The sequence below is a fragment of the Salvelinus namaycush genome, chromosome 21 (genome assembly GCF_016432855.1).
Source record: "Salvelinus namaycush isolate Seneca chromosome 21, SaNama_1.0, whole genome shotgun sequence".
NCBI lineage: Eukaryota > Metazoa > Chordata > Actinopteri > Salmoniformes > Salmonidae > Salvelinus > Salvelinus namaycush.
Window position 1 is genome coordinate 51,817,174 of NC_052327.1, and position 71,353 is coordinate 51,888,526.

A 71,353-nucleotide genomic window follows, 5' to 3' on the forward strand; every position below is an offset into this window, starting at 1 on the left:
GGAGAGAGTCCAAGTACAAGAGAGAAGGAGAAAAGTCCTCATCATCTACTCTCTGGACCATCCTCTGTACATGGAGATAGTCCTGAAGCTCTGTGCTTTCCTCATGGCTAAGTGCGGCATAGAGGTGAGAACGAGGACCACAATGGACATTTTGACTATTGTCTGTTGACATTATTGTGTTTTTAATCCTCTATGATTTTTTTTATGTATGTATTGTTGCTAGGGCATCTCTATGGGATGGTTCTAGCCTAGTCCTGGATTTTAAATCCTACTCAATAATGAATCTCCATTGAAATAGCATAATTAAATACTGTAGGCTTAATCTGTGTCCGGGAAACCAGCCCTATATGTACTTTCAATTTGTCAAATAAAGTTAATTAATTGACTCATTTAGGTGGTGCTGGACCTGCTGGACTCTGCCCGGCTGGGCATTGTGGGCAGTGTCCAGTGGCTGGACTGGCAGAGGGAACAGATTGTTAAATCCTCAGACAAGATCCTAATCTTGTGTTCGCGGGGGGTAAGGGCCAAATGGAGAGCAATGTGTGATGGTGCCGAAACCCGGGTGATCCTGAGAGAGGATGTACGTTCCCCCATGGGGGACATGCTCAGCCCTGCGCTCAGCCTCCTGGTGCCCAGCTTTGTGAGATCTGGAACGTTCCAGAACTACATGGTGGCCTACTTTGAGGATGTTTGTTCCGAGGAGGATGTTCCGTCTCCGTTTAACATCATAGTGAGGTACTGTCATAGGGAGGGAGGGAGGGAGGGAGGGAGGGATACCTGCCATGGCTCATTCCTGTTCCCCTTTACAGATACAAACTAATGAAGCATTTTGAGGAGCTCTTCTTCAGGCTCCTGGATAAAGAGAAACATGAGCCAGGACGAGTGAATCGCATTGAAGGTATCACCGAGGACGAGTATTTTCACTGTCCCTCAGGGAAAGCATTGCAGGACGCGGTGGAGGCTTTCCATGCCTATCAGCTGGAGCATCCAAACTGGTTTGAGGATGAACTAGTAAAGGACACAGATGCGGACGTGGAAGTGGAGGAACCTTCCCTGGAGCATCATGCTATAGAACAACCAACTGAGAACCCCATCACCATCAGACAGAGTGTGCCAGAGTGCATAGAAGATGGACCTTCCACTCTCATCAATGATGTGACACCATCAGAGAGGGATCACACGGTGTACTCTGCAACTCCTCACATGATAGAGGGACTCAAAGGTCCCACTTCGAATGAATCCAAACCATTTCCTCTCTCGGCACACACACATATATATGTTTCCCATCCAGCTGAGCAAGATGGGTCCTGTAACTCTGTCTTGGTAGGTTGGGATCCCTCTGTTAGCACACTTAAAGAAGGAACAGCAGTGTAATTTCCCTGATGCCGCTTGGGAGTGATCCATCCCCAAGCCCATGCAGTGCACCACATCATCATCTTGAAGACATCTTGGGTTCAACTAATGTCTGTATGGGGTCAACAGGGACATACCAAAGAGAGGTCTATGAGGGGGTGTCAGTGTCACATACTGCAACTCATCTAACGTTACAGGCCCCACCACAAGCATATGTGGACCCTGTTGCACGGTGTCTTCCTATGACCTTTGAGACTGAGAGTGAAGACCGCACACGTGTAACAGTCGAGGGGGAAACTCATAAGGCTCTCAGTTGTGGAGTGAGGGGAACATGGAATGTGTCCAGGACAGAACGAAGTAACTACTCTCAAACCCACCTGCAACTCAGTACAGTTTATAGGCATTTAACATTTTGGTCATTTATCCAATGCTCTTTTAACCAGAGCGTCTCATAGTCAGTGCATTCAACTAAGGTAGGTAAGACAACCACATATCACAGTCATTGCATGTTTAAAACCTTCCTCAAAAAATCAGCTATCACCAAAATCAGTGCTAGTTAAAAAAGTGTTTGTGCAAGAAAGACAAGTACAACAGTAAGGTGTTCATAGAGACTCACTGTGTTTAGCTCGCTCTACCATTATCCTGCTGTGTTCAGTAAGTAAGCATTTCATTGTACTGTGTACACTACACTGTATCTTATGCATATGACAAATAGATTTGATCAGGTAACTCTGTAGAAGGGACAGTTTTATATTTACTGGTGTGGGGGAGTGGTCCAAAATAGGGGAGGGTTGTCGAACTGGTTGTGTAGTTTTTTTATTTGGCACAGAGGAGAGTAGTTTTTTCCCCCGCTGGTTTACATTATCCAACTTTACTGTGCAATCCTGGTCACTTTTTAAAATATTTGTACTGTGTATATATATATTTATGTATTTTCTTTTTTTACTGACAAATAAAATCAATCAATCCAAACTGTGCAGCTGCCATTTGATAAATTGAAAGAGACAACTGTTATAAAAACACCCCAAAAGTTTAATAATATTCTGAGATTGTCAATCCAAGCCTTTGATACTGGGTAGACCTACAAGGTTGGGAGGGATGTATTTTCTGCAGTGGTGGAAAAAGTACTCAATTGTCATACTTGAGTAAAATTAGATACCTTAACAGAAAATGACTCAAGTAAAAGTGAAAGTCACCCAGTAAAATCCTACTTGAGTAAAAGTCAAAGTATTTGGTTTTAAATATACTTAAGTATCAAAAGCAAATGGAATTGCTAAAATATACTTAAGTATCAAAAGTAAAAGTAATAAAAACTTCCTTATATTAACCAAACCAGACGGCAAATCATCAAATCAAATGTATTTATAAAGCCCTTCTTACATCAGCTGATGTCACAAAGTGCTGTACAGAATCCCAGCCTAAAACCCCAAACAACAAGCAATGCAGGTGGAGAAGCACGGTGGCTAGGAAAAACTCCCTAGAAAGGCCAGAACCTAGGAAGAAACCTAGAGAGGAACCAGGCTATGAGGGGTGGCCAGTCCTCTTCTGGCTGTGCCGGCACCATTTCTTATTTTATTTTTATTGACGAATTGCCAGGGGCCCTCTCCAACACTCAGCTATAATTTACAGACAAAGCATTTGTGTTTAGTGAGTCAAATCACAAATCAGATGCAGTAGGGATGACCAGGGATGTTCTCTTGATAAGTGTAACTGTAAAAATATAACCAGTACTTTTGGGTGTCGCGGAAAATGTATGGAGTAAAAAGTACATTATTTTATTTCAGAATGTAGTGAAGTTAAAAGTAAAAGTTGCCACAAATATAAATAGTAAAGTACAGATACTCCAAAAAACGACAAGTAAAAATACTTTAAAGTTCTACTTAAGTACTTTACACCACTGATTTTCTGTTTGTCAAGATTGACATATGTAACAGTATAACTTTAAACCGTCCCCTCGCCCCGACACGGGCGCGAACCAGGGACCTTCTGCACACATCAACAACGGTCGCCCCATCGCGCCACAAAGGCCACGGCCCTTGCAGAGCAAGGGGCAACACTACTTCTAGGTTTCAGAGCAAGTGACGTAACTGATTGAAACGCTAGTAGCGTGTACCCGCTAACTAGCTAGCCATTTCACATCCGTTACACATAGTCTATTTATTCTGGTGTTGAAAACACAACCCATGATTTTGAAGTGCCCGAAGTCAGTATGTTTTGTTTATTGGTTGTGTGGTATATTGGCACAGAAACCTGTTGGTGTAAAATGTGTTGTGTAGGCCTAGTGAAAGAGGCAGGGAGAATGAGCTTGCATGGAATCAACCATATTTTATTTCATTACTCATGTGTTTCACTATATATTCAACTTTTTGATACAAGAGTAGCTCTAATCTTAGCAAATTTTGTGTGCATTGATAATGATGGATATATTTTTTAGATATAGTTTTCTTATTCATATCATGTTAATTTCAAATTGTATAAACTCAGTCAAAATGGGTGAATAGATACAGGCCAGAGTTCTAATGGTAAAGGCAAGCAAACTGTGTCAACAAAAAGCATGGCAGGGTCAAAGTTCACTCACTTTTCTGGGGGAAAAGTCTCTCATTCCTGAGTTTCTCACACACTCTAGAAGGTAAGCATTAAGAGCAGTATTGTTGGTAATGAGCTGATATGAATGATGGGAAATTGAATGCCTAGTGCCATGTATACAATATGTTCGTGATATCAATGAATGAGTATGCCTTAAATCATAACGGCATATTTAGGGATTTTGGCAATGAAACCCGTTACCGTTATCTACATCCCCAGAGTCAGATTAACTCGTGTAAGTTCTTAACTAGCTTTAGCGCATTTGCTCTAGTTAGTGTAACGGATGTGAAATGGCTAGCTAGTTAGCGGGTACGCGCTAGTAGCATTTCAATCAGTTACGTCACTTGCTCTGAAACCTAGAAGTAGGGTTGCACCTTGCTCTGCAAGGCCCGCGGCTTTTGTGGAGCGATGGGTAACGACGCTTCATGGGTGTCAGTTGTTGATGTGTGCAGAGGGTCCCTGGTTCGCGCCCGTGTCGGGGCGAGGGGACCAATGTAACAGTATAACTTTAAACCGTCCCCTCGCCCCGACACGGGCGCGAACCAGGGACCCTCTGCACACATCAACAACTGACACCCACGAAGCGTCGTTACCCATCGCTCCACAAAAGCCGCGGGCCTTGCAGAGCAAGGTGCAACCCTACTTCTAGGTTTCAGAGCAAGTGACGTAACTGATTGAAATGCTACTAGCGCGTACCCGCTAACTAGCGAGCCATTTCACATCCGTTACACTAGCATTGGCTCTATTCACGAGTTAGCTGTGTTGTTGGCTAGATATTGAACAAGTGTCCTGAAGAGAGAGCACAGTTTCTATGCCAGGTGAAATCGCGCATCACTAGCTCATTGTTATGGATGTATCCAAATAAATGTAGCTAGAAAACCGCTTTAACAAATGCAAATACAGCTACTTCGTTATTTTGGCTGCACTGTTTGACATGACTGTAAATTAGCTGTAGTTGACTAGCAAGCAAGGGATAAGAACGTTACCAGACCGTATGGAAATGGACCATTTAGAACGAACGACTTGGGTCGCGTCCAAAGATGCAGAACAGAAAGACAATGACTGAGGCGCGTCTCTGGTAACCGAACCGATAGAACGAACGACCAGCAACCCTATGTGTCAGAACTGTATCTTGTGAAAGGATGAAATACTATGAATAAATTCATCAATAACGTTCATGAAACTATGTCAATCATTTTAACATGTTGGTAACCCGTCCGTTAAAAAGCTGGCACGTTTGCCGTCCTGAGACGAACAACAACCGTGCCAATAGATCCTCCAAACACCGGCTTCTCGGGCATTATCACCTAAATGTATCACTGCTGGTCTAGCATAAAAGGCAACCTGTGACGATTCAGCCTTTATTATTTAAGTGGTAACTTGTGGAATAGACACCGTCTGGAATGCAGTTTTAACCTATCAGCATTCGGGATTAGACTCACCCCATTGTATAATTAAGCAAACACACCCAGGTTGGCACCGTAGGGGTCCACTTTGGGCTGTAATAAAAGGCCCGGCTTGGGCTACATGCACTGGGCCCGTGGGTTTTTGCTCATGGGCAAATAGTTGGCCCCTAATTGCTGGCAGCCCTTATTCAGCCCCAAGTAAGTGTGGGCAGCCCAGTACCAGCCCACAAGAAGCCCTTATGTTGTTGGGCCAATTATGGTCCAAATAAAAGTTTGATGGCCTAGTGATAAATTCCCAAATATTACCCGCATTCAACCCAAACAGCTGCAGTAAACCTGTTAATTCTGGAGGTATAAAAAATAAAAAAGACTCCAAAAAATGTAATAAACAAATGAAATACCACATGTTCAAATTCAATAGATTTTATTGTCAATATTAAATAACAGGTAAGTACCTCAGCGTCTGAATGGACATCAAGTAAATACAATTAAAAGGGCAAGATTTTCTAACAATTGGCTAATATAATAAAATTAATATTTATTTCTGAGAAATAAGCATAACATTGCGTATTTAAGTTTAAGACTTGAATGGAGTCTTTAGCTTAAAAGTACAATATTAATTAAGAAAGTGTGCTTTCAAAGTGAGTTTACAACTTCAACATGCACAACATTGACATTTCATTAACATAACATGAACATTTAATGGTTTAAATATACAGAGACACACCACAGACAATTACAAATACATCAGCTGCTGGACAGAGTATAAAGAATGTATTTATTCTCATGTATACTCTGTCCAGCAGCTGTGAGAGCTGACAGACAGTTTAGTTTCTCAGGCTGTGTTCACATCAAAAAAAGCTGAGGTTGACTGTGGGGATAAAATGTAAACACAATCCCCATTTTTGACCTTGAGCTTGGGTCCAGCAACCAAATGTTTAGACGTGAACCTGAACCCACAAACAGCCTCCGAGACAAAGTAGTTCCAGTGTTCGTTCTCTCCACCTTTCCGCCCCTACTCTTTCGCCTGTGTAGCAACATCTCAGATTGTCTTGTGCTCCCCTTGCTCTCTTTCACCCGTCTTGTCTGAGTGTGTAGTTAGCTCCTCCCATTAGTCTCTCTCAGTCCGTTAGAGTGCAGGTGAGTTGGAGTGATGAAGGGCCACCTCACTGACAACTCTGCAGTGAGCACCACAGTCACCCACTTGAACTATACCCTCTGTTAGAGTGAGACGAGTCTCAGACAAGACGGGTGAAAGAGAGCAAGGGGAGCACAAGACAATCTGAGATGTTGCTACACAGGAGAAAGAGAAGGGGTGGAAAGGTGGAGAGAACGAACACTGGAACTACTTTGTCTCGGAGGCTGTCTGTGTACAGGTACGTAACAGCCCAATATCAGCCTAGTCCTTGAGGTTCACGTCTAAACGTTTGGTTGCTGGACCCCAAGTTTAATGTCAAGTCAGCTTTACCAGTCAGCTCTCGCAAAGCAAATTTATTGAGCTCGCTCTTCCCCAAAGTCTTGTGTCTGTTGCCTCATATCTTTTCAAACCACTCCTTGCGTCCACCTGCACGGTCACGTGAGTTCATCAACCAGATCTCGATCTCTTCAACTGTTGCATCTTGAGGCCTGGGTTGGATAGGGCTTTTCCTGACTGTATCTGACAAAAATGCACATTTGTAACAGTGAACTGGGTATGGTATGCAATATGATGATGACCAGACTCTGCGGACCCGGTGACAGGTCCAGTTGAAGACCCTATAGTATACAGACATATTGCAGGGGTCATATCATAGGATCGCCATATATCACAAGAAAGCTACGGGTGTCTAGTAGGAAGATGGCAGAAACCACATTTTACACTACGATAAACTCACCCACCCCCCCACCCCCCCCACATATAAGCAGCATGTGTCATGCTTACTATAGCCAACAAGGTTCCCATGGCGACACATTGCTATTCTACATAATTAACATTACAGGCCATAGTCGGAGATGGAGTTGAAACAGTTGCAGTTTCAAACATTTAAATCACGGATGTCTAGGTGCTCGAAAGAATGTGAAAATGTTTGAGATTCCCCCGGATGTACCTGCAATAACCTTCCTTAGCCCCAGGTTGTGAAAGGGTCTTTTGTCATTCGTGCCTTTCCAGTTGAGCTGCCAGAGCATGACTTATCATCCTTCTTGTTGTCGCTTGGACATCATAACCTCCAATGGTCCCCAGATATGTAATCTAAAATTAAGGGAAATAAATAAAAACTAAAATGTGTAAAGGAAAGAGACACTATTAGTATGAAAATAATTACTGTATTGAGTGAGTTTACCAAGTCTTCTAGACTTTGGTGGTCCTCAATTTTTTTGTTCCAGGCAATCAAGTTCATCATAGTTTTGTAAGGGTAGGCTGATGTCGTCATAAAGTGACCTCTGCTGTACTTGATTGAGAGAGACCTGACACCATTCTCTCAAGTTTTATCAGTCTGTCCTTAATTTCTTCAAGCGCATTGACCAAGTACCTATCAATACCTGACAAAGTATCTAATCACAAACTTTGGCCACATGTACTCAGCGAGACTGAAAGCCCAACTGCGTTTTTATAATTTCGGCTTAGCAAAGAATTTTGCAAGACATACCTGCAGACAGAGAGTGGCTAGCAGGCGCTAAAGGATGGCTTGGAGTCAGAGCGTCTTGCAGATTGGGGGTGACTCAAAGGAAGTGAGTTGCTCACAGGGTTCATAGGGTTGCTGGTAGATGGAGAGTTACTGGAAGGTGAAGGTATTGGCAAACTTATTGGTAGTGGTGGCACTGGAAGCACAGACTACTGGACACAGGTATCTTGCACTTGGAAATGTCTGTTGCCTTTTCGGAGGGGCTGGCTCCAACTCAATGTATCGCTTGTTTGGTCTGGTGAAAATAGAAAATGATTTCACATACATACCAAGATCACAAAAATATTTATGTAAAGATACTTCACATCTTTGTTGTAATTATAACTGCTATTTATTTTATAGCACTCGCAAGCCAAAAATTGCCCACAACTTGTGTACATGTCATACCACATGCAGGACACGCACAGTTGACGTGTATCACATCACACAATTTTCATGAGGTGTATATAATTATTCAAGATTTACTGTATTGTCCTAATAAATCAGAGGGTATGGAAACAAATAGATCTTACTGTCTCGACCGTTGACTACGTTCAAGTTCTTCTGGGTCGCTTAGTAAAACCATTTGTCTCCGCTTCTCTAGATTTGAATCTTGCCTCTTCACAATCAACTGTAAGAAAGACAAATGTATTTAATTTGGCAGCTGTTCGCACTTTGGCACGTACTGTACAAAAAATATATATTCACCCCTTAATATGACATTATGCTGTTGAAGACGTTATTCTTTCAGCACACCATATGGGTCCAATCTAGTGCTATTTGCATGTTCTTATTGTATTTGTGGGTGACCCTACATGCAGAAATAATTCAGAAAAACCTGCTGTGCTTAAAGTTGTCATCTCATATGAAATCCATGTTTCACCAGGTACTTCATGAGTCACTAAAGCTCTCTTGCGTTTGTTCGGATCGGTATAAGGGGGACATAACGTTATGGATGAGTCCTCCTGTATCCATGTATTACTAACAATCCCAACTGAATGATACAGAAACTCCACAATGTGATACTGTGCCATTAGTAAATAATATAGATCTCTGTAGGACAATTAAAAAATAAGAGTTTGAGAAATTCAGTAAATAGGTCAAACAAAAAACGCTAAACCTTGACTATGCAGCAAGGGTGTGGCTGCCCAATATGTGCCCATCGCGATCAAAATATCCAATAGGTGGTGAACTTGGTCTCTTAGTTGAAGATGGAGTGCTTTATAGATGCCAATGTCTTTTGAATACAGGGGACTGGAGAAGAGTAACAATAATGTCAAGAACTTCCTGAAAATAATGTACTCCTCCCCTGTGCGATCATCTAGTAGGATGTTCTGTACCAGTCCCAGGTCTCCGTTAACCATAACACAGTTGTCCCCAGTGGTTGTGGCAATGCTGAACTGTTCAAATATAGCCTTTAGAAACTGGGTGCAGTGAGGGAGTAAGGGAATGGTTTGGCCTCTATATAGTGTGATCTTTTCAGAGAATGTTTCTTGTCCTCGGTTCTCTTTGTCTTTATGGATGGGAGCGTCCTCACGAGTAATTTGGTGATTCATTTGTTTGAGAACAAATTGTTGTTTCCGGCAGACTTTCTTCAACTTTCTCATAGTGTCTTCTTTTCCTTTTGAAAACTATCTAAGGACCCAAACCTCCTCACATCCTCTGCCAAGAGTCAGATTATGGACATTGTAGACCAACTCTTCAATGCCATACAAATTCTCAAACTCACTGAGGAAATGTTTGAGGTCATCTGCATAGCCACAGTAGTAACAGCACAAGGCAGGGAAGTTGCTGTAGTGGGAGAAGGAAAGGATGTCTTGCAACACGACAGGGCCTGTGTATAATAAGAATTGGCGGAATTCGGTTCCTTTCCATCTGTCTATTTCTTCCAGTCCTCTTGGTTCTCTGAAACTCCATTGGCATGTGCTGTCTGATTTGACACCAACCTCTCAGAGGTGGCGCTCACTGCCCGAGATCCCAATCTACAAGAAAAATCCCCTTTCATCCAAAAATACATCAACTTCCGAGTTATTCTAAGACAAACAAGGTGCATGTAGTCAAGAATGAACATTGTGACCATACCCTCATAGCCTGGTTCCTCTCTAGGTTTCTTCCTAGGTTTTGGCCTTTCTAGGGAGTTTTTCCTAGCCACCGTGCTTCTACACCTGCATTGCTTGGCCTAGCTAGTTAACGTTAGCTATTCTTTCTCCTTAGTGTTGTTGGCCAGACAAGCAATGTTACCATCAGTAAAATATTCAAACCATTTAGTCTAGGTATCTTACCCGTTTTACTAAGTTAACAAAACGGTTAACAGATGTTATGGCTGAGCCGATCGCTTACCTGTCAGTTTGTGAAGTCGACCTATCCCTCAAAAACCGTTCACATTTAAACGCGGGCTCGCGTACGACTTTAAAGAGTGCGAGTCCAATCCCAACCGCTCAGTGGTGGCCCATAATGTTCTCGACCGCGAGGGGCCACTGATGGCTGATCTCACAGCCCCATCTCAGCCCAAAAGGGCCCGGCTCAGTCATGTTAGCTGGGTAAGGCCCGAGGAGGTGTGGTATATGGCCAATATACCACGGCTAAGGGCTGTTCTTTTGCACCGTAGAGTGCCTGGAGACAGCCCGTAGCCGTAGTATATTGGCCATATACCACAAACCCCCGAGGTGCCATATTGCTATTATAAACTGGTTACCAATGTAATTAGAGCAGTACAAATAAATGTTTTGTCATATGGTGGTATAGGGCCTGATATACCACGGCTGTCAGCCAATCAGCATTCAGGGATTGAACCACCCAGTTTATCATGTGTAATAAGGCCTTTTTTGTGTGTGAACATTATACATTATGTGACCTTAACTTTGACAGAGCCCTTTCCTCAATTATTTTTTAAGTAGTAGTTCTATTAAGTTACAATTGACTGTGTTTTGCTCTACCACTATGACTTAATATGAATAAGTATACCTTTATTGGAAAGGGACTTTGAATCGGTTCTTGAATGTAGCGGGATAAGAATACAAAACACTCCACTTATTTCACAATGTTGCAGGCAGCACTGATATTTCGGGTGTAGATTTACCGCTGTGTGCCCCAATAGTTTTTTTTTTACTTTATCCCAACTAACTAGAGCATGGAAATCTACTTAATGGGTGAATTGTATGTGTGCCTTGCAGTGACGTGGTTGGCTACGCTGCTGCTTTTGATGCCGGGAATCCAAGGCTGAGAAATCTGTTTTGTTTTCCATCATGAAATTAAGGTAACTCCCTGTGATTATGTTTTTTTCTGTAACTTGAATATGCAATTTTGACAAAAGTTTGGTATATTTTTGTTGTTTTAAAATGTTATTCTTGAATTCTGATTTGTTTATTCTGCTGTCAGTGTTTCCCTTAGATATTCTGAGTTGAGGTTGCTGAAGGAAGTATCGGCACAACTCCTAAAACGTGGCATCTCAACATTTCACAGTAGATTATGCAAAAACGGTAAAGTCAGCCCCTGCTATAATAATGAAAAAATATTAAAAGACTGACTTTGAATTTACCCTCATTGTAGTATTGAAGTCGGATTCAAATATTTATATTCTTTAGATTTCTAAAAAAAGTATATCCCCCCAGATGGTCTCTTCCTTGTCCACCCGGCAGTATCCCAGGCATTGGCAGAAAACAGACCAGTGGTGGCGCTAGAGAGCACCATCATCACCCATGGCATGCCATACCCACACAACCTGAGGTACGTGCTGCAAAGATGTCAAAATGGGAAGGACTTTGTTAGACAGAAAGTTCCTGATATAAAATATAATCCATGCTATCAAGCTTATTTATTCTAGCTACCTTACATGTACCTCATTTAGCAGACGCTCTTATCCAGAGAGACTTACAGGAGCAATTAGTGCCTTGCTCAAGGGCACATCGCCAGATGTTTCACTTAGTTGGCTCAGGGAATCGAACCAGCAACCTTTCTGGTTACTGGCCAAACGCTATTAACCACTAGATTACCTGCCGCCCTTAATTCAGTATTAGAAGTTACTGCTTCAACAGTCACTGTTTTTCCTCATTCAGCACAGCCAAAGCGGTAGAAGCCATAGTAAGGTCAGAGGGAGCCATTCCTGCCACTGTTGGGCTGCTCCAGGGGAGGGTTCATGTGGGGTTGTCTTCAGAAGAACTGGACTACCTAGCACGGAGTAAGACGTCGCTGAAAGTGTCCCGCCGAGACCTGCCCTACGCCATCAGCAAGGTGAGCACCTGTCAAGGTTTAGACAAACAACTGAAAAGCCACTCCATTCAGTCTTATTCAGATTGAATACCTTGCTTACCGGTGTGTGTGTGTGTTCTCCAGGGTCTCTGTGGTGGCACTACGGTTTCAGGCACCATGATAGCAGCACACAGAGCCAGTATCCATGTCTTTGTCACTGGGGGTGTTGGAGGAGTGCACCGAGATGGAGAGAATAGTAAGTGCAATATCCCAAAGTGAAATGTAATTGGTTGGAAGCTACTGTAGCCTCAGTGAAATGTTATTGGTTGGAACCTACTGTAGCCTCAGTGAAATGTTATTGGTTTGAAGCTACGGTAGCCTCAGTGAAATGTTATTGGTTGGAACCTACTGTAACCTCAGTGAAATGTTATTGGTTGGAAGCTACTGTAGCCTCAGTGAAATGTTATTGGTTGGAAGCTACTGTAGCCTCAGTGAAATGTTATTGGTTGGAAGCTACTGTAGCCTCAGTGAAATGTTATTGGTTGGAACCTACTGTAGCCTCAGTGAAATGTTATTGGTTTGAAGCTACGGTAGCCTCAGTGAAATGTTATTGGTTTGAAGCTACTGTAGTCTCAGTGAAATGTAATTGGTTGGAAGCTACTGTAGCCTCAGTGAAATGTAATTGGTTGGAAGCTACTGTAGCCTCAGTGACATGTTATTGGTTTGAAGCTACTGTAGCCTCAGTGAAATGTTATTGGTTGGAACCTACTGTAACCTCAGTGAAATGTAATTGGTTGGAAGCTACTGTAGCCTCAGTGAAATGTTATTGGTTGGAAGCTACTGTAGCCTCAGTGAAATGTTATTGGTTGGAACCCACTGTAACCTCAGTGAAATGTTATTGGTTGGAACCTACTGTAGCCTCAGTGAAATGTTATTGGTTGGACGCTACTGTAGCCTCAGTGAAATGTTATTGGTTGGACGCTACTGTAGCCTCAATGAAATGTTATTGGTTGGAAACTACTGTAGCCTCAGTGAAATGTTATTGGTTGGACGCTACTGTAGCCTCAGTGAAATGTTATTGGTTGGACGCTACTGTAGCCTCAGTGAAATGTTATTGGTTGGACGCTACTGTAGCCTCAGTGAAATGTTATTGGTTGGACGCTACTGTAGCCTCAGTGAAATTATATCATCATACACAGCAGGGAGACTTCATGTTTAGGATACAGAAATAGAAAACAACAAAATGTATTGAAATTGTTAACTGACCATCTTCTCAGGTATGGATATCAGTGCAGATCTGACAGAGCTAGGCAGGACTCCCATTGCTGTGGTCTCAGCTGGAGTGAAGTCCATCCTCGACATTGGCCGCACCTTGGAGTACTTGGTTAGTGGTTATTGCTAGATGGTTTTATACATGGTCAAATGCAGAGATTCCATTGCAAGAGATTCCATTGCAAGAGATTCCATTGCAAGAGATTCCATTGCAAGAGATTCCATTGCAAGAGATTCCATTGCAAGAGATTCCATTGCAGGAAATTCCATTGCATCGCAAATAATTATTAACAATTGTGTGCTTTCTTCAGGAGACACAGGGTGTGTGTGTCGCCACATTTGGGACCTCCATGAATTTCCCCGCTTTCTTCTCTCCACAAAGTGGGTTTACCTCCCCTTACCACGTCAACAATGCTGAGGAGGCTGCAGATCTCATTGGTGACGCAGCTCAATATTTTATGTCTGAGTAGCAACATTTTCAACTGACTCGAAATTGCTGTTATTTCAGGGTCCTTCTGAGCTGATAATCTAGACATGATTATAAGATATTATAAAGGGTCATACATGCTTATGACAAATCTTACAATGTATTGTGACTGCATCATAATGTACTATACCTGTCTCTTTCCCCTGGCCTACAGCGGGTAACCTGTCCCTGGGTCTACAGAGCGGCCTGCTGCTGGCTGTGCCCATCCCTAAGGAGCATGCAGCAGCTGGACAACAGATTGAGAACGCTATACAGGCTGCACTGGCAGAGGCCAAGTAAGGAAACACTGCATTATAACATAATATGATCTCTCCACCTGACTTGACTGTAGTTGAATTAAGCAATAAGGCCCGAGGAGGTGTGGTATATGGCCAATATACCACGAGTAACGGCTGTTCTTACGCACGACACAATGTGAAGTGCCTGGACACAGCCCTTAGCCGTGGTATATTGGCCATATACCACAAACCCCCTAGGTGCCTTGTTGCTATTAAAAAACTGTTTACCAACGTAACTAGAGCAGTAAAAATAAACGTTTTGTCATACCCGTGGTATATTGCCTGATATACTACGGCTGTCAGCCAATCACCATTCAGGGCTTGACCCACCCAGTTTATAATCCCCAATACATGTTTTTGGAAATGTATGTTGCCTATTTAGGTAGGCACAGTGATGCCGAAACATTGGTAAATACCCATTACATTTCTGGGTGTTTATGTATGGTGTGTGCGACCTCCACACAAACACATTTTTCTGGGTGTGCGCCAGCTAATGTTTTTTAGCCTACTTAGGTATTGCTAAAAAGCTCTATTTATTGAGCACTTCTCATGGTCTGTCTGTGCTGGTGTTGTTTTCTGAACATTTATTTCCTGATCTCTAGATAGCCGCTTGCATGACTGACAACACAGGAAGTTGCTTATCAGAGTTTCTGTTTGGTTGCCTTGATATGACAAGAAAAGTATCAGCATTTCACCTCAGCCACACGATTAACTCTCTGTTGCCTTCGTACGCATTTCCCCTGTAGTGTTAAAGGTATCAGAGGAAGAGATTTGACGCCCTTCATCCTTCAAAAGGTCAACGAACTGACCCGTGGAAAGTCCCTCCAGGCTAGTATCCTTCTCTGATCAGTAACATGGTGTGAGAAAACCACGCTGCAGAGAGAGAGGGAGGGAGGGATCATATCAGAGTCATTCTTAGTATAAGAAAATGTTTAAAAAATAAATAAATAATCATAATTGTGGTTTTTAAAACTTGTTTTATCGATGTATAACTGAATGTTTGTATCATCATTACATTACGGTCCCTTAATCTGATATTCCCAAAGATATCGCTCTCATTCATAATAATGCCAGGGTAGGCAGTCAGATAGCCTGTGCACTGTCTAAACGAATGCAGAAGAAGACTTGGACACCTGCTCCTCACGCAAAGGAGAGAGAGAAAGATTCGGACTCTCAGCCAAACATTGTGAGCACTGGTCATATGTTCATCATCAATACACGTGAACCAATCACTCTTGTCTTGTAGAGCACATCATTTTTCTTACTCTAGTTTTAGCTTGATGGACAGTGTGTAACATGCTTACTGTACAATAACACTGTGGCTCTTACATCGCAGGTTGTCATAGGTGGTGTGAATGTGGATTTTATTGCCAAGGGAAAAACAGATAAGCTAGTGGTACGTTCACACAAACTCTGCTAATGTTAAGCATCTACTACTGCATGTCTGGAATATTCAAATGATGTCAATGACACATGGGTTTGTTTGATTGCTCAACAGTTTGGACAGACGAATCCTGGAAGTGTCTGCCAGTCATTTGGTGGAGTAGGAAAGAACCTTGCTGGTTAGTTATTTAAAGCAATAAGGCACCTCAGGGGGTTGTGGTATATGGCCAATATACCACGGCTAAGGGCTGTTCTTATGCACCACGCAACGCGGAGTGCCTAGATACAGCCCTTAGCCGTGGTATATTGGCCATATACCACAAACCTCCGAGGTGCCTTATTGCTATTATAAACTGGTTATCAACGTAATTAGAGCAGTACAAATAAATGTTTTGTCATAGAATGCTGTTCATTGACTACAGCTCGGCGTACAACACCATAGTGCCCACGAAACTCATCACTAAGCTAATGACCCTGGGACTAAACACCTCCCTCTGCAACTGGATACTGGACTTCCTGACGGGCCTCCCCCAGGTGGTAAGGGTAGGCAACAACACGTCTGCCACGCTGATCCTCAACACTGGGGCCCCTCAGGGGTGCGTGCTTAGTCCCCTCCTGTACTCCCCGTTCACCCACGACTGCATGGCTAAACACGACTCCAACACCATCATTAAGTTTGCTGACGACACAACGGTGTTAGGTCTGATCACCAACAACGATGAGACAGCCTATAGGGAGGAGGTCAGAGACCTGGCAGTGTGGTGCCAGGACAACAACCTCTCCCTCAACGTGAGCAAGACAAAGGAGATGATCGTGGACTACAGGAAAGGCGGGCTGAACAGGCCCCCATTAACATCGACGGGGCTGTAGTGGAGCGGGTCGAGAGTTTCAAGTTCCTTGGTGTCCACATCACCAATGAACTATCACGGTCCAAACACACCAAGACAGTCGTGACGAGGGCATGACAATACCTTTTCCCCCTCAGGAGATTGAAAAAATTTGCCATGGGTCCCCAGATCCTCAAAGTTATACAGCTGCACCATCGAGAGCATCCTGACCGGTTGCGTCACCGCCTGGCATAGCATCTGACCGTAAGGCGCTACAGAGGGTAGTGCGAACGGCCCAGTACATCACTGGGGCTGAGATTCCTGCCATCCAGGACCTATATACTAGGCGGTGTCAGAGGAAAGCCCAAAAAATTGTCAGAGACTCCAGTTTTCTCTGCTACCACGCGGCAAGCGGTACCGGAGCGCCAAGTCTAGGACCAAAAGGCTCCCTAACAGCTTCTACCCCCAAGCCATAAGACTGCTGAACAATTAATCAAATGGCCACCGGACTATTTACATTGACCCCCCCCCTCCCCCTCCATTAGTTTAGTTCACTGCTGCTACTCACAACATGTACAAATTACCTCGACTAACCTGTACCCCCGCACATTGACTCGGTACCGGTACCCTCTGTATATAGCCTCGTTATTGTTATTTTACTGTTACTTTTTATTATTTTTTACTTTAGTCTACTTGGTAAATATTTTCTTAACTCTTTCTTGAACTGCACTGTTGGTTAAGGGCTTGTAAGTAAGCATTTCACGGTAAGGTCTACACTTGTTGTATTTGGCGCATGTGACAAATAAAGTTTGATTTGATTTCAGCATTCAGGGCTCAAATCACCCAGTTTATAATGAGCCATTATGTCTACATAGCTCCTATATGTGGGAAAAAGGTTAATTAAACTTTTGCATTGAGTGAAACACTTTAATGTTGACTTATTGTGTGATATTTTACCCACCAGACTCTCTGAGCAGAATGGGCCAAAGACCTCTCTTCATCTCAGCTATTGGAACTGACTCTCACAGTGATGCTGTGCTGAACTACTGTCGGCACATGGTATGTATGTGGAGAAGATTTCGAGAGGTGTTCTGAGTTGAGATCAGCACGTTTCCATTAAAATCAGAGTTGTGCTTGTTACTTATCTCAACTCTAAATCGGGCCCTTAATGAGTGGTAACAACTGATTGTTATGACCATATTCAAAGCGGAATGAATCTCTCTCCCATAGTATTCTGGCATGACATTCTTTCCTCTTTTGATTTTCCTTTAGAATACCAGTGGTGTTGCTGTACTTAAGGAGCAGCGGACCGCTACTTATTGTGCCGTGATCACTGAGAGCGGGGATCTGAGTCTGGGATTAGGCGACATGGACATTCACCAGCAAATCACAGAGCAGTATGTGAGTATTTCTGGGGCTCCCAAGTGACGTAGCGGTCTAAGGCACTGCATCTCAGTGCTAGAGGCGTCACTACAGACCCTGGTTCGATTCCGGGCTGTATCACACCCGGCCGTGATTGGGAGTCCCATAGGGCGGCGCACAATTGGTCCAGCGTCGTCCGAGTTTGGCTGGGGTAGGCCGTCATTGTAAATGTAACTGACTTGCCTCGTTAAATAAAGGTTAAATAAAAATAAATATTTCTGAAGCAGGTACTTCATCTACATTTAAACTATAAAAATAATCTGATTTACTACACATAAAAGTACACATATCTAATGTTCTTGTTCATTATTGTGTTTTTTATAGAATAGCACTGAAAAATAACAACTTTGCCCATCTCTATATACAGGTGGCCCAGTTTGAGGACAAGCTCTCAACAGCCTCTCTCATGTGTCTGGACGGCAATATACCCATCTCCACCATCAACTATGTTTGCTCTGTCGCCAAGAAGCATGCAGTGCCAGGTTAGCATGTAGAGCTGAATGCTTTGACAGTCATCAATAGTGATCGATCACCATTTTCTTACCATCAGTGCATCGCTGTGTGATCAGGGCCCATATTCACAAATAATCTGTGTGGGAGTGCTGATCTAGGATCAGGTCCTCCTTCCCCATGTCATCTTTTTCATTATGATCTAAGAAGGCAAAACGATCCTATATCAGCACTCCCACTCTGAGACACTATATGAATACAGACCCTGATGTGATAAACTTGTGTTGCAGTGTGGTATGAGCCAACTGATTGTGACAAGGCCTGCAAGCCTTTCCTGTCAGACAGCTGGAAAGCCCTGGCCTACACCTCCCCCAACCTGGCTGAGCTGTGTACCATGAACAAGGCATTGGGCCTCCCGACACCTGCAGGTACGATAGTCAGTTATTCCTGCACTGAGATCATTTCTGGAGCCTACTGTATATAATATGGAATTAGCCTGGACGAAGCTATGTTTGTGCTGTGGAGCCAACTCCTATGCTTGGCGTAACAGTGACCATAGGAGTTGACACTTCGCAAGACATCACAAAGATCTGAGTCCGGGCTAGATATAATAAGTAATGCACACACTATGAAGTCTTTGTTTGACAGCTCATCATTATGCACAAACTCCTGTCTGATTAATGAGAATGAGATCTTGTCTTGTGGTGTCAGTGGTGCCTAGCTCTGTGGAGGAAGTGCTGAGCTGTGCCATGGATCTCGCACGCCCCCTGCTGGACCACCTGCGGTGTGTGGTGGTGACCCTGGGGGCCATGGGAGTGCTGCTGTGTGGAGAACATAACGCTGGGTCTGTAGACCTGCAGCCTAGGAGAGGAACAAGGGTAAGATGATTGTATGTATGTGTGTATGTATATATGTGTGTGTGTGAGCTCACATTCTCACATTGTTTCACTTCTAAACTAAACGTGAGCATCTTGACATCTTTATATCTCCGAACATTATGGTGATAATGTTTTCTGGTTTTCCAGAAGGGTCGGCTATGTGCCGTCCACTACTCTGCTCTGGCTCACACCGCAGCCGAAATGGTGAATGTCTCAGGAGCCGGAGATAGGTCGGTAGCTATCTAGGGATGGGAATAAACCATAAAATGTATTTTTATCTCCATAGGTGAAATGTTGGTTTCCCACACACCCCTCTCTTCCCTCTCCTCAGTCTTGCAGGTGGGATATTGGCTGGTATGTTCCAGAGCAGAGACACTCACAGCTGTGTTAGGATGGGGCTCCTGGCAGCACGCCTGTCACTGGCCTCCCCACATCCCGTCTGCACCACTATGACCACAGACTCTGTGGACCCAAACAAGGTCCAACCACCCCAATCCTGGCCTCAACCCAACCTCCTGTGGATGGAGGAGTGAAGAAAGATCCATTATTATAATGTTATTATCTTGTGCAACCATCAACATAACTTTTCAATGTGTAGTTCAGGGGTGTCAAACTCATTTTATCCTAGGGGCTGCATTCGGTCTTCATCGAGGTCCAGAGAGCTGCACTAAAAATTGGTTATAGTTCCTCGCTGTCAAAATTTGCTAAATATTGTCCATTGTTTTGGGAATTTATTATGCTCCCTGACTGTCTAGCTTTTCTTTCTGTGATTGTTTGACACCCCTGGTGCTGTTAATTTGTATACATTTTGTCATAATTTTCAATAAAATACCTTTAATGCTTCGACTTACTATACTACTGTATTTCAAATGGCCTATCATAGGAATGTTGACTGAAAATACAATTAACTATATTTCCCACAATGCACTGTTGATAACCTTCTGCGCCGCCGCAGTACGTACTGAATGCTTACTTCATTCACTCCTCCCTATTTTAATGCTAGCTAAAATGGTGGTTAGAGCGTATCTTCTTTACAGATAAAAAAAACAAAACAAGAAAAGGACAAAACATCTATCAAGCCTTTTGAATTATAGTGCAATAATAAGCCTAACATAATCTCAAGTGTTATACAAATCTGGACAGTTCAGAGACATCAGCAATCCCCGCCCAATTTGGTGTGACTGTCCATTTGGAGTGGAATCCCTGTAATACGTACAGGGTAAGTAGCTAGCTAGTCGAAACTATTATTGTAACTGTGCTGATAATTTCGTGGTAACATAACATTTAGCTCCGTGGTGCATAAACGAATTTATACAGTTTCTGCCTCAATGCCATTCTTTGCATTGACGCCTAGCTAGTTGTGGATTTAATGAAATGTCAATGGTTTACAGTGTCTGAGTCTGTTAGCTCGCAAGCTAACGTTAGTAGGCCGCAGTCGCTAACTAACTAGCTAACTCCGAATGCCAGCCTAGATTCTGAAGTTAGCTTGTTTGCTAATGTTAGCCTTTTAGCATTTTCGTTGGTTAACAAGCTGTCACTTTGTATTCACACGACAGTGCCTGTCATGTGAACGTTGGGTATTTACTCAAAGCAAAATGTCAAATGGACGGCATTTTACTCGTTGACTTGAGTCTTACTCATATTTTATTGTTTAGGCACCTGACCGGCTTTTTGCGAGCTAACTAACATATGTTATGCCGCGAACTAACACAGGAGAGAATCATTGCAAACCATTAGCAGCATGCTAACGTTAATTATCTAGCTATTTGGCTTCATAGTATCAGTCATCTGACAATTGCTGCTTATAGTACTTGTACACCTGCATCATTTGTTGAGGGGACAGGGGCGCGAATGTTGGCTATGTCCGCAGTAGTTTAGCAACGGATTTAAATATGCGTTTGACCAATTGTATTGGAAAGTACCTAATGTTAGTTTGTTAACTAGTGTTACCCATGGAGCTAACGTTAGCTAGCATGTAGTCTAGCTAGTTTGTCAATGGCCGTTACTTGTAACGTTAATCAGCTAGCTAGCTCACTGGTAGAGTGACTTCCAGTTTGCAATCTACTTCTATTAAAGACCAGCGCGAACTCCTTAACAAACCCCAATATTCAATAGGCCTGGTTTTTAATCAGTCTTTGATCTATTACAGTGACAGCTACAAGAAGGTACGCCCTCCTACTGTCAAAACATCACATAATGTGTTTGTGGCTGGCTGTCCTTACCACAATCTGCTACTTTCGTATCAAGCTGTTGACCTGTAACACAGGCAAAAGTTGGTGATGATAACATTCAGCTTAGACTACTAAAATATTAAGACACCAGTACCACTTGTTAAGTGAGCAGATCTGATTTAGGCCTGAGTTTTGCATTGTCACTAGTGTACTATTAATGTTCTCCACTATCCAGATTTCCAATCCAACCTTTTTTATGCGAGTAAAGTATGTCAGATAATGTCTCGACAGGCTTGATGGAAACAGCAGATTTGTTGTTAAATTTAAAAAAATGTCGACAAAATAATCTACAAGAGGTGATCTTTTTGTGTTGGTAAAATTAATTATGTGAAATGAAGGCGTTTATGTGCAAATATTGATATAACAGCCATATCAAACTAACTTGATGGGAACACATCTCTGGATGGAAAATGCGCATCTTTCTTTTTATGGGGATTTTTGAATATTTGCATGCAAATTGGATGGAAACCTATCATTTGTTGACCATTTATTTACCTACGTAGAAAATAGTCAAAATAGAGTTTGTGAAAAGCAGAATTATCTTTCCAGTCTCTATCCTATCTCATCTGCACATGAAAGGAAATGTCTATTTATTGCTGCACTTTTTGACAATGACTTCCCTTTTATCCATCTCATTGTTTCATGTGTGTGTGTATCGGTTTTATGTTGTCAATGCTTTTAATGTTGTTTATTGTTGAATCCTGACTGCACAACAAATTTCCCAATTGGGACAATAAAGATAACTTGATGTCTTACTAAAGCTCCCATCCTGTACTACGCTCCTCCCTCCCAGCCGTGACACCTGCTCCCTTCACCGTGACATAGGATGTCCCACAGCCCCGAGATGAAGGATGACTCTATGGAGTGCCCTTTGTGCATGGAGCCGCTGGAGATTGACGACGTCAACTTCTTCCCCTGCACCTGTGGCTACCAGATCTGCCGCTTCTGCTGGCACCGCATCCGCACAGACGAGAACGGCCTCTGCCCTGCCTGCAGAAAGGTACGTAATCTAGCCTAACCCCTAGCCCTTCTGCTGGCACTGTATCCGCACAGACGAGAACGACCTCTGCCCCGCCTGCAGAAAGGTACATAACCTATCTTAACCCCTAACCCTAGCCCTTCTGTTAGCACCGCATCCGCACAGACGAGAATGGCCTCTGCCCCGCCTGCAGAAAGGTACTTAACCTATCCTAACCCCCTAGCCTTTCTCCTACACTTCTGCTGGCACCGTGTCCGCACAGACGAGAATGGCCTCTGCCCCGCCTGCAGAAAGGTACTTAACCTATCCTAACCCCCTAGCCTTTCTCCTACACTTCTGCTGGCACCGTGTCCGCACAGACGAGAATGGCCTCTGCCCCGCCTGCAGAAAAAGGCTGGCTCGGTGGGGTTATGGAAATGTGACCTACAGTCTAGTACAGGGTTTTTCAACCCTGTTCCTGGAGAGCTACCCTCCTGTAGGTTTTTGTTTCAATCCCAGTTGTAACTAACCTGATTCAGCTTATCAACCAGCTAATTATTATAATCGGGTGCGCTTGATTACGGTTGGAACGAAAACCTACAGGACAGTAGCTCTCCAGGAACAGGGTTGGAGAGTACTGATCTAGTATAATGTAATACTACTTTATTCATCCATCAGAGACAGAAATGATTCTACTCAGCTCCTAACTCTCCCCAGAAGGATATACCTATAGTCTGTACAGGTGAGTTTACCTGTCTATCTGCTCCTACCATCCAGCCGTACCCAGAGGACCCTGCAGTGTACAAGCCCCTGTCACAGGAGGAGATCCAGAGGATAAAGAACGAGAAGAAGCAGAAACAGAACGAGAAGAAGCAGAAGGTGACAGAGAACAGGAAACACCTGGCCAGCGTCAGGGTGGTGCAGAGAAACCTGGTGTTTGTGGTCGGGCTCTCTCAAAGGCTTGCAGATCCAGAGGTGAGACACCTATGAGCTTACTACATTAATATACATTGAGTGTATATTAGATGTCCTTTCCATGACATAGACTGACCAGGTGAAAAGGAGGATCCCGTATTGATGTCACTTGTTAAAACTGCCCCATGTAGATCATGGGGCAGCAGGTAGCCTAGTGGTTAGAGCGTTGGGCCAGTAACCTAAAGGTTGCTAGATTGAATCCCCGAGCTGACAAGGTGAAAATCTGTCGTTCTGCCCCTAAACAAGGCAGTGTTCCTAGGCCGTCATTGTAAATAAGAATTTGTTCTTAACTGACTTGCCTAGTTTAATAAATAAAATTAAGGGGAGGAGACGGGTTAAATATTTTCAAAGCTTTGAGACATGGATTGTGTGTGTGCCATTCAGAAGGTGAAAGGGCAAGACAAAGTGAAGTGCCTTTGAATGGGGTATGGTAGTAGGTGCCAGGCCAACTGGTTTGTGTCAAGAACTGCAATGCTGCTGGGTTTTTCACGCTCAACAGTTTCCTGTGTGTATAAAGAACAGTACACCACCCAATGGACATCCAGCCAACTTGACACAACTGTAGGAAGCATTGCAGTCAACATGGGCCAGTATTCCTGTGGAACGCTTTCAACACCTTGTAGAGTGTGTGTCCTGGTGAATTGAGGCTGTTCTGGGGGCAAAAGGGGAGGTGTTCCTAATGTTTGGTATACTCTGTGTAGGTATACTATATCAGTATAGGCCAATCAATCAAATTTATTTGTAAAGCCCTTCTTACATCAGCTGATGTCACAAAGTGCTGTACAGAAACCGAGCCTAAAACCCCAAACAGCAAGCAATGCAGGTGTAGAAGCACGTGGCTAGGAAAAACTCTCTAGAAAGGCCGGAACCTAGGAAGAAACCTAGAGAGGAACCAGGCTATGAGGGGTGGCCAGTCCTCTTCTGGCTGTGCTGGGTGGAGATTATAACAGAACATGGCCAAGATGTTCAAATGTTCATAGATGACCAGCAGGGTCAAATAATAATAATCACCGTGGTTGTCGAGGGTGCAACAGGTCAGCACCTCAGGAGTAAATGTCAGTTGAATTTTCATAGCCGATCATTCAGAGTATCTAGATCTTTTTAGTTTTTGTTGAGGTGGCAAAATTCCAGGAAACTTTCCAGAAATTCCCAATTTTTCCAGAAATTGGGAATCCTACCACTAGGATTTTTGGAAAACCTGGGAAGTTTGTGAGTTTCCTGAATTTGGCATCCCTAGTTGAAGTACCCTTTTTGAGGATTTTCCTCTTGAAGCCTCATCGACCCAGAGGTGAGTCCATCATCAATAGTGTAGGAGACATCTAGGTAATTAGTTGTTTTTAGGATGTCCATATTTTCTCATCTGATTTCAGCTAAATGCCATAGGTTTCTTCTATAAGTAACGTGATATACTATCCCATCCCTTCTACAGTTAACCCATGCATACTTTTTTTTTTGCCTGGGAAATAGTTTTTTTGCTGCTTATGCGCTGAGTACATAGTTTTATTTTAGAGTATTTGACGTTCACAGATGCAGGTGGAGATCAAAAGCACTTAGCACATTGATTGGAAATAGTTTTTAACACGTCGCGTTAAATCTACTGACGTCCCACCCCTCCACTTTGCTTCAGTCATTTTAAAGGGATACTGCGAGATTGAGACTTGGGGTTGTATTTCTTATAGAGATGTATAGAGGTCACAATTGTTGTATCTGTCCCATTATGGTGTCTGTGAGCCTGTGGGAAATGCCATTGAGACGGATACAAAGTTGCGATCTCTATACATCTCTATGCTACAATGGGACAGAAAATGAGGAAGTGGATCATCTATTTTTTTTATGGTTATCACTAAAATGTATGAATTTATAAAATATTGATTACTATGTGTAGATTATTAGCATTAATAAATATCTACCCCAGCTTTACGGTAGTTAGATTTATTTTCCTGCTTTTGAGAGGAGCTGGCTACTGTACCGGGAGACTTCCAACAATTGCGCTAAACTAACTTCAATCATCTCAACTGCACACAGAGACATAAAAATTGTATCCATGAGTTGTTCACTCCAACCCTGTTCCTGGAGAACTACCATCCTGTAGGTTTTCACTCTAACCCTGTTCCTGGAGAGCTACGGTCCTGTAGGTTTTCACTCCAACCCTAGTCTAACACACCTGGCTCTAATAATTAGTTGGTTGATAAGCTGAATCAGGTTAGTTATAATTGGGGTCTGAGTTAAAACCTGAAGGGGGGGGGGGGGGGGGGGTTGCTCTCCAGGAACAGGGTCGGAGTGAACCTAAAGGAGGGGTTGCTCTCCAGGAAAAGCGTTGGAGAGCCCTGCTTTAAGTAGTTGGACAAAGATATTCAGAATTTCATCTCACTATTCTGTTACTTGATCATATTTCTGGTTTACTGACCTAGCTATATTTGTTTTCCCTCAACTGTGTTTATGAAGCTTTGTTTGTGAAAAATGTCTCCATCTCTATTCATTTCTGCACAGGTTCTAAAAAGGCCAGAGTATTTTGGGAAGTTTGGGAAAATACACAAGGTGGTCATCAACAACAGCACATCATATGCAGGTTCACAGGTATGAACTGGTTCTGTGTGGCTCACTTGGGAGGAGGGTGGGTTGGCAACGGGGAACAGTCGTGGGTTCTATCGCCATAAGGATCACATACTAAAATAAAAACGGTACCAGTCAAAAGTTTAGAACACCTACTCATTCAAGGGTTTTTCTTTATTTTTTACTATTTTCCACATTTGTAAAATAATAGTGAAGACATCAAAACTATGAAATAACACACATGGAATCATGTAGTAACCAAAAAAGTATAAAACAAATCAAAATATATTTTGTATTCTTCAAAGTAGCCACCCTATGCCTTGATGACAGCTTTGCACACTCTTGGCATTCTGTCAACCAGCTTGACCTGGAATGCTTTACCCACAGTCTTGAAAGGGGTTCCCACATATGCTGAGCACTTGTTGGCTGCTTTTCCTTGACTCTGCGGGCCAACTCATCCCGAACCATCTCAATTGGGTTGATGTCGGGTGATTGTGGAGGCCAAGTCATCTGATGCAGCACTCCATCACTCTCCTTGGTCAAATAGCCCTTACACAGCCTGGAGGTGTGTTGGGTCATTGTCCTGTTGAAAAACAAATTATAGTCCCACTAAGCGCACACCAGATGGGATGGCGTATCGCTGCAGAATGCTGTGGTAGCCATGCTGGTTAGGTGTGCCTTGAATTCTAAATAAATCACTGACAGTGTCACCAGTAAAGCACCATCACATCTCCTCCTCCCTCCTCCATGCTTCACGGTGGCAACCACACATGCGGAGATCATCCGTTCACCTAATCTGCGTCTCACAAAGACACGGTGGTTGGAACCAAAAAATCTACAATTTGGACTCATCAGAACAAAGGACAGATTTCTACCGTTCTTAAGTCCATTTCTTTTGTTTCTTGGGCCAAGCAAGTATCCTTCTTATTGGTGTCCTTTAGAAGTGGTTTATTTGCTGCAATTTCTGAGGCTCGTAACTCTAATGAACGTATCCTCTGCAGCAGAGGTAACTCTGGGTTTTCCTTTCCTGTGGTGGTCCTAATCAGGGCCAGTTTCATCATAGCGCTTGATGGTTTTTGCGACTGCACTTGAAACGTTCAAAGTTCTTGAAATTTTCAGAATTGACTGACCTTCATGTCTTAAAGTAATGATGGACTGTCCTTTCTCTATACTTATGAGCTGCTCTTGGCATAATATGGACTTGGTCTTTTACCAAAGAGTGCTATCTTCTGTATACCACACCTACATTGTCACTCAACTGATTGGCTCAATGCATTAAGAAGGAAAGTCCACAAATTAACTTTTAAGGAACACCTGTTAATTGAAATGCATTCCAGGTGACTACCTCATGAAGCTGGTTGAGAGAATGCCAAGAGTGTGCAAAGCGGTCATCAAGGTTACTTTGATGAATCGGAGATTTAACACTGGTTACTACATGATTCGATATGTGTTATTAAATATGTTTGATATCTTCACTATTATTCTACAATGTAGAAAATATAAATAAAAACGGTTGAATGGGTAGGTGTCCAAACTTTCGACTGGTACTGTACATACTCACTGTACTGTCAATTACTTCGGAGAAAAGTGTCAGATGATAAAAAGTGGGATTGAATTTAAAAGCAGGTGGGTTCCTCTCAAATGTAAATAGTCAGGTTGTTACACACACTACATCTCTAATAAAAAGCTGTGTGTTTTCTTACGACCTATTCTGAATATTATTATTATAACTTTTCTGATCCACAGGGTCCCAGTGCCAGTGCCTATGTCACCTATATCCGCTCTGAAGACGCCCTCAGAGCAATACAATGTGTAAACAATGTAGTGGTGGACGGCAGAACACTCAAGGTGACCGAAACAGACATTCAGGGCCAGTTTCTTGGACACAAATTAAACCAAATTCTGGATAACAATTCTCAATTGAGAAATTCCATTGAAGTTGCATTTTAGTCCAGGACTATGCTTAATCTGTCTGGGAAACTGGTCCTAGAAGTAACTGTTGACTTATTGTAAGGAACGTTATCAAATAAAGTACTGTCTTAAATGCTATATGACCTTTGTTTTATACGTAATAATATGATTTAAAGGGCAACAACTGAAGAGAACATTCATCAACACATTTTTCACTCATAATATTTTTTTAAAATGCAGGCTTCTTTAGGTACAACAAAATACTGCAGTTACTTCCTCAAAAGCATGCAGTGTCCCAAACCAGACTGTATGTATCTACATGAGCTGGGGGACGAGGCAGCTAGCTTTACTAAAGAAGAGATGCAGGTAAAAAAAAAAATATATATATTCTTCCTGTGTGATTTGTTGGTGGGTGAATAGAGATGCCTAACAACTTTCTCTTGACGTCATGTACTGTTCTTGCCTGTGTGTATACCTTGTCCCAGGTTAGATCTGGTTCTTTATTTCCTCTTGGATGTTTTAGTATTGGCCTTTTCAACCATGTTCTTACTTCAAGTGACTTTGGACCTCAGCATTAATGTTTTTTGAAGCTAGCCTGGTCCCAGATCTGTTTGTGCTGTATAGCCAATTCCTAATGTCGTTGTCATGCTAGATCTGGGTCTAGGTGGAAGCTGCGACACAGTTGAATTGAGTAGGTGTCTGTGGTGAACAGTGGGAGCGTTGTGTGTTATGATTCACTGCTTAAATTACTTAACGTTACTATGTTTGTCCTTAGGCCGGGAAACACCAAGAATACGAGCAGACACTACTCCAGGACCTCTACAAAATGAACCCCAGCTTTCTACAAACGTCAACGTGTGCAGGGGAAAAGTCAAAAAGCAGATCTTCAAATTCTACACAAAGGTATGTTTGGTATTTTGGCTCTCCCCAACAGCAAATATTTGCCCTGGAGGCTGTGGCACTAACCACTTGACCACCTGAGGCTTCTATCGATTTCGACCACACAACATCTCTTTATTGGATGTTTGTTCATCTATCACAACAGACCCAACAATGGCAAAGATGGGTGGCCGATTCTATCGGGATACGGTGGCAAACTGGCCAATGGCCTGTCGGAGGACAGGAAGTCTCCTCCGCTGCTAGACTGCTGCCTGGACCCAGAGGGCATGACCTCCGATGGGTTAGGACTTGGCCTGGGGCTGGACACCGAGCTGGGGATGGGGTCTGGTCAGGGTGCTGCCCTGTCCCCCTTCTCCTCTAACTGTGACAGCAACAGGTAATATGGAACAGGGCTTCTCAAACTTTTTGGGTCATGGACCACTTTTGTGATAGCACCCCCTCATAATCAGAACATTACTCGAGTGCCATTTAAAAAATAGCCTACAAGGAATTTTACTATGATGTCTGCATTACATGGCCAGATAAACCAATTCTCAGCCCCGAGGAAGGAACATTTTAAAAGGCCCGCATTTTGGCATCGGAGAGAAAATATTGCAGATTTAAAGCGAATTTTCCGTAATTCTACACTTTTTGGTCATGGGGCAGGTATTATTTTTTTATTTTTTCAGCTGTCAAGCTAATATCCTACAATTCTACACATTTTGCCATGAGGCAGAGAAAACTTTGCAGTTTTTAAAACTTAAATTACAGTGCAGTAAATAAAAATTGGGGGAGGAATAGTATTGAGTTGAAAAATGTATAATTGGAGTGCTGTGGATACCAATATGTCTGTGAGCCTCCGAGGCCCATGTTGCCCATGTATGTTGAACATAAATTATAGATTAATAATATTACACTTTTTAAATTTATTCCATGGATCCCTTGGCCAAAATTCTCTTTTGTAATATTCATTAAATAAATTGTGTGTGTGGATAGGTGGATGCATATAGATCGAGAGATCTGGCCACAGACCCCCTGCAGTACCTGGATCCCACTTTGAGAACCCCTGATATGCAGTGCCTTCAGAAAGTATTCATACCCCTTGACTTATTCCACATTTTGTTGTTACAGCCTGAATTCAAAATGGATACTCCATAGTGACAATGAAAACATGTTTTTAGAAATTGGTGCAAATTTATTGAAAATGAAATGCATAAATATCTCATTTACATAAGTATTCACACCCCTGAATCATCTTTGGCAGTGATTTACAGCTTTCTTGGTCAATCTCTAAGAGCTTTCCACACCTGGATTATACACTATTTGCCTATTTATTATTTTCAAAATTCTTCAAGCTCTGTCAAATTGGTTGTTAATCATTGCTAGACAACCAATTTCAGGTTTTGCCATGGATTTTCAGGTAGATTTAAATCAAAACTGTAACTCGGCCACTCAGGAACATTAGCTGTTTTCTTGGTAAGCAAATCCAGTGTAGATTTTGCCTTGTGTTTTAGGTTATTGCTGAAAGGTAAGTTCATTCCCAGTGTTTCGTGGAAAGCAGACTGTACAAGGTTTTCCTCTAGGATTTTACCTGTGCTTAGCTCCGTTTTTTGTTTTTTTATCCTGAAAAACTCCCCATTCCTTAACGATTACAAGCACAGCCATAACGTTATGCAGCCACCATGCTTGAAAATATGTAGCGGTACTCAGTAATGTGCTGTATTGGATTTGTCCCAAACGTAACACTTTCTGTTCAAGACAAAAACGGGAATTGCTTACCACATTTGTTTTTGCAGTATTACTTTAGTGCCTTATTGCAAACAGGATGCATGTTTTGGAATCTTATTTTTTCCTGTACAGCCTTCCTTTTCACTCTGTCATTTAGGTTAGTATTGAGGAGTAACTACAATGTTGTGGATCCATCCTCAGTTTTCTGCTATCACAGCCATTAAACTCTGTTTTAAATTCACCATTGACCTCATGGTGAAATCCCTGAAATTGTGAGGCATTGGACAATCTCCCTGGTCTTTGTGGTTGAATCTGTTTGAAATTCACTGCTCAACTGAGGGACCTTACAGATAATTGTATGTGTGTACAGAAATGAGGTAGTCATTCAAAAATCATGTTAAACTCTATTGCACACAGAGTCGTTGCACCTTATGTGACTTGTGAAGCACATTGTTACTCCTGAACTTATTTAAGCTTGCCATAACAGAGTTTGAATACTTATTGACTCAATACATTTTAACTTATATTTTTTTATTAATTTGTAAAAACATTATTCCACTTTGATTATGGGTTATTGTATGTAGGCCAGTGACCCCCAAAAAATCTACATTTTATCAATTTACAAAATGTGTAAAGTCATGGGTGAGACTACTTTCTGAATGCGCTGTAGAAGAATAAGACTTTATTAGTCCATTTTACAATGACAACAGAAATGTTGACATGTCACAGGCAATATATACTGCAGGGTTAAACCAAGCTTACTGAGAAGGCAGGCAGTACTCTTCTGTACTGCATGGTTACACATTCACTATAGTTGCTGGAAATGTGCTGAAAAGGGCTGTGTGAACAGAGAATCCAAGCCAGCCTAGTTTGGTTCAGGTCAGAACAATAGAGTGAAAAGGTTATAACTCACAGGCCAAACTGGTCTCCTTTTTGGTCCGTTTTAAATGCTGGTGGTGGGCCATGAAGATCATAGTCTGTTTCTCTTTAGTCCCAGCGACAAACCTCCGGAATCAATAAGTATGGTGAATGGAGAGACTTTACAACAGGTACGAAGACCTTTACTAATGACTTAATTTCACATGTAGAAGTACAGAAATATGTTTTTTTTAATGTGTTTTCAAGATTTGTGTATAGATAATTACTATATTACATGAAGAACATATTGACGTTATTTAGGGAAATGATTGTTAAGTATATACAGAGTATACAGTTTCTTCTGAGCCATTTTCAAATATAGCTGATTATTTCTTACAAATGTTACATTGTCACAGACATTACCAATGTCCCCTCCCCTCTCCAGATGCCTAACAGTGAGTCCCCCTCCTCTCCTCCGGGGCTGACCAGACCCCCCAGCAGTCTGGTGGTTCCTATCAGTGTAGTGGACCTCACCGCCCGCTCGCCCTTCGAGGGGGCTGCTGCAGAGTCCCAGTCCTTGTTCTCAGACAACAGTAATTTCAGACAACCCAACCCCATCCCGTCTGGCCTGCCCCCCTTCCCTAACACACCTAGAGGGGGATCCGACTGGCCCATGACCCCTGAACCACAGAGCCTCTTCGCATCAGGTGGGTTGTGTGGGGTAGACACTGAGACACAAACACTGTTTAGTGGACGATGCTTCCTTTAACAGTGCAGTGTCGCCTCCCGGGTGGCGCAGTGGTCTAAGGCACTGCATCGCTGTGCCACCAGAGATTCTGGGTTTGAGCCCAGGCTCTGTCGCAGCCGGCCGTGACCGGGAGGCCCATGGGGCGGCGCAAAATTTGCCCAGCGTCGTCCGGGTTAGGGAGGGTTTGGCCGGCAGGGATATCCTTGTCTCATCGCGCACTAGTGACTCCTGTGCGGGCCAGGCGCAGTGCACGCTGACATGGTCGCCAGGTGTACGGTGTTTCCTCTGCCACATTGGTGCGGCTGGCTTCTGGGTTGGATGTGTATTGTGTCAAGAATCAGTGCGGCTAGGTTGAGTTGTGTTTCGGAGGACGCATGGCTCTCGACCTTCGCCTCTCCCAAGTCCGTACAGGAGTTGCAGCGATGAGACAAGATTGTAACTACTACCAATTGGACACCACAAAATTGGGGATAAAAAAGGGGTAAATTTTTTTTTAAACTGTGCAGTGTCTGCTCCACTGCGTTTCAGCTTTGAAACATAACCACTAGATAAGTTTTCCATGGTTCTCTCCCTTCCCCAGACACAATACCGGTCTCGTCCTCCACAGACTGGCAGGCGGCCTTCGGCTTCGGCTCCTCATCCAAGACACAACAGCAGGACGACGACCTAGGCTTCGACCCCTTCGACATCACGCGGAAGGCCCTGGCTGACCTCATAGAGAAGGAGCTGTCAGTCCAGGACCAGCCCAGTCCGCTGGGGTCCCCCGGCCCCTTCAGCCTCCACCACCCCGGGTCACACCACGGCCTTCACGTGCCTCCCTCCAACCCCAACCATTTCCCCAGCAGCATTGGACCTCCACCCCGACTTTCTCAGCTCCACCAAAGGCAAATTTATAGTTCCTTTAGTTTCCCTGGTTCCCAGAGTCAGAGTAGTCATCATGGTGGAAGTCAGGCTGCCCAGGCCGCCACTGCCTCTCGGCATCCCTGGATGGACATGTCTCCCTCGGCACGCAGCAATAATCACCTCTCACACTTGAACCACTCGGCCAATGCTGGAGGGGGACACGGAAACTTCCTGGACTTGAGCATGCCTCCTCAGCGCCACAGTACAGGGCTGGGAGGGATCCCCATATCAGGTAGGTTGTTATAAGACCCTGGCTCTGTCTTCTGGGAGTGTTGAGGTTAGGAGTCAGTTATGTCTTGTCTCAATTCAGGAAGTAAACAAAACTTGAAATTGGCATTTCAGTTTAAATCCTGAATGGACTGAATTGAAATTCAGTTTACCCCAAACCTGTTTGAGTCATGTTTAATACAGTCTGTCCAGTATGACTGTAACAAGCATTGAATGTCAAAACATGTCATCGTTTTGCCTATTTCTTCCATGTTTCCTGCAAGGTCAAAATGACAAATTACATGTAGATGTAGTTCTGTGTTTTGGCCACAAGATGGCAGTCCAAAGCCACCTGAAGATGTGGATTAATCAAAAATCTATATTAAATGTAGAAAATAAGCAGTGCTGATTTGCTTATTTGTCCGTAATTAAATAAATATGTTCTCTCTCTAGAAAGCAGCTGTTCTATAGACGGCCTCAATGTGAAAGAATGGCAGGCTGGCCTGAGAGCTCTCCTCCCCAACATCAACATCAACTTCGGCGGTCTCCCCAACTCCTCCTCTTCCTCCTCCTCCTCCTCGTCCTCCAGTGTGAACCACATCGGGCGGCCCAACCACCTGGGGGGCCCAGGGGGGCTCCACGGGACAGGGGGACTATCACACAGCCTCAGCTGGGACGGTACGGCCAGCTGGATGGACCCAGCCATCATCACAGGTAGTGAGTAACCCCAGACGTATTTATTACACAGGTACAATACGATGATGATGATGACTTTATTCTGTCATATATAACATGCAGATATCTAACAACTATTTACATTAACTTATTAAGATAGGTTTGAAAGTGTTATAAGCAGAGTTGGACATGTCATCTTTATTTAGCCAGGATACTCTACTCACCAACAATAGTCACTGTTTTCCAGGGAGATCTGTAGACAGCACTAAAGATACTAAATGGAAGTGCGTCTCCTACACCATGGTTTCTCCAACTGGTTCCGAGGGCTCCCTCTAGGTGCACGTTTTGGTTTTTGCCCTAATCAAAGGCTGATGATGAGTTGGGTATTTGAATCTGCTGTGTGGTGCTAGGGCAAAAACCAAAGCATGCAGAGTTTGGGAAACTCTGTCCTACAGTTCCCACTCACTCACCCATCTCTCTTCTCTCTTCAGGCATCCCAGCCTCGACAGGTAACAGTTTAGACCTTTTCCAAGAAGACCAGAACCCTCCCCACTGGCTCAAGTCCCTCCAGGCCCTGACAGAGATGGACGGCCCTGCCCTGCCTAGCTCCTCTCTCCCCCAACAGCCCCAGAACCAGCATCACCAGTCCCTCCACAGCCACCACCACGGCCTCCTAGACCAGGCTGCCTCACACCCACACCTCCCCCTCCACCACAGAGCTGGCTCCGGCTGGGCCCCTTACCTTCCCAGCCTGGCCCAACCCACACAGGCCAACCCCAGCCAGTTTCACAGCCCTCCCCCAGGCTTCCAGACAGCCTTCAGACCCCCAGGCCAGAGCGCTACAGAGCTGTTAAACAGCACCACCGCTGGGGACCGACACTAAAGACAGATTACAACAGTGTCCCAACCCGATACAGATACAGTGTACACACACCAATCTGCAGATTATCAAATTATGAAAAATTATTAGCTAACAAAATAACAAGGCTGCTTTCTTTGTCCTTTCAACTTCTATCTTTTTTTTTTTTAGAAAACTGACAGCCTGTTTGTTCCTTTGTTTTTGTTTTCGTGGTACATGACATGTATTGCTAGGTACCCTCCCTTTTGGTCTGCTACCAACCAAGTCAATGCCTTACTGTGAGCTCCAGTAGTCAGGGGTGTGTTCAGTAGTAGTGAAACATTTTTAAACGGAAAGTGTTTCTTATTGGACAGATAAATCCATGTAGTCCCTGCCGGTTTCACTTCGTTTGGTGCATAATGAATATGACCCAGGTGAATTGTTTGGGATCAGGCACTGCTGTGAGCTTCACTTGAGGTCCGTCCTTTATGATCTAGACGAGCACGAAGAACAGGAGCACTGCTAGGTTTGTTGACACCAAAGTCGATAACTACAAACGGCACAGGAAACAAGACTAACGTGGGTAATTTTATGAAGTTAACTCGTGATTAAATATGAAGTGGGTGAATGAAGTGAAGTCACGATTACTCTTTGAGGATGAAGCAACAAAAGGAATGGAAAATCTGCTCTTAAAGCTTTGCCCCAAATACCCTCATCCTCCCCACTTTCAACAGAACAGGAGACCTGAATGAAACGTTCCGCTCCCTCGTTGCAGAGAAACCCTGGAGTGGTTAACTGGGCATGTGAGAAAATGCCTTTAACGGTTTAAGAGGTACGGTTGAGAATCTTTAGAGAAGTATTGTTGAGGGACTTGTTGTAGTTGGTTCAGATGACAGGAAATTCTGCAGACAGAGATGGGCAGACTAAGACGTTAGGAGGGGTGAGTTAAGGGCACAGGCAGGCTATACATGCTACGGTTGCCATGTTAGACACACGGTCACAATGGTGACGTTCCAGGCCGACTAGTTTGTAGTAGTGCTGCACTCAATGCAGCAACCAATGATCGGCCTTTGAAGTCGGTGTCAGACTGCTATATCATATGTGGTTAGCTGAGAACTGATCAGCTATAGCTGATTTAACTGGTTAGCTGAGAACACCTATCCAGGCGTTGTGAGATCTGGCAGGCGACTGCAATGTAGTTTGCCTGGAACGGGCCGAACCAATGACTTGTCTCATGCAGGTCATTAAAACCAACGTTCTTCCCTTTGGGGTCAGGGGTCATGGTGCCCCATCCTGTAGTAGAGGGAAGATTCAGTTGAACCTCTGTATCAGAGGAAGTAGGACCACCTAACAGGAGGGCTGGCCGACAGGGGTTAAAGAGTCTCGCCACTGTTCTCGGGTCGGAAGAAGAAGAGGCCAAGACTCGCGATACCAAACCTCGGCACGTTAAGCGCTAATTCTGGTGAAACAGAGCGGTTGGCGTCGAAGCTAGAACAAAGTACAATATTTAAAGACTGTTGGTAGGGAAGTTACAGGCTAATACTGGGACATCCTGAAATCCAGGATTTGGTCTTATACACAGTGCCACTGTGTGGCACCTCCAGTAGCTTAACCCTTATCAGGAGAACTACCAGAAAGCAGACAAAACAGAGAAATGAAGGGGTTGATGAAAAGGCTTCCAAGATATGCAGGTCAAAACTAATACTAATAAGGGTAGCCAATAGCGTTAAAAGTTTCCGCCTTGTTAGACCCGTGAGGGCTTTCAACGAGGCCTTACCATGAATTAATGAGGAGCTTGAGTGATTGGCAAGGGAAATAGTGTCACAATGTTCTGATATGTATCTGTATAAAACGTGTGAGAATGGAAATAATGCAATGTGATATCGTAAAGTGCTACAAGACGAGCTGACAAACGACGGCTTGCAATTTAATCCAAGGAGCTCTCTGCCTTTCTCTGGGCCAAGAGAATGAATAACCTCTCCTCCCTTCACAGCCTCTTTCTTTTAGTCTTAACTCATGATCTCTCCATCTTTCTCTCGCTCTGTTCATCTCTCTCTTTCTCCTGCTGTCCCCTATTAAAAACAGTATTCACCAGAAACAAGAACTGATCCAGGAGAAACCAACATACTCAGTCGTACTACCGTGGTTTTAAACATGATGCTGAGTTAAACACTCATTGAGGAGCTTAAAGGAATTGAACTGTCCTCTGCAGGTCTGGAAAAAGAAACCTTAAATAAAACGTAAAAACTCAGTGCTCCATTTGGCTCTTTTTGTTTCACAGATTCACACTTTGTCACGTTTCCTTGTCGTTAAAGTATTACATTGACTGTTCTTAACTGTCATAACATGTTGATACAACCAGTGTTACAACTCGTAGGGTCTGTTTCCTGGACACGGATTAAATCCTATCCTGGACTAAAACCCTATTTCAATGGAGAATGTCCATTGAGCATGCTTTCTACTCCAGCGCTAGACTTGTTCTGCGCCCGGGAAACAGACCCCTAATGTTTCTGATGTAACGTAAGCTTGATCTCCACAGGAAACAGACCCCTAGTGTTTCTGATGTAACGTAAGCTTGATCTCCACAGGAAACAGACCCCTAGTGTTTCTATTGTAACGTAAGCTTGATCTCCACAGGAAACAGACCCCTAGTGTTTCTGATGTAACGTAAGCTTGATCTCCACAGGAAACACCCCTAGTGTTTCTGATGTAACGTAAGCTTGATCTCCACAGGAAACAGACCCCTAGTGTTTCTGATGTAACGTAAGCTTGATCTCCACAGGAAACAGACCCCTAGTGTTTCTGATGTAACGTAAGCTTGATCTCCACAGGAAATAGACCCCTAGTGTTTCTGATGTAACGTAAGCTTGATCTCCACAGGAAACAGACCCCTAGTGTTTCTGATGTAACGTAAGCTTGATCTCCACAGGAAACAGACCCCTAGTGTTTCTGATGTAACGTAAGCTTGATCTCCACAGGAAACAGACCCCTAGTGTTTCTATTGTAACGTAAGCTTTATCTCCACAGGAAACAGACCCCTAGTGTTTCTGATGTAACGTAAGCTTGATCTCCACAGGAAACAGACCCCTAGTGTTTCTATTGTAACGTAAGCTTGATCTCCACAGGAAACAGACCCCTAGTGTTTCTGATGTAACGTAAGCTTGATCTCCACAGGAAACAGACCCCTAGTGTTTCTGATGTAACGTAAGCTTGATCTCCACAGGAAACAGACCCCTAGTGTTTCTATTGTAACGTAAGCTTGATCTCCACAGGAAACAGACCCCTAGTGTTTCTGATGTAACGTAAGCTTGATCTCCACAGGAAACAGACCCCTAGTGTTTCTGATGTAACGTAAGCTTGATCTCCACAGGAAACAGACCCCTAGTGTTTCTGATGTAACGTAAGCTTGATCTCCACAGGAAACAGACCCCTAGTGTTTCTGATGTAACGTAAGCTTGATCTCCACAGGAAACAGACCCCTAGTGTTTCTATTGTAACGTAAGCTTGATCTCCACAGGAAACAGACCCCTAGTGTTTCTGATGTAACGTAAGCTTGATCTCCACAGGAAACAGACCCCTAGTGTTTCTATTGTAACGTAAGCGTGATCTCCACAGGAAACAGACCCCTAGTGTTTCTGATGTAACGTAAGCTTGATCTCCACAGGAAACAGACCCCTAGTGTTTCTGATGTAACGTAAGCTTGATCTCCACAGGAAACAGACCCCTAGTGTTTCTATTGTAACGTAAGCTTGATCTCCACAGGAAATAGACCCCTAGTGTTTCTGATGTAACGTAAGCTTGATCTCCACAGGAAATAGACCCCTAGTGTTTCTGATGTAACGTAAGCTTGATCTCCACAGTGCGAAGACCTGCATTTTAAGACCAGTAGAAAATTTGAATGATCTTAAATGTGACACCACAAAAACTCAAGTCAATGAATCGTTACTTAAATGTTAGAGATTTCTTCAGGACTGTATTTTTACTTTCTCTCCACTAGGGGGCAGAGTGTCTTCACTCCCTGCTGAGGCTCTGCAACCCAAATTTAGGATGTATCCCAAATGGCCCCCTATTCCCTATATAGTGCACTACTTTTGACCAGAGCCCTGTATTGTACTACAGAGGGGATAGGACGCAGTTTGAGACGGAGACCCTGTCTACCCCGACAAAAGTTGGAGAGCTCAGTGGGATGTTGACGCTCGGGTACTGAAGGTTATCTCTGAGTACATTGTCTTTGTTGTTTATCCCCTGTAAAACCCCTGTAATTGTTTTTAAATCTGTCCCAACTGATATCAAATTGACATTGTCCTACATTGATTTATTGACTTTGAAATGCTGGCAGGAGTATGTGGCCAACTAGATGGTGCTTTGAGAGGTAGGGGGTGTGTGTGTGTTCTTGCATACTGTATGCAGTCCTCACCCACCTCCTGTGCAGTGCAACCTGGCCCACGCAGCCAGCCAGCCTATGCAGTACTATGTAGATACCTGCAGCAGAATAGCAGTGTACTGCTATAGCTCACTGTCCTGTAGGACCTCTGACAGATTAAAGGTAACAGTGGGGGAACTGATCCTGTGACATCACTACTGTCCAGTTATGTACTGTGGCGACAGAATCCCAGTGTGACTTCAACACCTCACGCTGGTAGAATAATGTTTACCTTTATAATTTAATGAATGTTTTTTGTATTAGTTACATAAGGGATAGTCAAGGATATGCTAATGCATCATGCCTTTATAAGAATCCAACACTGATTATTGTTTTACTTCCTGTCTTTCCTGTGAGATCTCACTCCATGCGTTAATTCATGTACTGCGGTGACAAAATTGTAATGTTAGGTTATTCTTCTTGCCTGTGGGTGTTTGATGAATGTCTCTACTGTTCATGAATTAGTTTAATCCAAAGCAAGGTTAAAATGGCATGAATCCAACATTGTCGCTGTTACCTGTGGTCTTCCCAGTGTGATTTATCAAACCCCAGGCTTCTAGAATGTTGTTCTGAACCTTCTTGTTAATCAACGTCTTCCTACGAGTTAAATCTGAAGCATGTCAGAGATAATCAAGGTTATGCTAATGAATCACAATATGAGAATCCAACCTTGTTCATAAGTTACCTATGGTCTTCCCAGACTGTGTAGCTTACAACACCTTGTGCAGCCATGTTGTTTACCCTCTTACCTAAAGCTGTACATTTGTAACGTCCTCTTATGTGAATGCAGTGTTACTTGCTGAGGAAAGGTTATGCTATGAATCCAACGTCGTCCATAATGTTACCTCTGGTCTTCCCACTGGGACTTCTACACGCTGCCGGAATATTCTTGCCTATATTTATCATTTTCACGGGAGGCAAAGCAGTGTTTGTTATCCTCTTCTATTTGCCTCTGGTCTGCTGGGCTTTGTAGCCTGTTGTTCCTCCTGGAGCTGAGGTGTGTCCAGGCCGGGGTGGCTGGAGCTGTCCTCTGATACTAGCCCCCATGGCACTAAAGTCAGCCCAGAATTAGGTGTTGCTCAATACTTTCAGCCTTATAACAATAAAGAGTTGTAGATCCATAGTTAAACGCTTAGTGATTTTTCGGTCACAGGAGGGGCCAAGTGAGTTAGGGCTGGAGGGTGGAAATGCCCTCTGAGACAAGTCCCCCGGCCCCCACTGATGCCTGGCCCCTAGGGCCTGCACGGCCGTCCCAGCACTGACCCCACGGACCAGCACAGTCCCCATTGCCGGCCAGGTGCTGAGGAGGCACTGCCAGTTAAGAGAAAGGTGAGTCAGTGAATAATGCAGACAGCCAGCAGATTCTGGGGCAGTGACAATGAGTCAGCAACACAGAGGCAGTAGAGGGGGAGGCACTGCTCTCTCTCACTACTATGTTGCAGATCGGACACACAGGCACTCACGCCACACAGACAAGCAGGAAAATAGAGTGCTTTCACACAGCAAGCACCTCACATACTCACAGCTGAAGTGATATTGCACAATTTATGCCTGATATGTACACTGCTCAAAAAAATAAAGGGAACACTTAAACAACACAATGTAACTCCAAGTCAATCACACTTCTGTGAAATCAAACTGTCCACTTAGGAAGCAACACTGATTGACAATAAATTTCACATGCTGTTGTGCAAATGGAATAGACAAAAGGTGGAAATTATAGGCAATTAGCAAGACACCCCCAATAAAGGAATGGTTCTGCAGGTGGTAACCACAGACCACTTCTCAGTTCCTATGCTTCCTAGCTGATGTTTTGGTCACTTTTGAATGCTGGCGGTGCTCTGACTCTAGTGGTAGCATGAGACGGAGTCTACAACCCACACAAGTGGCTCAGGTAGTGCAGCTCATCCAGGATGGCACGTCAATGCGAGCTGTGGCAAAAAGGTTTGCTGTGTCTGTCAGCGTAGTGTCCAGAGCATGGAGGCGCTACCAGGAGACAGGCCAGTACATCAGGAGACGTGGAGGAGGCCGTAGGAGGGCAACAACCCAGCAGCAGGACCGCTACCTCCACCTTTGTGCAAGGAGGTGCACTGCCAGAGCCCTGCAAAATGACCTCCAGCAGGCCACAAATGTGCATGTGTCTGCTCAAACGGTCAGAAACAGACTCCATGAGGGTGGTATGAGGGCCTGACGTCCACAGGTGGGGGTTGTGCTTACAGCCCAACACCGTGCAGGACGTTTGGCATTTGCCAGAGGTGCCCTGTGCTCTTCACAGATGAAAGCAGGTTCACACTGAGCACATGAGCACATGTGACAGACGTGACAGAGTCTGGAGACGCCGTGGAGAACGTTCTGCTGCCTGCAACATCCTCCAGCATGACCGGTTTGGCGGTGGGTCAGTCATGGTGTGGGGTGGCATTTCTTTGTGGGGCCGCACAGCCCTCCATGTGCTCGCCAGAGGTAGCCTGACTGCCATTAGGTACCGAGATGAGATCCTCAGACCCCTTGTGAGACCATATGCTGACACATGCACATTTGTGGCCTGCTGGAGGTAATTTTGCAGGGCTCTGGCAGTGCACCTCCTTGCACAAAGGCGGAGGTAGCGGTCCTGCCGCTGGGTTGTTGCCCTCCTACGGCCTCCTCCACGTCTCCTGATGTACTGGCCTGTCTCCTGGTAGCGCCTCCATGCTCTGGACACTACGCTGACAGACACAGCAAACCTTTTTGCCACAGCTCGCATTGATGTGCCATCCTGGATGAACTGCACTACCTGAGCCACTTGTGTGGGTTGTAGACTCCGTCTCATGCTACCACTAGAGTGAAAGCACCGCCAGCATTCAAAAGTGACCAAAACATCAGCCAGGAAGCATAGGAACTGAGAAGTGGTCTGTGGTCACCACCTGCAGAACCATTCCTTTATTGGGGGTGTCTTGCTAATTGCCTATAATTTCCACCTTTTGTCTATTCCATTTGCACAACAGCATGTGAAATTTATTGTCAATCAGTGTTGCTTCCTAAGTGGACAGTTTGATTTCACAGAAGTGTGATTGACTTGGAGTTACATTGTGTTGTTTAAGTGTTCCCTTTATTTTTTTGAGCAGTGTATTTAGGAATTATATATAATTTTTCATAAATTTGTATTAAATAAGTATTACTTGTAGGTTAGAATCTGTAGTGGAAACTAAATATAGGTGGTGGGCCACAGGATCAGGAAAGTCAGTGTAGGAAATCCAATATAGGGTGTGTTTGTAAATTCAATCTGGAGTGCCAGAGTGCACTCTAGGTGTTCATAAATTCAGAGCGTTGTCAGATTGTCCGTTTGTAAATTCAGAGAAGCTCTGGTCGAGGAGTAGGGTTGATCCAAGCGTTCTGACCTCACAACGGCAGTCAAGCACCCAAGCTAACTGGCTAACTAGCTAACGTTGGCTAGCTTTCTAGCTACTTCCAGACACAAATGAGAGAACAGCTCACTGACCATTTTACTCTCCCTAGCAGAGCTGGTTAGGCTGTTTTCATGTTATCCAGAGCATTGGTGATTAACTGCTGCTGCCAACAATTTAATTACGCCTTTTTTTGCCGACGTTTAACTGACATCGGCCATATTCAACGGGTGTTGAGCGTTTGTAAATTCATCAGTTATTCTGTGCTCTGACACACTCAGACGAGAGTGCTCTGAAATCAGATTAGATAACCAGAGTGAATTTACAAACACACCCATTGTTTATTTATTTTTTATATAACTTCTGTGTATGAGTTGGCCAATCAGATTCCTCTAGTTAGCTTTGTCTTGGGCAGGGCCAGGTAGGAAATATGCTATTTTGAGTGGTGAGTACAAGCTGGCTACTTTTAAATGTTCAAAAAATAATTAACTTATTCATTCCCAGAATTTGCTGAAATGGTGTATTCACGCTAGTTACTGTAGTGCTGCTTGCTATGGGAGTACTACAGGAACAAAGCGGTGGGTGGTAATGCATGTATAACAGTAATGGACATAGTGATTAATCATACTCTAATTATGCCATCGTTGTTAGCATTATTTTGGGGAGATTACAGTTTTTTTGCTGCAGCAAAGAAAAAGCTTCTGATCCTGGAATTTAGTTGAGTATCAATCAGACACACACACACACACACACACACACAGCAGTCACTTAAAATGCTGAAACCCAGGTTTTCCTGCTTCCTGGAGGGACTGCTTGCTGCAGAGTGTGGGGGGAATCTTTCTAGCTGCAGAGTGGAGGGTGTACTCTCTCTCTCTAGATGTGGAGGGTGTACTCTCTCTCTCTCTCTAGCTGCAGAGTGGAGGGTGTACTCTCTCTCTCTCTCTCTAGCTGCAGAGTGGAGGGTGTACTCTCTCTCTCTCTCTCTCTAGCTGCAGAGTGGAGGGTGTTCTCTCTCTCTCTCTCTAGCTGCAGAGTGGAGGGTGTACTCTCTCTCTCTCTCTCTCTCTCTAGCTGCAAAGTGGAGGGTGTTCTCTCTCTCTCTCTAGCTGCCGAGTGGAGGGTGTACTCTCTCTCTCTCTAGCTGCAGAGTGGAGGGTGTACTCTCTCTCTCTCTCTCTCTAGCTGCAGAGTGGAGGGTGTACTCTCTCTCTCTCTCTCTCTCTAGCTGCAGAGTGGAGGGTGTACTCTCTCTCTCTCTCTCTCTCTCTAGCTGCAGAGTGGAGGGTGTACTCTCTCTCTCTCTAGCTGCAGAGTGGAGGGTGTACTCTCTCTCTCTCTCTAGCTGCAGAGTGGAGGGTGTACTCTCTCTCTCTCTCTAGCTGCAGAGTGGAGGGTGTACTCTCTCTCTCTCTAGCTGCAGAGTGGAGGGTGTACTCTCTCTCTCTCTCTCTCTCTAGCTGCAGAGTGGAGGGTGTACTCTCTCTCTCTCTCTCTCTCTCTCTCTCTCTAGCTGCAGAGTGGAGGGTGTACTCTCTCTCTCTCTCTCTCTCTCTAGCTGCAGAGTGGAGGGTGTACTCTCTCTCTCTCTCTCTCTCTCTAGCTGCAGAGTGGAGGGTGTACTCTCTCTCTCTCTCTCTCTCTCTCTCTAGCTGCAGAGTGGAGGGTGTACTCTCTCTCTCTCTCTCTCTCTCTCTCTCTAGCTGCAGAGTGGAGGGTGTACTCTCTCTCTCTCTCTCTCTCTCTCTCTCTAGCTGCAGAGTGGAGGGTGTACTCTCTCTCTCTCTCTCTCTCTAGCTGCAGAGTGGAGGGTGTACTCTCTCTCTCTCTCTCTCTCTCTAGCTGCAGAGTGGAGGGTGTACTCTCTCTCTCTCTCTCTCTCTCTAGCTGCAGAGTGGAGGGTGTACTCTCTCTCTCTCTCTCTCTCTCTCTCTAGCTGCAGAGTGGAGGGTGTACTCTCTCTCTCTCTCTCTCTCTCTCTCTAGCTGCAGAGTGGAGGGTGTACTCTCTCTCTCTCTCTCTCTCTCTCTCTCTAGCTGCAGAGTGGAGGGTGTACTCTCTCTCTCTCTCTCTCTCTCTCTCTCTCTCTAGCTGCAGAGTGGAGGGTGTACTCTCTCTCTCTCTCTCTCTCTCTAGCTGCAGAGTGGAGGGTGTACTCTCTCTCTCTCTCTCTCTCTCTAGCTGCAGAGTGGAGGGTGTACTCTCTCTCTAGCTGCAGAGTGGAGGGTGTACTCTCTCTCTCTCTCTCTCTAGCTGCAGAGTGGAGGGTGTACTCTCTCTCTCTCTCTCTAGCTGCAGAGTGGAGGGTGTACTCTCTCTCTCTCTCTCTCTCTAGCTGCAGAGTGGAGGGTGTACTCTCTCTCTCTCTCTCTCTCTGTAGCTGCAGAGTGGAGGGTGTACTCTCTCTCTCTCTCTCTCTCTCTCTCTCTAGCTGCAGAGTGGAGGGTGTACTCTCTCTCTCTCTCTCTCTCTAGCTGCAGAGTGGAGGGTGTACTCTCTCTCTCTCTCTAGCTGCAGAGTGGAGGGTGTACTCTCTCTCTAGCTGCAGAGTGGAGGGTGTACTCTCTCTCTCTCTCTCTCTCTCTCTCTCTCTAGCTGCAGAGTGGAGGGTGTACTCTCTCTCTCTCTCTCTCTCTCTCTCTCTAGCTGCAGAGTGGAGGGTGTACTCTCTCTCTCTCTCTCTCTAGCTGCAGAGTGGAGGGTGTACTCTCTCTCTCTCTCTCTCTCTCTAGCTGCAGAGTGGAGGGTGTACTCTCTCTCTCGCTCTCTCTCTCTCTCTAGCTGCAGAGTGGAGGGTGTACTCTCTCTCTCTCTCTCTAGCTGCAGAGTGGAGGGTGTACTCTCTCTCTCTCTCTCTCTCTCTAGCTGCAGAGTGGAGGGTGTACTCTCTCTCTCTCTCTCTCTCTAGCTGCAGAGTGGAGGGTGTACTCTCTCTCTCTCTCTCTCTCTCTCTCTCTCTCTCTCTCTCTCTCTCTCTCTCTCTCTCTCTCTCTCTAGCTGCAGAGTGGAGGGTGTACTCTCTCTCTCTCTAGCTGCAGAGTGGAGGGTGTACTCTCTCTCTCTCTCTCTCTCTCTCTCTCTAGCTGCAGAGTGGAGGGTGTACTCTCTCTCTCTCTCTCTCTAGCTGCAGAGTGGAGGGTGTACTCTCTCTCTCTCTCTCTAGCTGCAGAGTGGAGGGTGTTCTCTCTCTCTCTCTCTGTAGCTGCAGAGTGGAGGGTGTTCTCTCTCTCTCTCTCTCTCTCTCTCTCTAGCTGCAGAGTGGAGGGTGTACTCTCTCTCTCTCTCTCTCTCTCTCTCTCTCTCTAGCTGCAGAGTGGAGGGTGTACTCTCTCTCTCTCTCTCTCTAGCTGCAGAGTGGAGGGTGTACTCTCTCTCTCTCTCTCTCTCTAGCTGCAGAGTGGAGGGTGTACTCTCTCTCTCTCTCTCTCTAGCTGCAGAGTGGAGGGTGTACTCTCTCTCTCTCTCTAGCTGCAGAGTGGAGGGTGTACTCTCTCTCTCTCTCTAGCTGCAGAGTGGAGGGTGTACTCTCTCTCTCTCTAGCTGCAGAGTGGAGGGTGTACTCTCTCTCTCTCTCTCTCTCTAGCTGCAGAGTGGAGGGTGTACTCTCTCTCTCTATCTCTCTAGCTGCAGAGTGGAGGGTGTACTCTCTCTCTCTCTCTAGCTGCAGAGTGGAGGGTGTACTCTCTCTCTAGCTGCAGAGTGGAGGGTGTACTCTCTCTCTCTCTCTCTCTCTCTAGCTGCAGAGTGGAGGGTGTACTCTCTCTCTCTCTCTCTCTCTCTCTAGCTGCAGAGTGGAGGGTGTACTCTCTCTCTCTCTCTCTCTCTCTCTAGCTGCAGAGTGGAGGGTGTACTCTCTCTCTCTCTCTCTCTCTAGCTGCAGAGTGGAGGGTGTACTCTCTCTCTCTCTCTCTCTCTCTCTAGCTGCAGAGTGGAGGGTGTACTCTCTCTCTCTCTCTCTCTAGCTGCAGAGTGGAGGGTGTACTCTCTCTCTCTCTCTAGCTGCAGAGTGGAGGGTGTACTCTCTCTCTCTCTCTCTCTAGCTGCAGAGTGGAGGGTGTACTCTCTCTCTCTCTCTCTCTCTCTCTAGCTGCAGAGTGGAGGGTGTACTCTCTCTCTCTCTCTCTCTCTCTCTAGCTGCAGAGTGGAGGGTGTACTCTCTCTCTCTCTCTCTCTAGCTGCAGAGTGGAGGGTGTACTCTCTCTCTCTCTCTCTCTCTAGCTGCAGAGTGGAGGGTGTTCTCTCTCTCTCTCTCTCTCTCTAGCTGCAGAGTGGAGGGTGTACTCTCTCTCTCTCTCTCTCTAGCTGCAGAGTGGAGGGTGTTGTCTCTAGTTGTAATAGTTTATGACCTTACTGTCCTTGACTGCTCCTCTGTACCTGGGGATAATCCATCTCAGGATCTGTCTCACACACACACACACACTCCATCACAGGATCACATACACACACACAATCCTTTTTAGGATCTTATGATAATGACCAGATTATAATTACCTGGTGCAGGGTGGTGAAACCTGTAGGGACAGCACTCTCTGTCAGCAGGGCCCATAGGGATCAGGGCCCATAGGGCTGTTAAAAAGTAGTGCACTATATGGGGACATTTGGGAATAACCCAGGCTCTTTAAAGCAGAACGAGACATTGGTCCTCTGTTGCTGCAATTTCACCTATTTTAAAGGGGAAAGGAAACACTAGGATTTAGAACACCAGCTGACTGTAACTGGAAACCGCCATATTGCCATTGTTGCATCACTGGAAAGAGAACAGTTTGTAACTCCAAAAAATGCAGCATTTTACCGAGTTCTCAGACTCTGAGCTACGAGTTTATTACAGATAAATAAATTGTGTTAGTTTGGGAGCCAATAAACCTACTGAAGCCGTTCATGTTTGAGCCGATCGTTGCCCCAGATCAAAGAGTTTGTTCTCGTAGCAGTAACAACACAGACATGCTGCCTGAAACACCTCAGCTAGAGGGTCGGCGTAGCCAAACACAAACTGGTGTGAGTGGGGCTGCCAGATAATGGCTAGAGTTAGTGTGTGTGGTGTAGAGATGGTGGTGGATACAGCACATAACCCCAGCGGATGGGGATGTATTACATCCAGGTCAGAGGTTCCTGTCAGTCTGTCTGGATGGTGATGTATTACATCCAGGTCAGAGGTTCCTGTCAGTCTGTCTGGATGGTGATGTATTACATCCAGGTCAGAGGTTCCTGTCAGTCTGTCTGGATGGTGATGTATTACATCCAGGTCAGAGGTTCCTGTCAGTCTGTCTGGATGGTGATGTATTACATCCAGGTCAGAGGTTCCTGTCAGTCTGTCTGGATGGGGATGTATTACATCCAGGTCAGAGGTTCCTGTCTGGATGGGGATGTATTACATCCAGGTCAGAGGTTCCTGTCAGTCTGTCTGGATGGTGATGTATTACATCCAGGTCAGAGGTTCCTGTCAGTCTGTCTGGATGGTGATGTATTACATCCAGGTCAGAGGTTCCTGTCAGTCTGTCTGGATGGTGATGTATTACATCCAGGTCAGAGGTTCCTGTCAGTCTGTCTGGATGGGAATGTATTACATCCAGGTCAGAGGTTCCTGTCTGGATGGGGATGTATTACATCCAGGTCAGAGGTTCCTGTCAGTCTGTCTGGATGGGGATGTATTACATCCAGGTCAGAGGTTCCTGTCTGGATGGTGATGTATTACATCCAGGTCAGAGGTTCCTGTCAGTCTGTCTGGATGGTGATGTATTACATCCAGGTCAGAGGTTCCTGTCAGTCTGTCTGGATGGGGATGTATTACATCCAGGTCAGAGGTTCCTGTCAGTCTGTCTGGATGGGGATGTATTACATCCAGGTCAGAGGTTCCTGTCTGGATGGTGATGTATTACATCCAGGTCAGAGGTTCCTGTCAGTCTGTCTGGATGGTGATGTATTACATCCAGGTCAGAGGTTCCTGTCAGTCTGTCTGGATGGGGATGTATTACATCCAGGTCAGAGGTTCCTGTCTGGATGGTGATGTATTACATCCAGGTCAGAGGTTCCTGTCAGTCTGTCTGGATGGGGATGTATTTATTGGACGTGTCGCTAATCCTTATGAACGACTTCCTGGCAGAAGAGGTTACTCGACCAGTCAGCAGCCCATATGCCAGTTAAAGAATTAGACCATTTTTGCTTAATTTTATAAATTGTTTAACGTTAAAATCAGTAGTGGGTATGTGCTCAATATATATAACCCATATCCTACAATGTTATTTATCACCAGCGCTGTTTGGTGCAATGGTAACACATTTACCTTTTGATTAGAGACCGGAGTTCAAATCACAGACAGCATCATAATTCATGAAATCTCATTTTAACCAATAATGGGCATGCTCATTCTAAATACGCTACCGGTCAAAAGTTTTAGAACATCTACTCATTCAAGGATTTTTCTTTATTTTTACAATTTTCTACATTGTAGAATAATAGTGAAGACATCAAAACTATGAAATAACACATATGGAATCATGTAGTAACCAAAAAAGTGTTCAACAAATCAAAATATATTTTATATTTGTGATTCTTCAAATAGTCACCCTTTGCTTTGATGACAGCTTTGCACACTCTTGGCATTCTCTCAACCAGCTTCATAAGGTAGTCACCTGGAATGCATTTCAATTCACAGGTGTGCCTTGTTAAAAGTTAATTAGTGGTATTTCTTTCCTTCATAATGCGTTTGAGCCAATCAGTTGTGACAAAGTAGGGGCGGTATACGGAAAAAATACCTATTTGGTAAAAGACCAAGTCCATATTATGGCAAGAACAGCTCAAATAAGCAAAGAGAAACAACAGTCCATCATTACTTTAAGACATGAAGGTCAGTCAATACGGAAAATTTCCAGAACTGTGAAAGTTTCTTCAAGTGCAGTTGCAAAAATTATGAATGCTGAAACTGACTCTCATGAGGACCGCCACAGGAATGGAAGACCCAGAGTTCCCTCTGCTGCAAAGGATAAGTTCAGTAGAGTTACCAGCCTCAGAAATTGCCCAAATAAATGCTTAACAGAGTTCAAGTAACAGACACATCTCAACATAAGCTGTTGAGGAGACTGTGTGAATCAGGCATTTGTTTTTCAACAGAACAATGACCCAACACACCTCCAGGCTGTGTAAGGGCTATTTTACCAAGATGGAGTGCTGCATCAGATGACCTGGCCTCCACAATCCCCCAACCTCAACCAAATTGAGATGGTTTGGGATGAATCGGACCGCAGGAAAAAGCAGACAAGTGCACAGCATATGTGGGAACTCCTTCATATGTTGGAAAAGCATTCCAGGTGAAGCTGGTTGAGAGAATGCCAATAGTGTGCAAAGCTGTCATCAAGGCAAAGGGTGGCTATTTGAAGAATCTCAAATATAAAATATATTTTGATTTGTTTAACACTTTTTTGGTTACCACCTGATTCCATGTGTGTTATTTCATAGTTTTGATGTCTTCACTATTATTCTACAATGTAGAAAAAAGTAAAAATAGAGATAAACCCTTGAATGAGTAGGTGTTCTAAAACTTTTGACCGGTAGTGTGTATCATGATTTAGTTTTGGTATCAGACTAACTTTTCTTATGATTTTGTTTGCAGAACATACAGGCTGGCAATTTTTCGCCAGTTCACTGTGACCACAAGGGAGAATTAGACGATGTGGTAGTGGAGAGAATTTAGGTGATATCTGGTCCCCCTGGAAGAGCTCTTCTCTCCTGTAGTATTCCCGGTAGTGGAGAGACTAGGTGATATCTGGTCCCCCTGGAAGAGCTCTTCTCTCCTGTAGTATTCCTGGTAGTGGAGAGACTAGGTGATATCTGGTCCCCCTGGAAGAGCTCTTCTCTCCTGTAGTATTCCTGGTAGTGGAGAGACTAGGTGATATCTGGTCCCCCTGGAAGAGCTCTTCTCTCCTGTAGTATTCCTGGTAGTGGAGAGACTAGAGGTGATATCTGGTCCCCCTGGAAGAGCTCTTCTCTCCTGTAGTATTCCTGGTAGTGGAGAGACTAGAGGTGATATCTGGTCCCCCTGGAAGAGCTCTTCTCTCCTGTAGTATTCCTGGTAGTGGAGAGACTAGGTGATATCTGGTCCCCCTGGAAGAGCTCTTCTCTCCTGTAGTATTCCTGGTAGTGGAGAGACTAGGTGATATCTGGTCCCCCTGGAAGAGCTCTTCTCTCCTGTAGTATTCCTGGTAGTGGAGAGACTAGCTGATATCTGGTCCCCCTGGAAGAGCTCTTCTCTCCTGTAGTATTCCTGGTAGTGGAGAGACTAGGTGATATATGGTCCCCCTGGAAGAGCTCTTCTCTCCTGTAGTATTCCTGGTAGTGGAGAGACTATAGGTGATATCTGGTCCCCCTGGAAGAGCTCTTCTCTCCTGTAGTATTCCTGGTAGTGGAGAGACTATAGGTGATATCTGGTCCCCCTGGAAGAGCTCTTCTCTCCTGTAGTATTCCTGGTAGTGGAGAGACTAGGTGATATATGGTCCCCCTGGAAGAGCTCTTCTCTCCTGTAGTATTCCTGGTAGTGGAGAGACTAGAGGTGATATCTGGTCCCCCTGGAAGAGCTCTTCTCTCCTGTAGTATTCCTGGTAGTGGAGAGACTAGCTGATATCTGGTCCCCCTGGAAGAGCTCTTCTCTCCTGTAGTATTCCTGGTAGTGGAGAGACTAGAGGTGATATCTGGTCCCCCTGGAAGAGCTCTTCTCTCCTGTAGTATTCCTGGTAGTGGAGAGACTAGAGGTGATATCTGGTCCCCCTGGAAGAGCTCTTCTCTCCTGTAGTATTCCTGGTAGTGGAGAGACTATAGGTGATATCTGGTCCCCCTGGAAGAGCTCTTCTCTCCTGTAGTATTCCTGGTAGTGGAGAGACTAGCTGATATCTGGTCCCCCTGGAAGAGCTCTTCTCTCCTGTAGTATTCCTGGTAGTGGAGAGACTAGGTGATATCTGGTCCCCCTGGAAGAGCTCTTCTCTCCTGTAGTATTCCTGGTAGTGGAGAGACTAGAGGTGATATCTGGTCCCCCTGGAAGAGCTCTTCTCTCCTGTAGTATTCCTGGTAGTGGAGAGACTAGGTGATATATGGTCCCCCTGGAAGAGCTCTTCTCTCCTGTAGTATTCCTGGTAGTGGAGAGACTATAGGTGATATCTGGTCCCCCTGGAAGAGCTCTTCTCTCCTGTAGTATTCCTGGTAGTGGAGAGACTATAGGTGATATCTGGTCCCCCTGGAAGAGCTCTTCTCTCCTGTAGTATTCCTGGTAGTGGAGAGACTAGGTGATATATGGTCCCCCTGGAAGAGCTCTTCTCTCCTGTAGTATTCCTGGTAGTGGAGAGACTAGAGGTGATATCTGGTCCCCCTGGAAGAGCTCTTCTCTCCTGTAGTATTCCTGGTAGTGGAGAGACTAGCTGATATCTGGTCCCCCTGGAAGAGCTCTTCTCTCCTGTAGTATTCCTGGTAGTGGAGAGACTAGAGGTGATATCTGGTCCCCCTGGAAGAGCTCTTCTCTCCTGTAGTATTCCTGGTAGTGGAGAGACTAGAGGTGATATCTGGTCCCCCTGGAAGAGCTCTTCTCTCCTGTAGTATTCCTGGTAGTGGAGAGACTATAGGTGATATCTGGTCCCCCTGGAAGAGCTCTTCTCTCCTGTAGTATTCCTGGTAGTGGAGAGACTAGCTGATATCTGGTCCCCCTGGAAGAGCTCTTCTCTCCTGTAGTATTCCTGGTAGTGGAGAGACTAGGTGATATCTGGTCCCCCTGGAAGAGCTCTTCTCTCCTGTAGTATTCCTGGTAGTGGAGAGACTAGAGGTGATATCTGGTCCCCCTGGAAGAGCTCTTCTCTCCTGTAGTATTCCTGGTAGTGGAGAGACTAGAGGTGATATCTGGTCCCCCTGGAAGAGCTCTTCTCTCCTGTAGTATTCCTGGTAGTGGAGAGACTAGAGGTGATATCTGGTCCCCCTGGAAGAGCTCTTCTCTCCTGTATGGTTACTTTTATACAAGAGGAATCCTATTGTCATAACGCCAACCTTGAAACAACACAATATCTGACCCTCACATCACAATGTGTGGCTAAATACAACTGTTTATCTCCCGTAACAGCCGAGTTGTAACAACAAAGATATTCCCATAGAGATACATGATAATGTGTTATATTTAATTCTGTAGATATTCCTCTCAGAAGTCAAGACCAAGGGCTCTGGTAAAGTCACCCAATGCGGTGGTTTTCCACAGAAGTATGTGAAGTGACACAAAATCTATAGTGTAAGAGAGGACACCTTAAATTAATTAAGAGGGGTGAGTGGAGGTGAGGGGAGAGTATAGGGTGGAGGTGAGTAGAGGGTGGAGGTGAGGGGTTAGCGGGGGTGAGGGTTGAGTAGAGGGTGGAGGTGAGGTGTTAGTGGGGGTGAGTATAGGGTGGAGGTGAGGGTTTAGTGGGGTGAGGGTGGAGGTGAGGGTTTAGTGGGGTGAGTAGAGGGTGTAGGTTGATTTGGGGTAAGGAGGGGAGTCAGGAGGTGACTGGATGTGGGTCTTTTCTCCAGGGAATTTCCTGAAGCACCAGGCCCAGCTTTTATTTTGAAATGCACTTTTCAAAACCGTTGACCAATAATGCAGTTGAATTTTTACCATAGTATATCTACAGTATGCTTGTGTGCATAGTGTTCATCAATGAAGTGCCTTGACCAATGAGAAAGATTGTAATGTGTTTGCCAAGCTTTCTACTGTACTGTAAATCTACAGTATGCCTGTGAACATTGTATAGCTACATCAGCATTCGTTTCTGCACTCAGACTTTCCTTTCCTCAGTGGTTTCGATTGGCTAACCCCTTGTGTGGTGCAGTGTCCTGTGCATTGATGTACTGTAATCTAATCAGTAAGGTCATATATATTCCTGGATGGGATGATGCTAACTGTTAACTTTCAGCGTTTCTCCCCAGACAGGTCCGCTGACACTGCATGATGACTGTAAAATGAGATACTTTTGGTGATGTAGTGTATGTGGACACCCTTTCAAATTAGTGGATTCAGCTATTTCAGCCACACCCGTTGCTGTCAGGTGTATAAAATTGAGCACATCGCCATGCAATCTCCATAGACAAACATTGGCAATAAAATGGCTTTACTGAAGAGCTCAGTGACTTTCAATGTGGTACCGCCATAGGATGCCACCTTAACCAACAAGTCAGTTTGTCAAATTTCTGCCTTGCTAGAGCTGCCCCGGTCAACTGTAAGTGCTGTTATTGTGAAGTGGAAACGTCTAGGAGCAACAACGGCTCAGCTGTGAAGTGGTAGGTCATACAAACTCACAGAACGGGACCGCCTCTGGAAGCAACGTCAGCACAAGAACTGTTTGTCGGGAGTTTAAGGAAAAGTTTTTTTCATGGTCGAACAGATCACCATGTGGCGTGGCAATGCCAAGCATCAGCTGGAGTGGTGTAAAACTCATAGCCATTGGACTCTGGACCAGTGAAACGCGTTCACCATCTGGCAGTCCGACGGACAAATCTGTGCCAGGAGAACGCTACCTGCCTGAATGCATAGTGCCAACTGTAAAGTTTGGTGGAGGAGGAATAATGGTCTGGAACAGTTTCTCCTGGTTCAGGTTCCTAAGTGACAGTGAAGGGAAATCCTAACGCTACAGCTTCCAATGACAGGTTGGAAGCTGTTAAAGCAGGAAAGGGGGGACCAACTCGATATTAAATGCCCATGATTATGGAAGGAGATGTCCGACGATATTTTTGGTCATGTAGTGTATCTAACCCTGGATATCAACAAGGACACATTCTAGACTGGTTTGCTGGATGGATGGATGGATGGATAGATGATAAGTAATGATGCTAACTGCTAACTTTCAGCTTTTCTCCCCCAGACAGGCCCCCTGACAATGCATGATGAACAGCCTGAAACTGTAAGATGGGATATACAGTAAAGTGTATCAACATGGACACATTCTAGACTGGTTTGTTGACCCAGCAAGGATGTCAGACTCCAGTCACCCAAGTCATAGACTGTTCCCTCTGCTACCGCACGGCAAGCGGTACCGGAGCCCCAAGTCTAGGTCCAAAAGGCTCCTTAACGGCTTCTACCCTCAAGCCACAAGACTGCTGAACAATTAATAAAATGGCCACCCGGACTATTTACATTGACCCCCCCCCCCCTTTGTTTTTACACTGCTTACAAGCAAAAAATAAAGCAGGAAGCACCAGTGACTCGGTCTATAAAAAAAGTGGTCAGATGAAGCAGATGGTAAACTACAGGACTGTTTTGCTAGCATAGACTGGAATATGTTCAGGGATTCTTCCGATGGCATTAAGGAGTACACCACATCAGTCCCTGGCTTTATCAATAAGTGCATTGAGTACGCCGTCCCCACAGTGACTGTACGTACATACCCCAACCAGAAGCCATGGATTACAGGCAACATTCGCACTGAGCTAAAGGGTAGAGCTGCCGCTTTCAAGGAACAGGACTCTAACCCGGAAGCTTATAAGAAATCCCACTATGCCCTCAGACAAACCATCAAACAGGCAAAGCATCAATACAGGACTAAGATCAATTCGTACTACACCGGCTCCGACGCTCGTCGGATGTGGCAGGGCTTGCAAACTATTACAGACTACAAAGGGAAGTACAGCCGAGTGCTGCCTAGTGACATGAGCCTACCAGACGAGCTAAATAACTTCTATGCTCGCTTCGAGGCAAGTAACACTGAAACATGCATGAGCGCATCAGCTGTTCCAGACTGATCACGCTCTCCAAAGCCGACGTGAGTAAGACCTTTAAACAGGTTAACATTCGCAAGGCCGCTTGGCCAGACGGATTACCAGGACGTGCACACCGAGCATGCTCTAACCAACTAGCAAGTGTCTTCTCTGACATTTTCAACCTCTCCATCTGTAATACCTACATGTTTCAAACAGAACACCATAGTCCCTGTCCCCAAGAACACTAAGGTAACCTGCCTAAATGACTACCGACCCGTAGCACTCACGTCTGTAGCCATGAAATGCTTTGAAAGGCTGGTTATGGCTCACAACAACACCATTATCCCAGAAACCCTAGACCCACTCCAATTTGCATACCACACCAACAGATCCACAGATGATGCAATCTCTATTGCACTCAAGACTGCCTTTTCCCACCTGGACAAAAGGAACACTTATGTGAGAATGCTATTCATTGAATACAGCTCTGCGTTCAACACCATAGTGCCGTCAAAGCTCATCACTAAGCTAAGGTCCCTGGGACTAAACACCTCCCTCCGCAACTGGATTCTGGACTTCCTGACGGGCTGCCCCCAGGTGGTAAGGGTAGGCAACAACACATACGCCACGCTGATCCTCAACACGGGGGGCCCCTCAGGGGTGCATGCTCAGTCCCCTCCTGTACTCCCTGTTCACTCATGACTGCGCAGCCAGGTACGACTCCAACACCATCATTAGGTTTGCTGACGACACAACGGTGTTAGGCCTGATCACCGACAACGATGAGACAGCCTATAGGGAGGAGGTCAGAGACCTGACTGTGTCGTGCAAGGACAACAACCTCTTCTCAACATGATCAAGACAAAGGAGATGATTGTGGACTACAGGAAAAGGATGACAGAGCACGCCCCCATTCTCAACGACAGGGCTGTAGTGGAGCAGGTTGAGAGCTTCAAGTTCCTTGGCGTCCACATCACCAACAAACTAACATGGTCCAAGCACACCAAGACAGTCGTGAAGAGGGCACGACAAAACCTATTCCCCCTCAAGAGACTGAAAAGATTTGGCATGGGTCCTCAGATCCTCAAAAGGTTTTACAGCTCCTTAATTATTTGTTTTTATTATCTCTTACTTTTTTAGGGATTCTCTTAAAACTGTTGTTGGTTTTAAGAGAATCACAAATAAAATGGGATTTGCTACTGCTTGTTGTTTATGATCTATGCATAGTCACTTTACCCCTACCTACATGTACACATTCCCTCAACTAATCTGTACCCCCGTACATTGACCCGGTACCGGTACCCCCTGTATATAGCCTCGGTATTGTGTTACTTTATTTTATTTTTTACTTTAGCTTATTTAGTAAATATTTTCTTAACTCTTTCTTGAACTGCATTGTTGGTTAAGGGCTTGAAGCATTTCATGGTAAGGTCTACACCTGTTGTATTCGGCGCATTTGACAAATAAAATGTGATTTGATAGACTGGACTGGATCTAGACTGGTGTACTAATCTAGCTTTCAGAGCCGGCAGGAGGAGGCAGAGAGGAATGGAAGCACTTTTCTAATCTTCAGGTGAGGGGATGGGCAGAGCCTTAGATGACCGCTGTCCTGTGGTGCGGAACCTCAATTACAATTCAATCGCTGTCTGCTTCAATGGTGCTGCGTCTTAGATGGCTGCTTTACAGATGGTCTGTTTCCTACAGCACATTTTGACCATTTACTCACGGCAAAGGCGCTACGGATGGATGGATGGATGGATGGATGAATGAATGAATGAATGACTGACTGACTGAAGAGGTGGTTCTAGGCCACTTCCTTATCTCACTATGCCAAAGCAGCAGCTACTCTTCCTTGGGTCCAGCATAATGAAGGCAGTTAATACAATTTTAAAACATTACAATACATTCACAGATTTCACAACACACTGTGTGCCCTCAGGCCCCTACTCCACCACTACCACATATCTACAGTACTAATTCCATGTGTATGTATAGTACGTATGTTATCATGTGTGTGTCTGTGCCAGTGTTTGTGTTGCTTCACCGTCCCCGCTGTTCCATAAGGTGTTTTTAATCTGTTTTTTAAATCTAACTTTACTGCTTGAGTCAGTTACTTGATGTGGAATAGAGTTCCATGTAGTCATGGCTCTATGTAGTGTGCCTCCCATAGTCTGTTCTGGACTTGGGTACTGTGAAGAGACCTCTTGTGGCATGTCTTTTGGGGAATGCATGGGTGTCCAAGCTGTGTGCCAGTAATTTAGACAGACAGCTCGGTGCATTCAACATGTCAATACCTCCTCTTAAATAAAAGTAGTGATGAAGTCTATCTCTCCTCCACTTTGAGCCAGGAGAGATTGACATGCATATTATTAATAGTATCTCTCTGTGTACATCCAAGGACCAACCGTGCTGCCCTGTTCTGAGCCAATTGCAATTTTCCTCACTCCTTTTTTGTGGCACCTGACCACACAACTCAACAGTAGTCAAGGTGTGTCAGAACTAGGGCCTGTAGGACCTGCCTTTTTGATAGTTTTCCCCTGGCCTGTCCTATATCTCTCATTAATTTCTTTGCTGTATCACTGCCGTGATATAGAGCTTGTCAGTGGCCAGAGGTAAAGAGCAGGCACATTTACCCAGCCTGCCTCCCTGACTTCCAACAAAGACCATTTGTGGGCTGTTGCATCCCAAATACCACGCTATTCCCTATATAGTGCACTACTTTAGACCAGAGCTCTATTCCCTATATAGTGCACTACTTTAGACCAGAGCTCTATTCCCTATATAGTGTACTACTTTAGACCAGATCCCTATTCCCTATATAGTGCACTACTTTAGACCAGAGCCCTATTCCCTATATAGTGCACTACTTTAGACCAGAGCCCTATTCCCTATATAGTGCAACACCTATTTGAACAGGGCTCATGGGCCCAAATATGCCTGCTCTTTTACCTCTGGCCACTGACAGCTCCACAAAGTAGTGCACGAAAGTACATAGGGAATAGGAATCCATTTGGGGCGTTCTCTCTGTGGACTTCCACAAGGACAAAGGAAGAGAATTATGGAAGTGTTCTTAATAATTAAACAAGTCAGCAGCAACACAGCAGCAGTAGCCTGCCTCTACTCTGCTTCACCTCCATCAGTGAGAGAGATGAATGAGGTCAGAGTAGAAAGGAGCGTGAGGAGGGGTACACACACAAATACACACACCGGAATTTAAGCACGCATACTCGAACATACAGTGTATTCGGAAAGTATTCAGACCCCTTCCCTATTTTCAGTTTTATTTTTTTAATACATTTGCATAAATGTCTAAAAACCAGTCTTTGCTTTGTCATTATGGGGGTATTGTGAGTAGATGGATGAGGGAATCTGTCTTTTGAAACCAGGTTTGCTGTTCATTTGAGCAATATGAGATGTAACGGAGTTCCATGCAATGATGGCTCTATATAGTTCTGTACGCTTTCTTGAATTTGTTCTGGATTTGGGGACTGTGAAAAGACCCCTGGTGGCGTGTCTGGTGGGATAAGTGTGTGTGTCAAAGCTGTGTGTAAACTGACTATGCAAACAATTTGGAATTTTCAACACAATGTTTCTTATAAAAGCAAGCAGTGATGCAGTCAGTCTTTTTTCAACTCTTAGCCAATAAAAACTGGCATGCATAGTATTAATATTATCACTTATGATGAAGAGCAAGACGTGCTGCTCTGTTCTGGGCTAGCTGCAGCTTAACTAGGTCTTTCTTTGCAGCACTTGATCATATGACTGGACAATAATTAAGATAAAACTAGAGCCTGCAGGACTTACTTTTTGGAGTGCGTTGTCAAAAAAGCAGAGCATGTCTTTATTATGGTCAGACCTCTCCCCATTTTATGTGGTCAAACCCCATTTTTATCAACAGTTTGCTAAGAGCTGGCAGCAAGCTTAGGTCTGCTGTTAGAACCAGTAAAGGCCGCTTTACCACTCTTGGGTAGCGAAATGACTTTGGCTTCCCTCCAGGCCTGAGGACAAAGACTTTCCTCTAGGCTCAGATTAAAAATATGACAGATTGGAGTGGCTATAGAGTCAGCTACCATCATCATTAGCTTTCCATCTAAGTTGTCAATGCCAGGACACTTGTCATTATTGGTCAATAACAATACTTTCTCCAACCCTCCCACACTTACTTTATAGAATTCTTATTTGCAATGCTTTTCTTTCATTATTAGTTTTTTTTATGTATGAGTACGATGGCTCACTGTTCGTTGTTGGCATTTCCTGCCTAAGTTTGCCCACTTTACCAATGAATTAATCATTAAAATAATTGGTAACATCAAATGGCTTTGTGATGCATACGCCATCTGATTTGATGAAAGATGGAGTTGAATTCTGCCCTTAATTTCATTTAAAGGACTCAAGTTTTTTCCATCATTCTTTATATCATTGATCTTGGCTTCATAATAAAGTTTATTCTTTTTGTTGAGTTTAGTCACATAATTTCTACAGTTGCAGTAAGTCAGCCAGTCAGATGAGCAGCCAGACTTATTAGCCACTCCTTTTGCCCCATCTCTTTCAACCATACAGTTGTTCAATTCCTCATCAATCCTCAGAACCTTAACAGTTCTAACAGTCAGTTTCTTAACAGGTACATGTTTATCAATAATTGGAAGAAGCAATTTCATGCATTAATCCATAGTATATGGCCTAATGGGGTAGGTTGGGGATAGGGCCTAAGGGATAATGGGGTAGGTTGGGGATAGGGCCTAAGGGATAATGGGGTAGGTTGGGGATAGGGCCTAAGGGATAATGGGATAGGTTGGGGATAGGGCCTAAGGGTGAATGGGGTGGGGATAGGGCCTAAGGGATAATGGGGTAGGTTGGGGATAGGGCCTAAGGGATAATGGGATAGGTTGGGGATAGGGCCTAAGGGATAATGGGGTAGGTTGGGGATAGGGCCTAAGGGTGAATGGGGTGGGGATATGACCTAAGGGATAATGGGGTAGGTTGGGGATAGGGCCTAAGGGTGAATGGGGTGGGGATAGGGCCTAAGGGATAATGGGGTAGGTTGGGGATAGGGCCTAAGGGTGAATGGGGTGGGGATAGGGCCTAAGGGATAATGGGGTAGGTTGGGGATAGGGCCTAAGGGATAATGGGATAGGTTGGGGATAGGGCCTAAGGGATAATGGGGTAGGCTGGGGATAGGGCCTATGGGTGAATGGGGTGGGGATAGGGCCTAAGGGTGAATGGGGTGGGGATAGGGCCTAAGGGATAATGGGGTAGGTTGGGGATAGGGCCTAAGGGATAATGGGATAGGTTGGGGATAGGGCCTAAGGGATAATGGGGTAGGTTGGGGATAGGGCCTAAGGGATAATGGGATAGGTTGGCGATAGGGCCTAAGTGATAATGGGATAGGTTGGGGATAGGGCCTAAGGGATAATGGGGTAGGTTGGGGATAGGGCCTAAGGGTGAATGGGGTGTGGTTAGGGTGAATGGGGTGTGGTTAGGGCCTAAGGGTGAATGGGGTGTGGTTAGGGCCTAAGGGTGAATGGGGTGGAGTTAGAGCAAGGCTTTCCAACCCTGTTCCTGGAGAGTTACCATCCTGTAGGTTTTCGCTCCAACCCTAATCAAGCGCACCTGATTCTTATAATTACCTGGTTGATAAGCTGAATCAGGTTAGTTACAGCTGGGGTTGAAGCCAAAACCTACAAGAGGGTAGCTCTCCAGGAAAAGGGTTGGAGAGCCCTTGGTTAGGGCCATATTGGAAGTGGAATTACTACACTATCGCTGACAAAGCTGATTGTGACCTGACCTCCACAATCACCCAACCTCAACCCAATTGAGATGGTTTGGGATGAGTTGGACCGGAGAGGGAAGGAAAAGCAGCTAACAAGTGCTCAGTATATGTGGGAACTCATTCAAGACTGTGGGAAAAGCATTCATAATGAAGCTGGTTGAGAGAATGCCAAGAGTGTGCAAAGCTGTCATCAAGGCAAAGGGTTGCTACTTTGAAGAATCTAGGCAACGCCACTCTCTCACATAGATACAAGGGTGAAATTGAGAGTTCCAACGGGAGACATTACAAGGGGACATAGTAAACAGTAGGAACTAGGCTAATCTGTGAAAAACTGACACACTCTAAAGTATTTTATTTGTTTAAGACTTTTTTGGTTACTACATGATTCTATATGTGTTATTTCATAGTTTTGATGTCTTCACTATTATTCCACAATGTAGAAACTAGTAAAAAATAAAGAAAAACGCTTGAATGAGTAAGTGTGTCCAAACTTTTGAGTGGTACTGTATATACACTGAACAAAAATATAAATTCAACATGCCACAATTTAAAAGATTTTACTGAGTTACCGTTCATGTAAGGAAATCAGTCAGTTTAAATAAATTCATCTGGCCCTAATCTATGGATTTCACATGACTGGGAATACAGATATGCATCTGTTGGTCACAGATACCTTCAAAAAAGCATAGGGGTATGGATCAGAAAACCAGTCAGTATCTGGTGTGACCACCATTTGCCTTATACAGCGCAGTCCAACTGATGAATCTGGGTTGGGCGGATGCCAAGAGAACGCTACCTGCTCGAATGCATAGTGCCCGCTGTACAGTTTGGTGGAGGAGGAATCATGGACTGGGGCTGTTTTTCATGGCTCAGGCCCCTTAGTTCCAGTGGAGGGAAATCTTAATGCTACAGCATACAATGATATTCTATGCGATTCTGTGCTTCCAACTTTGTGGCAACAGTTTGGGGAAGTCCCTTTCCTGTTTCAGTGTGACACAGTATGCACAAAGCGAGGTCCATACAGAAATGATATTTCGAGATCGGTGTTGAAGAACTTGACTGGCCTGCACAGAACCCTGACCTCAACCCCATCGAACACCTTTGGGATGAATTGGAATGCCGACTGCGAGCCAGGCCTAATTGCCCAACATCAGTGCCCGACCTCACTAATCCCCTTGTGGCTGAATGGAAGCAAGTCCCCGCAGCAATGTTCCAACATCTAGTGGAAAGCCTTCCCAGAAGAAGACTGTTATAGCAGCAAAGGGGGGACCAACTCCATATTAATGCCCATGATTTTGGAATGAGATGTTTGATGAGCAGGTTTCCACATGGTTTTGGTCATGTAGTATACTTTGTATCCCTCATTTGCTCAAGTGTTTCCTTTATTTTGGCAGTTAAGGAAGTGCTTTGCCAACATTGTCGAATGCGGGAAACAAATCAAGCCAGGATAGTTTTTCTCTGTGTCTATGAAATTCTATACTCCTCACTGGGAAATATTTTGTCAATGAATAAATACTTCTGTGGTTTCAGAGATGTCATCATAAATGCTGTCCATAATCAAATGTAGCTTGAGAAACTTTTGGGATTATATCCGTAGGAATAACATGGGCAATTCTGACTAAAGGGGATATGGGGTGAGAGTCTGTCTTTATGGGAATAGCATGTGGTTCCTGTCTAAAGGGGATATGGGGTGAGAGTCTGTCTTTATGGGAATAGCATGTGGTTCCTGTCTAAAGGGGATATGGGGTGAGAGTCTGTCTTCATGGGAATAGCATGTGGTTCCTGTCTGAAGGGGATATGGGGTGAGAGTCTGTCTTCATGGGAATAGCATGTGGTTCCTGTCTGAAGGGGATATGGGGTGAGAGTCTGTCTTTATGGGAATAGCATGTGGTTCCTGTCTAAAGGGGATATGGGGTGAGAGTCTGTCTTTATGGGAATAGCATGTGGTTCCTGTCTAAAGGGGATATGGGGTGAGAGTCTGTCTTTATGGGAATAGCATGTGGTTCCTGTCTAAAGGGGATATGGGGTGAGAGTCTGTCTTTATGGGAATAGCATGTGGTTCCTGTCTAAAGGGGATATGGGGTGAGAGTCTGTCTTTATGGGAATAGCATGTGGTTCCTGTCTAAAGGGGATATGGGGTGAGAGTCTGTCTTTATGGGAATAGCATGTGGTTCCTGTCTAAAGGGGATATGGGGTGAGAGTCTGTCTTTATGGGAATAGCATGTGGTTCCTGTCTAAAGGGGATATGGGGTGAGAGTCTGTCTTTATGGGAATAGCATGTGGTTCCTGTCTAAAGGGGATATGGGGTGAGAGTCTGTCTTTATGGGAATAGCATGTGGTTCCTGTCTAAAGGGGATATGGGGAGAGAGTCTGTCTTCATGGGAATAGCATGTGGTTCCTGTCTAAAGGGGATATGGGGTGAGAGTCTGTCTTTATGGGAATAGCATGTGGTTCCTGTCTAAAGGGGATATGGGGTGAGAGTCTGTCTTCATGGGAATAGCATGTGGTTCCTGTCTAAAGGGGATATGGGGTGAGAGTCTGTCTTTATGGGAATAGCATGTGGTTCCTGTCTAAAGGGGATATAGGGTGAGAGTCTGTCTTTATGGGAATAGCATGTGGTTCCTGTCTAAAGGGGATATGGGGTGAGAGTCTGTCTTTATGGGAATAGCATGTGGTTCCTGTCTAAAGGGGATATGGGGTGAGAGTCTGTCTTTATGGGAATAGCATGTGGTTCCTGTCTAAAGGGGATATAGGGTGAGAGTCTGTCTTTATGGGAATAGCATGTGGTTCCTGTCTAAAGGGGATATGGGGTGAGAGTCTGTCTTTATGGGAATAGCATGTGGTTCCTGTCTAAAGGGGATATGGGGTGAGAGTCTTTATGGGAATAGCATGTGGTTCCTGTCTAAAGGGGGTATGGGGTGAGAGTCTGTCTTTATGGGAATAGCATGTGGTTCCTGTCTAAAGGGGATATGGGGTGAGAGTCTGTCTTTATGGGAATAGCATGTGGTTCCTGTCTAAAGGGGATATGGGGTGAGAGTCTGTCTTTATGGGAATAGCATGTGGTTCCTGTCTAAAGGGGATATGGGGTGAGAGTCTGTCTTTATGGGAATAGCATGTGGTTCCTGTCTAAAGGGGGTATGGGGTGAGAGTCTGTCTTTATGGGAATAGCATGTGGTTCCTGTCTAAAGGGGATATGGGGTGAGAGTCTGTCTTTATGGGAATAGCATGTGGTTCCTGTCTAAAGGGGATATGGGGTGAGAGTCTGTCTTCATGGGAATAGCATGTGGTTCCTGTCTAAAGGGGATATGGGGTGAGAGTCTGTCTTTATAGGAATAGCATGTGGTTCCTGTCTAAAGGGGATATGGGGTGAGAGTCTGTCTTTATGGGAATAGCATGTGGTTCCTGTCTAAAGGGGATATGGGGTGAGAGTCTGTCTTTATGGGAATAGCATGTGGTTCCTGTCTAAAGGGGATATGGGGTGAGAGTCTTTATGGGAATAGCATGTGGTTCCTGTCTAAAGGGGATATGGGGTGAGAGTCTGTCTTTATGGGAATAGCATGTGGTTCCTGTCTAAAGGGGGTATGAGGTGAGAGTCTGTCTTTTATGGGAATAGCATGTGGTTCCTGTCTGAAGGGGATATGGGGTGAGAGTCTGTCTTTATGGGAATAGCATGTGGTTCCTGTCTAAAGGGGATATGGGGTGAGAGTCTGTCTTTATGGGAATAGCATGTGGTTCCTGTCTAAAGGGGATATGGGGTGAGAGTCTGTCTTTATGGGAATAGCATGTGGTTCCTGTCTAAAGGGGATATGGGGTGAGAGTCTGTCTTCATGGGAATAGCATGTGGTTCCTGTCTAAAGGGGATATGGGGTGAGAGTCTGTCTTTATGAGAATAGCATGTGGTTCCTGTCTAAAGGGGATATGGGGTGAGAGTCTGTCTTTATGGGAATAGCATGTGGTTCCTGTCTAAAGGGGATATGGGGTGAGAGTCTGTCTTCATGGGAATAGCATGTGGTTTCTGTCTGAAGGGGATATGGGGTGAGAGTCTGTCTTTATGGGAATAGCATGTGGTTCCTGTCTAAAGGGGATATGGGGTGAGAGTCTTTATGGGAATAGCATGTGGTTCCTGTCTGAAGGGGATATGGGGTGAGAGTCTTTATGGGAATAGCATGTGGTTCCTGTCTAAAGGGGATATGGGGTGAGAGTCTGTCTTCATGGGAATAGCATGTGGTTCCTGTCTAAAGGGGATATGGGGTGAGAGTCTGTCTTTATGGGAATAGCATGTGATTCCTGTCTAAAGGGGATATGGGGTGAGAGTCTTTATGGGAATAGCATGTGGTTCCTGTCTAAAGGGGATATGGGGTGAGAGTCTTTATGGGAATAGCATGTGGTTCCTGTCTAAAGGGGATATGGGGTGAGAGTCTGTCTTTATGGGAATAGCATGTGGTTCCTGTCTAAAGGGGATATGGGGTGAGAGTCTGTCTTCATGGGAATAGCATGTGGTTCTTGTCTAAAGGGGATATGGGGTGAGAGTCTGTCTTCATGGGAATAGCATGTGGTTCCTGTCTAAAGGGGATATGGGGTGAGAGTCTGTCTTCATGGGAATAGCATGTGGTTCCTGTCTAAAGGGGATATGGGGTGAGAGTCTGTCTTCATGGGAATAGCATGTGGTTCCTGTCTAAAGGGGATATGGGGTGAGAGTCTGTCTTTATGGGAATAGCATGTGATTCCTGTCTAAAGGGGATATGGGGTGAGAGTCTTTATGGGAATAGCATGTGGTTCCTGTCTAAAGGGGATATGGGGTGAGAGTCTTTATGGGAATAGCATGTGGTTCCTGTCTAAAGGGGATATGGGGTGAGAGTCTGTCTTTATGGGAATAGCATGTGGTTCCTGTCTAAAGGGGATATGGGGTGAGAGTCTGTCTTCATGGGAATAGCATGTGGTTCTTGTCTAAAGGGGATATGGGGTGAGAGTCTGTCTTCATGGGAATAGCATGTGGTTCCTGTCTAAAGGGGATATGGGGTGAGAGTCTGTCTTCATGGGAATAGCATGTGGTTCCTGTCTAAAGGGGATATGGGGTGAGAGTCTGTCTTCATGGGAATAGCATGTGGTTCCTGTCTAAAGGGGATATGGGGTGAGAGTCTGTCTTTATGGGAATAGCATGTGGTTCCTGTCTAAAGGGGATATGGGGTGAGAGTCTTTATGGGAATAGCATGTGGTTCCTGTCTGAATGGGATATGGGGTGAGAGTCTGTCTTTATGGGAATAGCATGTGGTTCCTGTCTAAAGGGGATATGGGGTGAGAGTCTTTATGGGAATAGCATGTGGTTCCTGTCTGAAGGGGATATAGGGTGAGAGTCTGTCTTTATGGGAATAGCATGTGGTTCCTGTCTAAAGGGGATATGGGGTGAGAGTCTTTATGGGAATAGCATGTGGTTCCTGTCTGAAGGGGATATGGGGTGAGAGTCTGTCTTTATGGGAATAGCATGTGGTTCCTGTCTAAAGGGGATATGGGGTGAGAGTCTGTCTTTATGGGAATAGCATGTGGTTCCTGTCTAAAGGGGATATGGGGTGAGAGTCTGTCTTTATGGGAATAGCATGTGGTTCCTGTCTAAAGGGGATATGGGGTGAGAGTCTGTCTTCATGGGAATAGCATGTGGTTCCTGTCTAAAGGGGATATGGGGTGAGAGTCTGTCTTTATGGGAATAGCATGTGGTTCCTGTCTAAAGGGGATATGGGGTGAGAGTCTGTCTTTATGGGAATAGCATGTGGTTCCTGTCTAAAGGGGATATGGGGTGAGAGTCTTTATGGGAATAGCATGTGGTTCCTGTCTGAAGGGGATATGGGGTGAGAGTCTGTCTTCATGGGAATAGCATGTGGTTCCTGTCTGAAGGGGATATGGGGTGAGAGTCTGTCTTTATGGGAATAGCATGTGGTTCCTGTCTAAAGGGGATATGGGGTGAGAGTCTGTCTTTATGGGAATAGCATGTGGTTCCTGTCTAAAGGGGATATGGGGTGAGAGTCTGTCTTTATGGGAATAGCATGTGGTTCCTGTCTAAAGGGGATATGGGGTGAGAGTCTGTCTTTATGGGAATAGCATGTGGTTCCTGTCTAAAGGGGATATGGGGTGAGAGTCTTTATGGGAATAGCATGTGGTTCCTGTCTGAAGGGGATATGGGGTGAGAGTCTGTCTTTATGGGAATAGCATGTGGTTCCTGTCTAAAGGGGATATGGGGTGAGAGTCTTTATGGGAATAGCATGTGGTTCCTGTCTGAAGGGGATATGGGGTGAGAGTCTGTCTTTATGGGAATAGCATGTGGTTCCTGTCTAAAGGGGATATGGGGTGAGAGTCTGTCTTTATGGGAATAGCATGTGGTTCCTGTCTAAAGGGGATATGGGGTGAGAGTCTGTCTTTATGGGAATAGCATGTGGTTCCTGTCTAAAGGGGATATGGGGTGAGAGTCTTTATGGGAATAGCATGTGGTTCCTGTCTGAAGGGGATATGGGGTGAGAGTCTGTCTTCATGGGAATAGCATGTGGTTCCTGTCTAAAGGGGATATGGGGTGAGAGTCTGTCTTTATGGGAATAGCATGTGGTTCCTGTCTAAAGGGGATATGGGGTGAGAGTCTGTCTTTATGGGAATAGCATGTGGTTCCTGTCTAAAGGGGATATGGGGTGAGAGTCTGTCTTTATGGGAATAGCATGTGGTTCCTGTCTGAAGGGGATATGGGGTGAGAGTCTGTCTTCATGGGAATAGCATGTGGTTCCTGTCTAAAGGGGATATGGGGTGAGAGTCTGTCTTTATGGGAATAGCATGTGGTTCCTGTCTAAAGGGGATATGGGGTGAGAGTCTTTATGGGAATCGATCAGGAATATCAAGTGAGCCAGAAGCCTGACTCAGGGAAAACGTCTGTGTGTGTGTGTGTGTGTGTGTGTGTGTGTGTGTGTGTGTGTGTGTGTGTGTGTGTGTGTGTGTGTGTGTGTGTGTGTGTGTGTGTGTGTGTGTGTGTGTGTGTGTGTGTGTGTGTGTGTGTGTGCACTCATTTGTTTTTGTGTGGTTATTAGCACTCACTCTGATAAAAAAACGATATGACCAGCAGTACCATTCAAATATACTGTACCGTTCAAATATGCAGTACCATTCAAATATACTGTACCGTTCAAATATACTGTACCGTTCAAATATGCAGTACCATTCAAATATACTGTACCATTCAAATATACTGTACCATTCAAATATACTGTACCATTCAAATATACAGTACCATTCAAATATACTGTACCATTCAAATATACTGTACCATTCAAATATACTGTACCATTCAAATATACAGTACCATTCAAATATACTGTACCATTCAAATATACTGTACCGTTCAAATATACTGTACCATTCAAATATACTGTACCGTTCAAATATACTGTACCATTCAAATATACTGTACCATTCAAATATACAGTACCATTCAAATATACTGTACCATTCAAATATACTGTACCATTCAAATATACTGTACCATTCAAATATACAGTACCATTCAAATATACTGTACCATTCAAATATACTGTACCATTCAAATATATTGTACCATTCAAATATACTGTACCATTCAAATATACTGTACCATTCAAATATACTGTACCATTCAAATATACTGTACCATTCAAATATACTGTACCATTCAAATATACTGTACCATTCAAATATACTGTACCATTCAAATATATTGTACCATTCAAATATACTGTACCATTCAAATATATTGTACCATTCAAAAATGAGATGGACACTAGGGGACAGATTACTGTTGTACCACTGACCTGACCCACAGTCCCTCAATTGCTGTAGCAGACAGACGGAGAGGGATTACCAAGACAGCGGCTTCCACCACAGTTTCAATTAAATATTGAAACTCATTCCTCGCGGACTCGCACGGTAGAGATAGCTAGGGATGTGGTGGGGTGGTTATTTGTACAGTAGGCTGTGTCATTACAGCTCCCTGCTTGGACACACAGTGCAAGCTTGGGTCTACACACTGTTTGGGTATGCAACTCACACCCACAGAAACACAACACTCCCGTCTTGTTTGTGTAACTCAGACACTGCCCTCAGGATGACACATGTTTAGCAGTCACATGGTGTGAGACATCTGTTTTGTGTGTGTGTGTGTGACAGACCTGGCTGATAGCAGTGTCTGTATTCTGTACTACAGTACAGCAGAGCTCTGGTGGGAGGGAGAGAGAGAGAGCCAGAGAAAGGGCCAGAGAGAGAGAGAGAGAGAGAGAGAGAGAGCCAGGGAGAGAGGGGGCCAGGAGCAGGGAGAGGGCCAGGGCCGGGGAGAGGGCCAAGAGCAGAGAGAGAGGGCCAGGAGCAGAGAGAGAGGGCCAGGAGCAGAGAGAGAGGGCCAGGAGCAGAGAGAGAGGGCCAGGAGCAGAGAGAGAGGGCCAGGAGCAGAGAGAGAGGGCCAGGAGCAGAGAGAGAGGGCCAGAGGAAAGGTCATGTAATACTATGTCATTGATTAGGTAATATCATGGAATCTTCTAACAGTATCTAACTGTATTATTATAATTCTTATTTAACCTTCTAACAGTATTTAACCTGTAGTGTTTTAACTCTTATTTAACCTTCTAACAGTATTATTATAATTCTTATTTAACCTTCTAACAGTATCTAACCTGTAGTGTTTTAATTCTTCCCTTGTCTTTTTTACAGGATTGGCTGGAGGGCAGAGAAGAAACGAGAAGACACAGATATGACGTACTGTAGCCAGGTACTGAAGCCAGGTACTATTGCCAGGTACTGTAGCCAGGTGCTGAAGGCAGGTACTGTAGCCAGGTACTGAAGGCAGGTACTGTAGCCAGGTACTGTAGCCAGGTACTGAAGCCAGGTACTATTGCCAGGTACTGTAGCCAGGTGCTGAAGGCAGGTACTGTAGCCAGGTACTGTAGCCAGGTACTGAAGGCAGGTACTGAAGGCAGGTACTGAAGGCAGGTACTGAAGGCAGGTACTGTAGCCAGGTACTGTAGCCAGGTACTGTAGCCAGGTACTGAAGGCAGGTACTGAAGGCAGGTACTGAAGGCAGGTACTGAAGGCAGGTACTGAAGGCAGGTACTGAAGGCAGGTACTATAGCCAGGTACTGTAGCCAGGTACTGTAGCCAGGTACTGAAGGCAGGTACTGTAGCCAGGTACTATAGCCAGGTACTGTAGCCAGGTACTGTAGCCACGTACTCTAGCCAGGTACTGAAGGCAGGTACTGAAGGCAGGTACTGAAGGCAGGTACTGAAGGCAGGTACTGTAGCCAGGTACTGTAGCCAGGTACTGTAGCCAGGTACTGTAGCCAGGTACTGAAGGCAGGTACTGAAGGCAGGTACTGAAGGCAGGTACTGTAGCCACGTACTGTAGCCACGTACTGTAGCCAGGTACTGTAGCCAGGTACTGTAGCCAGGTACTGAAGGCAGGTACTGAAGGCACTACCTGAATGCAGGGTACGTAGTTTTCAATCCAAATGATTTAATGCAGGTGTTAATCAATATTGAAGTTTTGAGCTGTTTGTAACATCGATAAAGAATGTGGCCCACTGCCGTGTCCTTGGGAAAGTCACCATTGGGGGAAAGTCACCATTGGGGGAAAGTCACCATTGGGGTTCGATAGAAGCGGAATCAGAAACTTAAACCCTTAGTGGCTCACAAGTACACAAACATTCAGCAGCTATAGACTTGACTAGACACCCAAAATGACCTTGTTTTCCAAGTAACTAACGACAATACACAATCTGATCCTTAACATTTATTGAATTTGATGAACAATGAAATCATACAGTGTGACATAAGTTAGAAAAGAAATACCCTTGCATATATCACAGACCATGTTTTTCTCTGACGTCTGACAAGCCCAACATATCATAGTGTAATCCTCAATATACAATGTGAAAAAATGACAAACAAACATTGGTAGTAGGCAAATGGATTACTTATAATACAAATAAAAATGAGCAGGGGTGTATTCGATGAGGTTAAACATTAACAACATTTCAGGTAGAAATGTAACGAGTAGAGCTGACAGGACACAGTTCTACATGACAAACATACCTGATCTAGACATATAAAATGTTTTATCTATAATATTATCTTTCTATAATGTTTTCTATGTTTCTCTCTGTATTGTTGGTGAAGGGCCCGTCAGGAAGCATTACACTGTTAGTCTACAGCTGTTGTTTACCAAGCATGTGACAAATAACATTGGATTGGATTTTGATTTAACAGACCCCAGGAGTTAACAGTCTCTCTCGTCTCTGAGCTGCTCGGTCACATTCCCATAGCAGTCAATAGGTTTTCTATCGGTTGTTATAGATATCTTATAGGATCACATTTCTTATATAGATGCACAATGGTAGCATGCTAAAATGCACCCTTGACCACCAGGGGCCATAGGACTCTATTGCACTACTTTTGACCAC

The 71,353-nt window shown here is 44.7% G+C and overlaps 2 protein-coding genes across 4 annotated transcripts; both read left to right on the top strand.

Annotated features, from left to right (window-relative positions):
- Positions 1–1,628: 1,628 nt before the first annotated feature.
- On the top strand, positions 1,629–20,018 carry zgc:136858 (uncharacterized protein LOC678543 homolog). Of its 2 annotated transcripts, none has more exons than XM_039017866.1 (20): positions 1,629–1,826; positions 11,161–11,243; positions 11,366–11,466; positions 11,599–11,713; positions 12,043–12,217; positions 12,320–12,431; positions 13,453–13,559; positions 13,759–13,885; positions 14,089–14,209; positions 14,959–15,044; positions 15,259–15,398; positions 15,549–15,608; positions 15,711–15,774; positions 17,387–17,481; positions 17,695–17,823; positions 18,212–18,326; positions 18,585–18,722; positions 19,006–19,172; positions 19,320–19,402; positions 19,504–20,018. In XM_039017866.1, the coding sequence occupies exons 2-20, from the start codon at positions 11,233–11,235 to the stop codon at positions 19,703–19,705; spliced, it is 2,148 nt and encodes a 715-aa protein (XP_038873794.1). In that variant the 5' UTR covers positions 1,629–1,826; positions 11,161–11,232; the 3' UTR covers positions 19,706–20,018. The 2 variants fall into 2 exon arrangements, with proteins under 2 accessions (XP_038873794.1, XP_038873792.1); XM_039017864.1 differs by lacking the exon at positions 1,629–1,826 and adding an exon at positions 3,905–3,982.
- A 163-nt stretch (positions 20,019–20,181) lies between these two features.
- Positions 20,182–36,887, top strand: LOC120066471 (CCR4-NOT transcription complex subunit 4-like). 2 transcript variants are annotated; one of them, XM_039017867.1, is made up of 13 exons: positions 20,182–20,391; positions 22,197–22,403; positions 23,139–23,336; positions 25,827–25,913; positions 27,636–27,737; positions 28,041–28,166; positions 28,576–28,703; positions 28,846–29,076; positions 31,399–31,456; positions 31,711–31,972; positions 32,594–33,148; positions 33,577–33,840; positions 34,290–36,887. In XM_039017867.1, exons 2-13 carry the CDS (start codon positions 22,230–22,232, stop codon positions 34,679–34,681), a joined length of 2,577 nt encoding a protein of 858 aa, XP_038873795.1. In that variant the 5' UTR covers positions 20,182–20,391; positions 22,197–22,229; the 3' UTR covers positions 34,682–36,887. The 2 variants fall into 2 exon arrangements, with proteins under 2 accessions (XP_038873795.1, XP_038873796.1); XM_039017868.1 differs by having other exon boundaries at positions 33,577–33,837.
- The last annotated feature ends 34,466 nt before the right edge of the window (positions 36,888–71,353 follow it).

Excerpts from the sequence above, each read along its gene's own strand:
- zgc:136858 (XM_039017866.1), top strand. Across the intron at positions 12,218-12,319 it reads TGCCCTACGCCATCAGCAAG|GGTCTCTGTGGTGGCACTAC; the intron begins GTGAGCACCTGT and ends TGTGTTCTCCAG. Across the intron at positions 15,045-15,258 it reads TGGAAAGTCCCTCCAGGCTA|ATATCGCTCTCATTCATAAT; the intron begins GTATCCTTCTCT and ends ATATTCCCAAAG.
- LOC120066471 (XM_039017867.1), top strand. The coding sequence starts at position 22,230 with ATGTCCCACAGCCCCGAGATGAAGGATGACTCTATGGAGTGCCCTTTG. Across the intron at positions 29,077-31,398 it reads TCTAACTGTGACAGCAACAG|TCCCAGCGACAAACCTCCGG; the intron begins GTAATATGGAAC and ends GTTTCTCTTTAG. Across the intron at positions 31,457-31,710 it reads ATGGAGAGACTTTACAACAG|ATGCCTAACAGTGAGTCCCC; the intron begins GTACGAAGACCT and ends TCCCCTCTCCAG.